The sequence below is a fragment of the Typha latifolia genome, chromosome 6, assembly GCF_019914945.1.
Source record: "Typha latifolia isolate L0001 chromosome 6, TyphaL0001v2, whole genome shotgun sequence".
NCBI lineage: Eukaryota > Viridiplantae > Streptophyta > Magnoliopsida > Poales > Typhaceae > Typha > Typha latifolia.
Window position 1 is genome coordinate 8942877 of NC_133091.1, and position 72089 is coordinate 9014965.

Here is a 72089-nt window from a genome sequence, read left to right on the forward strand (position 1 = left end):
ATGTGTAAGGAAAAAAAATGAGAGTTGTTAAAAGACAATAGAATGTGTATTTAAAAAATGAAAGTTGTTAAAAAAATAACGAAATGTGTATGGGAAAAAAATAAAAGTTGTTAAAAGACAATGAAATATAAATTCTCATCACTATCTCTAATTAATCTCTTACTTTATTAATTAAAGAGTGATTAGGGAGACTTGTATAGAAAAAAGAATAATTAAGGCGTAGAAGAAAAAGAAGAAGAAGAAGAAGAAGCAATAGCTGGAAAAAAAAAGTAGTAGTAGAAGAAAACTGTGCCCTTCCGGCCAGCGCCAAGTCCTCCTCCCTTCATTCTTCCTCTCTTCTTCCTCTTCTTCCTTCTTTCTTCTTTCTATTTCTTCTTTTTCTTTCTTCCTTTTTCCTTTCTTTTTCTCTCTTAGCTCCTCCCTCAGCTTCTGGAACAGTGCTGAGCTCGGCCCAGCACTATAGCAAGCAGTGCTGGGCCGACCCCAGCACTAGTGACATTATTTTATTATCTACTTTATTTTATATTTTTTTATTTATTTAATTAGGTATTACTTCCTTAATTAATGTAGATAAATTATTTAGACATTAATTATTTTAATAATAATGTATATTCTTCAACATGATGATTATTAATTATAATTAGTATAATTAATGATTGACTCGGTTATAAACTATTATGCATAAATATAGGTAATACTTATTTTGATTTAACTATGTATTTATATTTCTATTAGATTAATAGATAGTGTTGTAAATTATAATTATTAGATTTATGTACTGATATTCACAATTTACTATATACTATCGTGTCTAGAATAAGATACTAGTCTTATTAATTAATTAATTATTTTGCATAATTAAGTGAATACTATATAACTTATAATTAATCAAAATAGACTAAGAAATATAAATTTATTATAAATAGATCATATCTCTACTTATATCCCATTTATAATTATTTAGCTTTTACTTTATAATTATATATTTAGAATATTAAATAAAAAGAAACGAACCTTCTCCGTATGTTATAACTAGCATTTTATAATAATAGTATGTTATAATATTTGAATCATACTTATAATGTGAATCTAGTTATGTACAAAATAAAAGAAGTGATTTTAAACCAAATAAACTTTTATATTCTACTTGAACTAATTCTAATTGGATAAACGATTAACTAATATTACTTGAATATTTTCATATCCCGAACCCCCTTATGTGAGACCCCGTGGACCTTGCTAGCGATGCGTGTCACTTGGTTGATTGGTGGATGTAAGGAATACGTGGTTTGCGCCTTCTAATCGGTGTGAGTAGTCTTATCTCCTAGACGTCTTTCTATTATTGTATATTATTGTGGACTGGGATATTCATATGTTAACAAGTTTATTTTGTTAATAGTATGATTTATTTGGTGACGGATTATGTGATTATGGATAGGTTAATAGGTTTTATTTGTGCGTGACGGGCCATGCTTGACCTTTCGCGTGCGCCGTGTGTGCCGTGTGAGCGCGTGTGCATGCACGTGCCCGTGCCGGGCGGAGGCGTTACACGGGTACCGTAGTCCAGCATGGCAGATGATATTCAGAGTTGAGACGGATGATTGTGATAGTGAGAGATATGTTGATTATATTTGGCTTTGACATATACGATTATCTAATGGTTGGCATGCATTATGCATCATCGTTGATATGACTAGTATCATTGGATCATAATTATTATACATGATATGTTGTTATATTCGGTGATGTTATATGGTAATTTCATCATGTGATATATTTTTTTGGTTGAGGATATAATATGCTCATTCATGAGAATTGATTTCATTCATATATATATATTGTGGATACATATATATATATGCTCATACATGGCATCATGTTGCTTTATGATTCATATTATCCAGTACATGATTTACTCTCTATTTAGCATCACTGATTCGGGGTAAGGTCTATTTACTGAGTCTTTTGCTCATGACTCTCCTTATTTCTTTTCTACCCCCCACAGATAATATGGAACGTGATATCGACTCGAGATATTCCGAGGAGATATTTTAGAAAGATGAGGTGAGCTATAGACTCGAGATGGTATAGAAGATAGTTTAACCATATATTGAGTTATACCATTATTTTATATTTGTACTTCATTGTATAGACGATAATTAGTATAATATAGGTCAGATTATAGTGTACTCTTGCATCAGTTGTTTAGTTGTATCTTGATGGTTTGTTGTGGTCTGTGTGGGTCCTGCTATATTAATTAGTGGTCTAGTGTATATTATTGTGGACTTGGATATTCATATGTTAATAGGTTTATTTGGTTGATAGTATATTTTATTTGGTGTTGGATTATATGAGCATGGATATGTTAGTAGGTAGTATTTGATGATGTCATGATTGTATGTGCATAGGAGAGTATCTGTGCGTGACGAGCCCCGTCCGACCTGTCACGTGCGCTGCGCTTGCCATGTGGGCACGTGGGCGTGCACGTGCTCGTGCCAGGCAAGGGGGGGCGTTACATTATGAAATCATCACATCCATATCATGCATGTGCATATATTTTTCTTACCGTTATTATTGCACTTCATGCATGGTAATTATATTATGTGGTTCGGTAAGATTTCATATATTATGATGTTTTCGCATACTTATTGGGAATGATCATGTGTTTTGCATGCAAAAGATAATAATGATGGGAGTTACATTATGCTTGCTATATTGGATAGTATCATGCCACTTGCACATGTGCACAACCATAAAGGGGTGACTTGCTGCATCTTGATAGTACCCGACACCTCCCCAACCAGGGTTAGGAGCGAGGGATATTTTTATACTTATATATATTAGGGCTTACGCCTAAGGTCTTAATTTGTTGATCCTAGACAATCAGGCAGCTATTTTGCCGGGTGATGGACGATTTACTATCGATCGATGAGAGTCATAACATTTAGGGTATTTAATATAGAAAGAGAGAAGGGTAAGATGACGTAGACCTAGCGGTACTCGATGATGCAGGGTAAGGGCGTCCGTAGCGACGGCTCATGATTTTCGCACTGTGGTGCGATGATGTGGAGCCGAGGGCTCAGATGGGCTAGCGATTCTACTGCTAGGGTCTACCCTCCCTTGGCGGTATGTGTGTGGTTGGGTGTGAGGATTGATGTGGCCTTTGGGCATAGCTCTGCATGAGCCTATGTTGCAGACTTGGTAGTCTGAGATGATGCATATTATGTGGTGTGGTGTTGACATGGCCTATGGATAGAGCTCAGTGTGAGCTCGAGTTTGAGAACTTGATAGTCCGGATTGATTGCATGGTAAGTTATTGATTGCTGATGCATTGATTTAATCATGATGCGCATATTCATATCTACTTATTCTTGCATCATTCATTGCATTACTTTTAGACTGTAGAAGTAGAAATTTGCTGGGCTTTATGCTCACCACCTTCTAGTGAAAATATTTTCAGATTAGTAGATGAGCCGATTCATGGCAGATCTGGCGAAGATTGGGTTAAGTCTTCTTTTTCTAATTCTTATTATTTTTCTTAGTTTATTCATGTAAATTAAGCTAAATAGTTTGTAGCTCCTGCATGGGTTTTATCATATTTTTTATTATGGATATGTATTTTGGGCTTATTGTGGCCTTAATGTAATGGGCTTCTTGTCGGTATTATTTGTGGAAATGTGAGATTTTCGCTTGTATATTGTGTTGAGACATCGACCAGCAAGTCACGTGGTAATCACGTGAGTTCTATTCATATGAGGGACACGTGTTTAGTGGCGGGTGTTACAATTAATCTAGTTGGGCCATGGAGGTTGCTACGACAACCCAACAGTTAGGTGCATTAGCTCCTACGAAAGGGCAGCAATGCGACTAACCCGAGGGATGGGGAGCACATCGGCCATAGCAGCGCGAACAGCAATGAGGAATCGGCGACGAGATACTTTAGCGACACAAAAAAAGGAATATGATGTAATGCAGTCTTCAATCATATATCTAATACATGCATACTTATGCTAGAGATTATCTCAACATAAAGACATAATAATTTAATCATCACGATATATCATTAGCATATCCATATCCAAGATCAATATAATCGAGTGATTGATAAAATATGCGTATATATAATATATAATTATAATTATTTCTATATAAGATCATATAATGATATTGAAAGCCAAAATAGAATGCGTATATATAATATATAATATATTCTAATATGGGAAAACTCTCTAGGAGGTAAGACAACTCACAGTCCGCTAAAAAGACACAAACCATGTATTCCTCCCATCTATATAAAAAAAATATAAGCTAGGTATTTCACTTTATACAAATTAGTATACAATAATAAGATGCTAAAAATAATTATATAAATATAAACACGAATGTAAGATTGTTCTCAAAATAACTATATGTATTACTCTAATAACAATACATAAACTATGAATACATTTATATGCAAATATTTATGATTATAATTAATCAATTATTATACTGCTCAGAATTAGCTAATAAATATGTTAATGAGTATACATGTATATATCTAAAAATAATTAATTGCCCAATTAGTTTTATTTACATTAATAAAATAAGCAATTAAAAATTAGAAGGGGAATAAAACCCCACTACTACAATGTTGGGCTAGACGCAGTCACGCAGCACTATTGTAGCAGTGGGAAGGAAAATGAAGAGGAAGAAAAGGAGGAGAAGAAGAAGAAGAGAAGAGTAAAGGGAAGGGAGCTAATCGGGCCAATAGGGAAGGGACCGGTCGCTAGTGGTCAGCCTCTCGCTGATAGGGAGGCTTCGACGAACCTATTGGGTGTGGTGGGGCTCGTAGTCGCTGTCACCACCGCCTTCTCTCTCTCTCTCTCTCTCTCTCTCTCTCTCTTTCTCTCTCTTTCTCTTTCTCTCTCTTTCTCTTTCTCTCTCTCTTTCTCTCTCTCTCTCTTAATCACTCTCTCACCTCCTCCCTCTCTTTCCTTCTTGTCGCCATCGGCATGTCGTCACCAAGGTGAACTTCTCTCTTTCTCCCCCCTCTCTCTCTCAGTCTCACTCCCTATCTCTAGTGGTCATAGGTCCGCTGGACCCGAGCCACCAGCTAGAGGTCGGTCGCTGGCTGGGTAACAGCAGCCGGGCCCCTCCTCGCCGGCCCGGCTTTCCCTCCCTCCCCTCCTCTTTCTCTTCTCTTTTCTTCTTCCTTCCTTTCTTTCTTTCTTTCTTTCTTTATTTCTTTTTCTTCTTCCTTTCTTCTTCTTCTTTCTCGGTTCCTCCTCCTCTTGCTGTAGGCCCACCGTAGCAAAGAGGATTTTTTTTATTGTTTCGTTAATTATATAATTTATTTTCTAATTTACTTAGCTAAGTATTTTTAGTATAATAATTTATTAGTTATAATTATAAATATGTGCATATAATTTTATTTATGGTTTAGTTATTATTTATTAGATATTATATGTAGCCTTATTAAGAATAATCTTATATTTATATTTATATTTTATATAACTAGTTTTAGCATCTTATTATTGTCTACTACTTTATATAAAAAGAAATACTAAGCTTTGCTTATTGTTATTTTTTTAATAGGATAATGGCTATTTTTCATATAATTTATGACTAATTAAATAAGAGTAATTATCACGAAATAATTATTAATAAGATTATATTTAGAATTATATTTTTATAAATCATATATATGGTTGTCATTAATTATATACAAAAAGAGATAAATTACTATATTACTTACTCTATATTTATCAAACTAGGATTCTTAGTAATAAATATAAATTATCGTATTAGTATATTAATATTATCACAATTAAATTTATCCTATGATTCTAATTAATTTTTAAACCTAATAAATTATTATATTTTTACTCGAATAGATTCTGATCGAATGAACAACTAACATTGTACTAGTGAAACATTTGCAGACTCCGGACCCCCTTATTTAAGATCCCGTGGACTCTGCTAGTGATGAGTTGACACTCGGTTAATGGATGTGAGGAATACGAGTTTTGTATCTTCTGATTATGTTATGAGTAGTCTTATCCCCTAGATGCCTTTCTCAAATTAGAATATATTATATAATTATGTTATGTTTTGGCCTCCAGCATGACTATATGATCTTATCTAGAGATGATTTCAATCAAGCATATTTTATCATACATTGGATATGAGTATGTTGGTAATATATAGAGATAATTAAAGATAGTTATACTATTATGATTATACATCGAGATGATCTCTAGCATAAGTATGTATGTGCTAGACTAGCATGAGTATGCATATGATACATGTACCATTAGAGTTTTCATCACGTTATATATTTTTTTTAACTTTCCTACCACCTAAATTCCTGATATGCATGACTTGTTATAGTACTGGATAAAATGCATATTTTCTGTCATTTAGAAAGAAAGTATGAAATCTAATTGATAGGATAGTTAGTAGAAAGCATGACGATACTCGAGTGGACCCAAGGGCTAGGGCGTGCTTGGAGATGATTGATCGCTCGACATAGTCGCTATCCTATGGCCTTACTTCCGAGATTAGTAGTCCATGTGTGCAATAGACATTCGGACACATGTCATTCACTAAGGCATATGTGGCGAGTTATTCTCATGTAGTTTCTATCAACTAGTTGGGTACTCAGGTCCGGATGATGATGATACCCTTAACAGTTGGCAAGGTATGATTATATGATTGAAATACCCATGACGGTTGGCAGGGTATGCTCTGAGCCTTCTAGCTGGATTATGATACCGGGTACCAGATGTTCATTATGCAAAGTGGTCTAGTATGATGATATTATATCGAGATGTCAGTGAGGATCGTGATGTTGAGAAATGCATATGATTTGATATACCTAATTTTCCAATAGTCATTATGCATTATATGTGGTTGTATTTGATATTATAAAATAGTCATGGTCGGCATGCATCGTATGTAGCATATTTGACAGAGTTATGATGATGGTATGACATAGAGAATTATTTATACATATATACTTAATCAGTTATGACATGATATCTACCATACATTTATATATTATTGAGGATACCTTCATATACTCATTCATGACATGATGCTCCTTTATGATTCATATTATCCAGTACATGATTTACTCTCTGTTTGGCATCACTAATTCGGGGTAAGGTCTATTCACTGAGTTTTTAGCTCATGACTCTCTTTATTTCTTTTCTAACCCCCTAAATATGTGGTACGTGATAGCGACTTAAGATATTCCAAGAAAATATTTTAGAGTAAAGATGAGGTGAGCTTTAGACGCGAGACAATATAAAAGATAGTTTATATAGATATTGAGTTGTACCATTATTGGATATTTATACTCATTTGTATCAGACGATGAATTGTATAATATATGTCAGATTATAGTGTACTCATGTATTAGTGATTTTAGTTGTATCTTGATGATTTGTCGTAGCCTGTTGTGGGCCTTGTCGATTATGTAGTTTAGTATAGTTGTTGTGGATATAAATATAAATATGTTAACAGGTTTAACTTGATGATATCATTATTTATTTTATGATAGATTATATGAGCATAGGAGTGTATCTGTGCGTGACAGGCCCCGCCCGACTTGTCGTGTGCGCCATGTGTGCCGTGTGGGCGCGTGGGCATGGATGTGCCCGTGCCGGACGGAGGCATTACATGAAGTGTCTAGATAGGCCGATTACTTCCTTAGAACTCAAGTCTCGCTGTTCTTCCACACATAGGATTATCGTGCCTCATGTCAAACACGAGTTTAGGTCTAATGGTAGGAGGATATAGAACCTGTACCTCGTGTTCTCTAGGCCAACGGTCATCTCCCTGATATAAATCGTGCGTCCGTTCCCGACCAAGCTCGGATGTAGGGAAGCAGTCTGCATAGTCGGCGGAGAATAATCTCAAAATATTCTCCCGTAGTCAAAAAAATTATGAAATTGTGGTGATCATCTCGTATCTTCCTGATCTACGTTTTTGATATTCATGCCCTTTGTAGATTCTAATTGCACCTGGGAAAAAATATGCAATATTATAGTAAAGATGGCGATGACAAGTGATGGTGATGATGGGGATGAAGGTAGTGATAATAGTGATGGATTTGGTGGCACATGGTGTTGAAGGGATTAGGATGAGGGGGGAGAAGTTGGTCGAGATCCCAAAGAGAATGGAGGACTCGACAGTCAAGGGGGATTAGAGGTAACCGACAACGAGATGACACACAAGCTAGGGCTTGAATGAGGAGGGAGACGAGTTAGGGTAGAGAATGAAGGGAAGAAATGTAATAACCCAAGTAGTTAAAAAAATGTAGCTGGGCACGAGGCCGGCACCCAGCATTACTTGCATGTTGTGGAAACGATGGAAGTGCCACGCACCTCCATTGAGCCTTCCTCACCTGGCATCGCGGCGACGCGTGAAGGTGGGACTGAGCCCACCGACCACTCCATTGTTGCCACGCGACCACCCCGGGTCTCTCTCTCTCTCTCTCTCTCTCTCTAATTTTCTCTTTCTCTTCCTCTCATTCTCTCAACTTCTCTCTCTAGCTCTCTTTCTCTCTCTCTTCCCCTCTAGTCCCACAGCCACCACCGACTGCCGGGAAGAGCCGTCGTCAACCCTTCTACCCTTAGTGAGCCTCTCTCTCTCCTTTCTTCTCTCTTTCTCTCTCTCCCTTTAGTTCTCTACCTCTCATTATTTCATCTTGGGATCGCTGGAGGACCAAGTTGTTGGTGAGAGCCGGCCGCTGAGTTGTAACAAACTAATCTTTAAAAAAAAAAATTTATAGGCACAACGCGACTGGCCACACTATGGCCGGCCTCGTGCCCATGAAAGCTGCGCATGATGGGGGCACCACGTGCCCGCTGCCGCTGCCAACGGGCTACGGCCAGCTGGCCGCGGCAAGCCCCAGCGCCGCCACAACCCCCTCCACCGCCTCCTATCTCTCTCTCTCTCTCTCTCTCTCTCTCTCTCTATTTATCTCTCTCGGTCTCTCTCTCACTCCACTCTCTCTCCACTATCTTTCGCACTCCTCGTCGCCGACGTCGGCCCGCCGCCACCGTCCCGAAGCTGCCGCCACCAGTGAGAAGCTCTATCTCCCTCTCTCTTTCTCTCTCTCTCTCTCTCTCTCTCTCTCTCTCTCTCTCTCTCTCTCTCTCTTGCCCGAGCTCGTCGGAGCTGAGCCGCCGGCGAGAGGTCGGCCGCCGGGCGGCTGCCACGGCCGGCCCCCCCCCGCCGCCCGGGTCCGTAAGCTCCTCCCTCACCTTCTCTCTTTCTTCTCTTCCTTTTCTCTTCTTCTTCTTCTTCATCTTCTTCCTCTTTCGTCTTCTTATTTCTTATTTCTATTTCTTCTTCCTTTCTTTTCCCTCAGCTCCCCTCCCCCTCTTCTTTTTCTCCTTCTCCTCCCTTCTTCTTCCTCTTCTTCTTCTTCTCCTCCTCCTCCTCCTCCTCCTTCTTCTTCTTTCCTTCTTTTTCTTCTTCCTCCTCAGCTTCTACTTCTTCTTTTTTCTTCTCTGCACAGCCCAGCATTGTAGCAGGCAGTGCTGGGCCGAGCCCAGCACTTATGGCAGATTTAATTAATTTATTAATTAATTATTTTATTTATGTTATTTATTTAGGTATTTTTCTTCTTAATTAATGCAAATAGATTATTTAGACATTAACTATTTTAATAATATTATATATTCTTCAATATAATTTTATTAATGATAATTTTATAAGTAATGATTAATTAGGTATAAATATAGGTAATACTTATATTTATTTATTTATTTATATATCTATTAGATTAATAGATAGATTTGTAAATTCTAATTATTAGATTTATATTCTAATACCCTCATCATATATATTTTAAGTATTTCTATTAATTTTATGATTATTCTGCAACAAATAAAATACTAAGCTTATTTAGTTATTTATTTATTATTTTATCGAGTAAAGACTGCATTGTCCCTAATTAATCAAGATAGTGTATGAATTATAAAATTAATTATAATTAGACCTTGTCTATACTTATGTAGCCTTTTATTTTATTTTATTTTATTTTATAATTATATATTTAGAAATACTCTCATATAAAAGGAAACAGGCCTCTTCTCCTTATGTTATAACTAACATTTTATAATAATAATAAAATTATAATATTTGAATCGTATCTATATTATAGACCTAGTTATGTAATCAAAAATAAAGAAAAGTGATTCTAAACCTAAAAAACCTTTATATTTTAACTGAATTAATTCTAATTAGATAAACGGCTAACATCATATTACTTAAATATTTCAGATCCGGAACCCCCTTATTTGAGACCCTGTGGACCTTGATAGCGATGAGTATCACTCGGTTACCTGACGGACGTGAGAGATACGTGGGTTGTGTCTTTTGATCAGATGGTGAGTAGTCTTATCCCCTAGATGTCTTTCTCAAATTAGGATATTATATCTTATGTACACGCATGTTTTGGCCTCCAACATAATTATATGATTTTATCTAGAGATGATTACAGTCGAGCATATTTTATCAGGCATTCGATTATGCTGATTTGGGATATGAGTACATTGGTGATATATATAGAGATGATTAGAGATTATTAGAGATGATTCTACTGTTATGATTGTTTACCGAGTTGATCTATAGCATGAGTATGCATGTGTTGATGATACAGTTGGAGACTATATTGCATCATTTTCTCTTGATTCCTATTCCACCTAAATTCCTGTTATGCATTGACTTGTTATCGTACTGGATATATGCATTTGATTTGTCATTTAGAAGGAAAGCATAAAATGTGATTGATAGGATAGTTGATAGAAAGCGCGAGGATACCTGAGTGGGCATGAGGGTTAGGACGCGCTTAGTGGATGATTGATCGCTCGACATAGTCACAATCCTGTTGGTCTTATGTCTGAGGTCGTTAGTCTGTGTGCGCAGCAGACATTCGGACACATGCCATTCGCCAAGGCATATGTGGCGAGTTATCCTCACGAGATTTCTATCAGCTAGAAGGGTGCCCGATCTAGATAGATGTTGATACCCTTAGCGAATGGCAGGGTATGATTATATTTGAGATACTCTTTGCGAATGGCAGAGTATGCTCTAAGCCTTCGGGCATGATGTTGAGACCGGATACCGGGTGTTGACTCTGCACAGTGGTCTAGTATGATGATATTATACCAAGATGTCGGTGATGATTGACGATTGTGATATTGAGAAATGCATATGATTTTATTATTATTTGGTTACTTGATTATCGAGTGATCAATATGCATTATATATGGTTGCATTTGATATCATAGCATGGTCATGGTCGGCATGCATCATGTGTCATATTTGAGAGAGAGTTATGATGATGGTATGACATGGAGATTTATTTATACATTGTCGATGATTATATATTCTACTAGTTATGACATGACATGTTATCTATTTTTCATTTATGTATTATTGAGGAACATTCATATATTCACTCATGATATGATGCTCTTTCTGATTCATATTATCCAGTACATGATTTACTCTCTGTTTGACATCACTGATTCGGGGTAAGGTCTATTCACTGAGCCTTTTGCTCATGACTCTCTTTATTTCTTTTCTAACCCCCTCAGATACGTCGTATGTGATAGCGACTTGAGATATCTTGAGAAGATATTTTAGAGCAATGATAAGGTGAGCTATAAATGCGAGACGGTATAGATGATAATTTATATAGGAATTGAGTTGTACCAGTATTTGATATTTGTACTCTGTTGTATTAGACGATGAATTGTATAATATAGGTCGAATCATAGTGTACTCTTACATTAGTCATTTTAGTTGTATCTTGATGTTTTGTTGTGACCTGTGTGGGTCCTGCCAGATTATATAGTGATTTAATGTATATTATTATGGACTGGGATATTCATATGTTAACAGGTTTATTTGGTTGATAATATGATTTAATTAGTGATGGGTTATGTGATTATGAATATGCTAGCAGGTAGTATTTGATGATGTCATGATTGTATGTGTAAAGGAGAGTATCTATGCGTGACGGGTCCCGCCCGTCTTGTCGCGTGCGCCGCGCGTGCTATGTGGGCGCATGGGCGTGCACGTGCCCGTGCCGAGCGGGGGCGTTACATGGGTGACCACCAACGACCGTCCCCCTCCCTTGCAGCCTAGCCCCCCTCCTCCCCCTTTCTTCTTCTTCTTCCTTCCACTTCTTCTTCTCCTTCTTCTCCTCCTTCTCTTCTTCTCTCTCGAGCACCCCTTGGCTGCATTGGTGCTGGGCTTGGCCCAGTACCCTACAGCGCGTGGGTGCGCTCGAGTGCTGGGCTTGGCCACCCTAAGGCTTTGAGGTGTTGGGCTGAGCCTTCCTCTTCTTTCTTCAACATGGTCTAGGGTAAGTCTTCTCGTGGTAGCTCAGGGACGTCCCCTCACCTATGGTTGTGGTCATAGAAGCAATCTTGCACCTATTGTCCTCGGTGGAGCTGCCAACACATGATGTGAGGTTGCGGTTTGCCGAGGCACTCCTCTAAACTCTGTGGTGCTCCATCCCCTTTTTGCTGCCAACCAAAGCTCTCGAAGCTTCTCTTCCATCAATTAAGCTGTCGCAAAAATCTCGATCAATGTGATTGGTCGAGCAGCCTTCATTTCGGCTTGAATGTCCCGCTTAAGGCCACTAATGAATGTGCTTTTGAATTAAGAATTGCACTCGATTGCTAACACACTCAAACTCTTCTTGATATGCTCTCACCGTAGTCTTTTAGGTTAGCTTGGTGAGAGCAGCTTAGAAATCTTCATAACTAGAGGGTCCAAATCGGACGCAAATAGCATCAGTGAACTCCTCCCACATTTGATAGGGCTAAGCTCGATTCGTGGCCTAGTACCATCGGATGGCAGTGTCCTCTAGATGAAAAGATGCAAACAACATCTTTTATGCTTTAGGTTTTTGCTGGTACTCAAAGAATTGCTCCGCTCGATAAACCCAATCGAGCGGGTCTTCTCCATTGAAAGGGGGGAGTTGAGGTGAACAATGCCTGCGCGGATGCCACGTTCTTCTTCTTCATGTCGATTGGGCCTTCTTTCCCTTTCTTTTCATCCAGCATCCATAGGATGATATCCAGGGGTCATTGGTTCTTCGTAATCTGCCCACTCGTCATCATCGTGGTGAGGTGGATTCGGTGCTCGGTCGCAGTGAAAAGCTAGCGGTGGTATGTTGCGCCTTTCGGGCAGAGTAGACAGCAAGGGCCCTCTGACCACCCATGGGGTCTTCATGATCTTCCTCCCACCTGGTATGGAATGGTGGAGGCCATATCCTTTGGCAAAAAGGTGGTTCCATCGGTGGTGCAGCCCGAGCTCAAGTAGGGAATTTGGTCACCGTCGTACCCCTTGGGGCGCCTAAGAGGACTTGAGTCATTGCTTCCATCAATACTTGATGACTTGTCGTGTCTCCATCATGTCCACAAACATCTTGATTAGATCTGAGTTGATTGTAGAAGTTGTTGGAGAAGTCCCGACTAGTGAGTTTGGGTTTGCCTCCGATCTGATAATATCTATGGCCTCCCCCTCAATGGAGTGCCTTCATTGGGTCTCGATGTCATAGATATGGTTGTTGGCATGGTGTTCGAGGACGGTGGCTCTGATACCACTTGATATAGATCATGCATCCGTTCCCGACCAAGCTCGGATGTAGGGTAGCAGTCCACGCAGTCGAAGGAGAATAATCTCAAAATATTCTCCCATAGTCTAAAAATTATGAAACCAATGGTGATCGTTCCGTATCTTGTTAATCTACTTTTTTTTATATTCATGCTCTTCATAGATGTTGATCTACATTTTTTATAGATCTCATAGTTGTATCTATGCATGAGATGACTCAATGTGGTCCGAATCACATCACTCCCTTACGGCGCAAACTAGGGTCATCCCAATTTGGCCAACCCATGGCTATCTTAGTGCGGTTGGGATTTAGATCTGAAACACTCTTTCTCTCTCTCTACTACCGCCGCCGCCGCCACCTCCATTAACTCCGGTGAGCCTCTTTTCTCCTTCTCCTCCTCCTCTCTCTCTCCCGGTTTCTCTCTCTCTCTCTCTCTCTCTCTCTATCTCTCTCTCTCAGGTTCATTGGAACAAAGCCACCGGTGAGAGGCTGGCCATGATACGATCTCCCCTTTTGGCTAAGGTTCGATCTTTTCCAATTCTCATATCTGGACTAATTCTGGCACAGAACTTTATAAATAGATCCCAAAAGATGCCGGCGTCGGATTGATGTGAAATTTGGATATGTTGTAGCTCTAGAAAAAATATATTTTTATAGATCCCATAGGTTGTATCTATGCATGAGATGACTCAGTGTGGTCCGAATCACATCACTCCCTTGCGGCGTAAACTAGGGTCATCCCGATTTGGCCAACCCATGGCTATCTTAGCGCGGTTGGGATTTAGACCTGAGCGCAACCCGTCTATGCCTCTTTGTAGACCATAGAGGGCTTGGTAAGGCCTTTTGGGACTGATGGGTGGCGGTAGCAAGGGTTCGAGCTAGGCATGGGCTGCCCTAGCAACCAGTTGAGGCAACACTACCATGGTAGGGAATGTAGGCGCTGGGGCTTTTGGCGTGCATCCAGTGGCTGCGAGGTTTCGTAGCTACTCCTTCATGCCTCTCATCTCCTCTTGCTATGTTCACTGTAGCTCTATCATCTATTGGAAGAGGGTGGAGGGCATTGGACTAGTCGGAGACGTGCTTAGGCTTGCATCAGCTCCACTTGCGGCACCATAGGCATGGTAGGCCCGACTTTCATCGGCACCTCCATGTCTATGTGTCGATTGGCCATTGCTCTTGAGGTGGTCATGGGTTCGAGAACCGGTGGCTTTAATACTGCTAGTATGGTCTCGAATCAGAGGGCGGTTTGGATGGAAAGAAGCTCGGTGGAGTGGGGAAATCAACTAAGGTTAATAGGTGGTTTGTAGATCTAGGGTAGAGGTGAAATGAGGCGTGGATGGCTTAATGGAGGTTGGTGATGGTGAGAAGGGACGAGGGGGAGGAAATGGACTAGTCTTAAAGAGGAAGGGGGTCGGTCAGAGGGAATAGGGAGAGCCCTAGCTGTGGGCTAGAAGAAGAGAACGATGCTTGAGAGAGAAGAGGAAGCACAAATGATCCATAATCCCCCAACTAGGTGTGCACAACATACTTGGTGGCTACTTGCAGCTAGAATGGCTCGAGTGGCCTAAGCCCTATCCTAGTTGTAACGCCCTCGCCCAGCACAGGCACGTGCACGCCCACGCGCCCACATGACACGCACAGTACACGCGATAGGACTGGCGGGGCCCGTCATGCATAGATACACCTATACTCAATATAATCCATCTTAGATATCAATCATACTATCAACCAAATGAACCTGTTAATATATGAATATCCAAGCCCACAACAACCATACTAGATAGCTATATAATCTGGTAGGGCCCACACAGGTCACAATAAACCATCAAGATACAACTAAAACTACTAATACATGAGTACATTATAATCTGACCTATATTATACAAATCATCATCTATACAATGGAGTGCAAATATCAAATAATGGTACAACTCAATATCTGGATAAATTATCTTCTATACCATCTCACGTCTATAGCTCATCTCATCTTTACTCTAAAATATCTCCTTAGGATATTTCAAGTCGCTATCACATACCATAATATCTCGAGGGTTAGAAAAGAAATAAAGATAATCATGAGCAAAAGACTCAATGAATAGACCTTACCCAGAATTAGTGATGCCAAATAGAGAGTAAATCATGTGCTGAAATAATATAAATCGAAAGAGCATCATTTTATGAATGAGTATATGAATGTGTCCTCAATAATATATAAATAAAAGGTAGATATCATATCATAACTGATAAAAGTATATAACTCTCAACAATGAATAAATATATGTCTATGTCATACCATCATCATAACTCTCTCAATATAACACATATAATGCATAACTACCATGACCATGATACCAAATGCACTCACATATCATGCATAATGACCACTTGAAAATCAGGTATATCAAATGATAATGAAATCATATGCATTTCTCAACATCACCATCATCACTGACATCTCGATATAATATCATCATACTAGACCACTGTGCACAGTCAACAGTCGGTACTCAATCTCAACATCCTACTCGCAGGCTCAAAGTATACCCTACCGTACACTAAGGGTATATGAGTCATAATCACACATTGCCATATGCTAAGGGTAGAACAAAATCTATCCATATCGGGTACTCTACTAATTAATAGAAATCACATGAGGGTAACTCGCTATACGCATGCCCTGGTGAACAACAGGTGTCCGATTATCGTGCGCACCAGACTCAACTGACCTCGGACATGGGCCACAAGATATCGCATATCAGCAACCATAATCATCACTCCAAGCACCCCTAACCCTGGCGCCTATTTGGGTACCCTCATACTTTTGCTATCAACTTTTTTATCAATGAGACTTATGCATTTCCTTCTATATAATAGATCATATGCATATATCCAGTATTATAATAAGTCATGCATATTAGGATTTTAGATGGTAAGGAAGTCAAGAGGAAAATAATGTAATACAGTTTCCAACCATATATTTAACACATGTATATCCCTACTAGTCTATCACATGCATACTCATGCTAGAGATCATCCAAACACAAATTCATAACAGTATAATTATCTCCAATTATCTCTATATGTCATCAGCATACTCCTATCCCAGATCAGTCTAATCAAATATATGATAAAATATGCTCAACTGAAATCATCTCTAGATAAGGTCATATTATAACAACCCAACCTTAAAAAAAATATCTTAATTTATTGCGTAACACGACGTGACTGGCCATAACGTGGTCGGCCTCGTGCCATGTAGTGGCATAAGGGAAGAGCGCCACGCGCCCCAGCCCGCTGGCTCGGCCAACCTAGTCGGGCCAGCTAGCACGGTGGGCCCCGCCGCCACCGCGACCTCCCTCCCCACCGCCTCTCTCTCTTCTACTTTTCTCTCTCTCTCTCTCTCTTTCTCTTTCTCTCTCTCTCTTTCCCACTCTCATCTCTCTCTCTCAAACACTCTTTCTCTCTCTCTACTACCGCCGCCGCCGCCACCTCCATTAACTTCGGTGAGCCTCTTTTCTCCTCCTCCTCTCTCTCTCCCTGTTTCTCTCTCTCTCTCTCTCTCTCTCAAGTTTATCAGAACAAAGCCACCGGTGAGAGGCTGGCTGTGATACGGTCTCCCCTTTTGTCTAAGGTTCGATCTCTTCCAATTCTCATATCTTGACTAATTCTGGCACAGAACTTTGTAAATAGATCTCGAAAGATGCCGCCGTCGGATCGATGTGAAATTTGGATATGTTGTAGCCCTAGAAAAGATATTTTTAATAAATCTAGTTTTAGGCAAATCAGATATGGGGATCTCGAGATATCGTCCGATTAGTGGGCGAATATTAGAGGGACTGATCAGGATCTGTGGATGGAGGCAAGAGATCCTAGGATGATGGTGGTTGGAGGTGGACTGGTATTAATGGGGTGCAACCGGTGAAAAGTGGTGGTGGAAGGGTTATGGTTGATGGAAGGGTTAGAGCAAGTGTTGGATAGATTGGAAGAAGGGGGAGGAGAGGGCCACCCCTAAGGGACTAGGGTGATTGGCCAGTCAAGGGAGGTTAGAAGCGGCATCGCCGGGGATCAAGCAAATGAGAGCGAAGAAGACGAAGGAGGCAAGGCAAAACTCAATTCATCAATAATGACTCTATGGTTGCCATCCACATCCTTTAGAGACTAACCAAATAATTCAAAATTAACCATAAACAGTACATTATTGCTAACCGCATTCGAATGAGCCCACTCGCGTTCGAACGCACCTAGTTCGCTCTTATCTGGATTTGCGAACGCGATGCAGGTGTTCAAACGTGCGACCGAATGCACCTGTTTCCCACTTCTCTGGATTTGCGAACGTGATACAGACGTTCACAGCGCGTTCGAACACACAATTTACACTCTCTAGACGTGATGCAGGCGTTCACAACCGTGTTCACTACTACGTTCGAATGCACTCCACCCACGTTCGAACGCGACTTATAGAAAACTTATTTTCTTCGGAATTAAATATTAAAATAAGAAATAAAGACACCCCTAAAGTGAATCCATGCTCAAGATGACATCGGTGAAGTTCGAATCGTATAAGGCCGCTGGCTAGCCAGCAGCAACCGAGCCCCTCCCCACCGGCCTAGTCCCCTCCCTCTCTCCCCTCTTCTATTTCTTCTCTTCTCCTCTTCTCTCTTCTTCTTTTTTCTTTCTTCTTCCTTTCTTCTTCTTCTCCCTCAGCTGCTTCTCCTTTTTCTTTCTTTTCTGCAAGAGTGCTCGGCTTGGCCCAACACTAGTGCCAGTACTCCTTATTTTTATTTTATTATTTATTTATTTAGGTATTTCTTTCTTAATTAATAAAAATAGATTTAGATATTAATTATTTTAATAATAATATATATTCATCAATATGATTATTATTAATTAGAATTAATTAATGATTAATTAGGTTATAAACATAAATATAGGTAATACTTATATTTATTTATTTATTTACTTATATGTCTATTAGATTAATAGGTAGATTTGTAAATTATAATTATTAGATTTATATTCTAATATTCTTATGATATACATTTTAAGTAATTCTATTAATTTATTATATATTATTATTCTGCAACAAATAACATACTAGGCTTATTTAGTTATTTATTTATTATTTTATCAAGTAAAGACTGCATAGTTCCTAATTAATCAAGATAGAGTATGAATTATAAAATTAATTATAATTAGACCTTGTCTATACTTATAGTTATTTAGCCTTTTATTTTATTTTATAATTATATATTTAGAAATATTCTTATATAATAGGAAACAGACCTCTTCTCCTTATACTATAATTACCATTTTATGATAATAGCATAATTCTAGTATTTGAATCGTATCTATAATATAGATCTAGTTATGTAATCAAAAATAAAAAGAAGTAATTCTAAATCTAATAAACATTTATATTTTACTTAAATTAATTCTAATTAGATAAACGACTAACTTCATGCTACTTAAATATTTTCAGATCCCGAATCCCCTTATTTGAGATCCTATGGACCCTGTCGATGAGTTGACGTTTGATTAACGGATGTGAGGGACATGTGGTTCAGACCTTCTGATCAGATGAGTAGTCTTATTCCCTACTGAATTAATACTCCGATTCCAAACATACACAATGGATTATCCCTCAATACAATCACTAATACCAAGTAGAACGATAAATACAAGTTATTTCAAAACATCCGAAATACTTAACTCATGCTTCTCTTCCTAAACAAATAATCTCACTAATCTAAACATACTCAACATCATCCGATATCCTCATAAAATTTAGGCTATAGCACAAACTCTCTTATTTAAAGTGCACTGCTGATATGCTTAAACTATTATACAAATTACTAGGTAAATCAATATAAGAGATCATACCTATGCATATAAGACTACAATATCAACGTGTATTCATAATACATTCTTAAAAGTAACATGTAGTGCAACAAATCCAACCTATCAATGTAAATCCTAATGCAACCTCAAATGGAATTTATATCCTCTTTTGATTCATAACATTATATTCCTTCTTAATCTGCAATATCTAAAAGGTTAAATCCAACTATCTCAAGAAACATACATGATAAACTTTATAATGATCATTCTATCAATTACTTCTATATCCAAACTATTCACTCCTCGATTCACATAATTCTAGTTTGATCATTATTTATTTAATTACTATCACTACTAGTATATCCACCAAAATATCACTTAATGATATCGATATTCAGATCCAGGATCCGAGACTATCTACTGAGTTCTACGAAGTAATCCAATCATCTCTTCAATATCTCGACATATATAATATTCAGTTCATAATATTAATCCATTGCCACACAAATATTTATTAATCCATCATACTTGATCTTTAAGAATACATAACACATCATAGACCCATCCACAAAATTATTGTACATGAACTAAAGCTACTAAGATTAATCTCCCGAATTGGTAATGCTATTATGATATGCTAATAAAATAACTAACACTAACTAATTCATATAGATCAGAAGACATCCAAAAATATAAATTATAACATTCTCGCAACCTTAATTTTGCAATTTACTAAAACATCAAACTTTCACAAACTATAATGGAACCAATCATGAAGTCATTATCTTCCAATTATGAAATCATTATCTCCCAATCAAATATCTTTATCTTAAGATTTAAATGTAAATATGTAAGTCTTTACAATCATTAAAATCAATCTCATCATTCTAAAAGGCTCGCTCAATAATCTTTAGTAATAATCGAACATATAAGCCAACGGTTAAACAAATGCTAACATAATCATTTTTCTATACATCATTATCTGTTTATCTTCTAGCAGTATAATAAATATCCATCGATACACTGTATATGAAATATCATAGTCCTCTATATTCCTTTCATTGCTATCCTATGAAGTAATTAGTTCAACTTTCAAACCATCTCTCGGTCATAATAAATAATCAAGCCTATAGGCTCTAAGAATAACTCTATCAAATTATCTCTCCAATTAGTATCATCAAAACAACTAACATGTCAAAACACAAAATATCTCAATTTAACATCTATACCAACATATCTCATTCCTAATTAAATCAATTAAACCTCATATTTCTTCAAAAGTCCAATTTAATATTCTATCACATCCTCTATACAAAGTCCATTATATATACTGCACAATTTAATCGGATAGTATCATCAACATCCTTCTATAACATCATAAATATCACCTAATAATCATAATAAAATAAGTCTGTATACTTGTAATTAAAATTCATCACCCAACATACACGATTTTTAGGCTATAATATTCTTATCCTCTAAATCAATTTTTAAAACTAAACTAATAACCATAATATATTTTCACTGTCATACAAGATATATCCTGAGACTATCAACTTTAGCAACTATCATCACCCTATATAATTCCTTTCATTATCATTTTTTCTATCTAATTAAATTCACACAGTCAGCAACTTTTAAACTAAACCTACTATCATGTCATCTAGAAAGATATACATTACAATTACTGACATCACTCACAAACCAATAACTGTATCCATGTCATATTTCTTATACCTATTACCCCATTTGGTAATCAACTCAAAGGTTTAAACGAGATGTTAACCCTCTAATAATATTGTTAGCTACACAAATCCCTACTAAATCACTCATCTTATCGATATAATCAAAATTTCATACCTAGTAACACAAATATCTTGCAAACATAATTTATCATACTAGACATCCAAAAATTATTTTCTATATACAATCTACAATTATCTATATCACAACACATAATTTATTTTCCACTATACAAAATAATCATATGTCTTAGTCATCCATCCACAATCCATAATTATAACCCTCATAAAGATCAAAATAGTCTCTCTGCACATATATCTCTTTACATCAATCTCCTAATATCAAATATATCTATAAAAGATCAAAAATCCAAAAATATGCTATATCTGCTCAGAATAACTTCAAATCTACTTATAAAAATTCTTCTGTACAAAATACATATCTCCACATATTTACAAATTTCTACACTTTATCACAACATATGAACAACTCTATATATCCAATATTATGCTCCACAGACTATGACACCTCAATATCAATATCAATGCATGATTTTAATAATACATCTTCCTATTCATTAGTTGCTCAGATAAATTCTCAATATATCAATATCACAAATTATTTCTATCAATATCGACAAGTATCAAAACTTAATAATCTTAACATCAGAACCTAGATTCCTATCTCAACCAATTAATATCAAACTCATCGAGATTGACTACTAGGGTAGCCCTAAGATAAACCGACAACTACTATACTTGATGGTTTGCCAGATCATCCTTAAACCTAAGCTCTGATACCACCTGAACTGTAATGCCCCCGCCCGGCACGGCACGTGCACACCCACGCGCCCACACGGCACGCACGGCGCACGCGATAAGTTGGGCGGGGCCCGTCACGCACAGATACTCTCCTGTGAATATATAATCATGACATCATCAAATAAAACCTGCTAACCTATCCATGATCACATAATCCATCGCCAAATAAATCATACTCTTAACCAAATAAACCTGTAAACATATGAATATCAAAGTCCACCATAATATACACTAGATCGCTACATAATCTGGCAGGGCCCACACAGGCCACAACAAACTATCAAGATACCATTAAACAACTGATACAAGAGTACAATATGATTCGACCTATATTATACAAATCATCGTCTAATACAAAAGAGTACAAATATCAAATACTGGTACAACTCAATTTCTATATAAACTATCATCTATACCATCTCGCATCTATAGCTCACCTCATCATCACTCTAAAATATCTTCTCAAGATATCTCAAGTCACTATCACGTACCACAAATCTGAGGGGTTAGAAAAGAAATAAAGAGAGTCATGAGCAAAAAGCTCAGTGAATAGACCTTAGCCCGAATCAGTGATGCCAAATAGAGAGTAAATCATGTACTGAATAATATGAATTAGAAAGCAACATCATGTCATGAATGAGTATATGAATGCATCCTCAATAATACATAATTGAAAAGTAGATAATATGTCATACTGATAAAAGTATACAATCCTCGACAATGAATAAACAAATCTCCATGTCATATGATCATCATAACTCTCTATCAAATATGATATATGATGCATGCCGACTATGACCATGCTATGATATCAAATGCAACCATATATGATATATATTGACCACTCAATAATCAGGTATGTCAGATAAAAATGAAATCATATGCATTTCTCAACATCACGATCATCACCGACATCTCGATATAATATCATCGTACTAGACCACTGTGCATAGTCAATACCCGGTACCCGGTCTCAACATCATGTCCAACGGCTCAGAGCATACTCCGCCACCCGCAAGAGTATCTCTAATATAACCATACCCCGCCACCCGCTAGGTATCAACATCCATCCAGATCGGGCACCCACATAGTTGATAGAAACCTCATGAGGATAACTCGCCATATATGCCCTAGCGAACGACATGTGTCCGAATGTCTACTGCGCACACAGACTAACGACCTCGGACGTAAGGCCAACAGGATTGCGACCATGTCGAGCGATCAATCATCCACCAAGTGCGTCCTAACCCTCGCGCCCACTCGGGTATCCTCACGCTTTCTATCAACTATCCTATCAATCACATTTCATGCTTTCCTTTTTAAATGACAAATCATATGCATATATCTAGTACAATAACAAGTCAATGCATAACAGGAATTTAGGTGGAATAGGAATCAATAGAAAAATGATGTAATGCAAATTCCAACCATATATCTAACACATGCATACTCCTGCTCGTCTATCATATGCACACTCATGCTAGAGATCATCCCGGTATAAAATCAGAATAGTATAATCATCTCCAATCATCTTTATATATCACCAATGTATTCATATCCCATATCAGCCTAATCAAATACATGATAAAGTATGCTCGACTGAAATCATTTCTAAATAAAGTCATATAATCATGTTGGAGGCCAAAACATGCATGTACATAATATATAATATAACCTAATTTGGGAAAGGGATCTAGGGGATAAGACTACTCACAGTCTGATCAGAAGACACGAACCACGCATCTCTCACATCCGTTAGTCAAACATCAACTCATCGTCAGGATCCATGGGGTCTCACATAAGGGGTTCGGGGTTTGAAAATATTTAAATGATATGATGTTAGCCGTTTATCCCATTTAGAATTCATTGGTGTAAAATATAATAAATTATTTGATTTTATTAAATAACTTGATATACATTATATATATATAATTATGATAACCTTATTCAATTATTTGGCAATTATTACTTTTACTTAACTAGTTACTAATCATACATATATTAATCATTATTCATAAATACAAAAGTAATTATATGAGCTCAGCATTTTATTGCATAGAAAATAATATATAATAATAATAAGGTGCTAGAAACACATTGTATACTCAAATGTATTAAATATATGCATGTATAAGCATACATAAACATTAATAGAAACTTATAAAATTTAATTATTTTTAATAAAACTAACTATATAAAATATAAGATTATTATCAATATGATTATATGTATTAATCTAATAAATAGTGGCAAAACTATATATAATCATATGCAAGTACTTATAACTATAATTAATAAATTATTATACTAATAATACTTAGCTAATACTTATGTTAGTGAGTATAAATTATCAAAATAATCTATCATCTAGATAACTGATTTACCTATATTTTAGAAACTAAATCATATGATTAATATAAACAAATTAAAAAGGGAGCAATCCCTTGTCACATCTTTGGGCTCGGATCATGCACGCTCTGATCTTTGGCCGAGCCCGGCACTATTGCGAAAAGGAAAAAAAAAAAAAAAGCTGAGGAAGATGAAGAAGAAGAAAGAAGAAGAAGAAAGAAAGGAAGAAGAAGAAGAAGAGAAGAGAAGAGAAGAAAAGAGAAGAAGGGAAGAAGGAGGAGGGAGGTGCGGACCCGGGCCGGCGGGGAGGGCACCGGCAGCTGGTGGCCAGCCAGCTGCCGGCCTCTCGCCGACGGCTCGGCTCCGACGAGCCCGAGCCCAAGGTAAGAAAACAAAGAGAAAGAGAGAGAGATAGTGAGAGAGAGAGAGAGAAGAAGAGAGAAGAAGAGAGAGGAGGAGAAAGAGCTCACCGGCGCTCGTGGAGGTGGCGGCGGCGGCGATAGTTCGGCCTCGGCGAGAGAGAGGGAGAGAGAGAGAGAGAGAGAGAGATAGTGAGAGAGAGAGAAGAAGAGAGAAGAAGAGAGAGGAGGAGAAAGAGCTCACTGGCGCTCGTGGAGGTGGCGGCGGCGGCGATAGTCCGGCCTCGGCGAGAGAAAGGGGGAGAGAGAGAGAGAGAGAGAGAGAGAGAGAGAGAAATTTAAAGAGAGAGAGGGAAGGCGGTAGCTGCGGCGGCGCTGGGCTCGCCGCTGCCAGACGGTCGCAGCCGGTTGGCTGCGGCGACGCGAGGGGGGGTGCGTGGCACCTCTCCCACGCAGCCTGGCCGGCCACGTCGTGCCCATGCAATTTTTTTTTTTGGGGATTGGGTTGTTACAATTATACTGTTATAATTTTATGTCCAGTTGATCTATAGCATGAGTATGCATATAATAGATTAGCATGATTATGCATGTATTGACTACATGGTTGAGGACTACATTGTATTATTTTTCTCTTGATTCCTATTTTACCTAAATTCCTATTATACATTGACTTGTTATCGTATTGAATATATGCATATGATTTATCATTTAGAAGGAAAGCATGAAATGTGATTGATAGGACAGTTGATAGAAAGCGTGAGGATATCCGAGTGGGCGTGAGGGTTAGGACGCGCTTGGTGGATGATTGATCGCTTGACATAGTCGCGATCCTGTTGGCCTTACGTCCGAGGTCATTAGTTTGTGTGCGCAATAAACATTCGGACACATATCATTTCACTAGAGCATATGTGGTGAGTTATCCTCATAAGGTTTCTATCAGCTAGAATGGTGCCCGGTCTGGATGGATGTTGATATCCTAGCGAGTGGCAGGGTATGTTTATATTTGAGATACTCCTTGTGAGTGGTAGAATATGATCTGAGCCTTCAAACATGATGTTGAGACCAGTTAACGAGTGTTAACTATGCACAGTGGTCTAATATGATGACATGCAAAGATGACGTTAATGACTGAGATGTTGAGAAATACATATGATTTCATTATCATCTTATTACCTGATTATCAGGTAGTCAATATACATTATATATGGTTGCATTTGATATTATAGCATGGTCATGGTCGGCATGTATCATGTGTCATATTTGAGAGAGAGTTATAATAATAGTATGACATTGAGATTTGTTTATTCATTATCGACGATTATATACTTTTATCAGTTATGACATATTATCTACTTTTTATTTATATATTATTGAGAATACATTCATATACTCATTCATGATATGATGCTCTTTCTGATTCATATTATCTAGTACATGATTTACTCTCTGTTTGACATCACTAATTCGGGGTAAGATTTATTCACTGAGCCTTTTGCTCATGACTCTCTCTTTATTTCTTTTCTAACCTCTTTAGATATGTGGTATGTGATAGTGACTTGAGATATACTGAAAAGATACTTTAGATTGATGATGTGAGCTATAGGTGTGAGATGGTATAGATGATAATTTGTATAGAATTTGAGTTGTATCGTTGTTTGTTATATTTGCGCTTTATTGTATCAGACAATGATTTGTATAGTACATGTCAGATTATAGTGTACTCGTGTATCAGTTGTTTAGTTGTATCTTGATGGTTTGTCCTGGCCTGTGTGGGTCCTACCAGATTATACAGTGGTCTAGTGTATATTATTATGTTCTTAAATATTCATATGTTAACAGGTTTATTTGGTTGATAATATGATTTATTTGATGTTGGATTATGTGAGCATGAATATGTTAGCATGTATTATTTGATGTTGTGATGATTATATGTACACAGGACCGGCACTGGTAGGGGGGGCACCGACCGCTGGTGGCCTGCTAGTGGTCGGCTTCTCGCCGACGTCTCGGCTTTGGCGAGCCTGAGCCCACGGGCAAGAAAGAGAGAGTGCGAGAGAGACAGGGAAAGAGAGGAAGAAGAGAGAGGAAGAGGAGAAGTAAGGAGAAGAGCTCACCTCGACAGCGACGATGGTGGTAGGTTGGCATCGGCAAGAGGGGGGGGGGGGAGAGAGAGAGAGGCGATAGGGAAGTTGGCACTACGGCGCCGTTGGCTGGGGGTGCGAGGCACCCCCAACCTGTGCCAACCCAACATGGCACGAGGTTGGCCACATTGTGGTCGGCCCCATCGTGCCATGCAAAATCTTTTTTTCCTCGTCGTGCCGTGCAAAATATTTTTTTTTTAATTTAATTTTAATTTTAATTTTTTTAGGGGTAGGTTGTTACACTAGTTGGACCTAAGCAAAATACATAAGCAATAACATAAGCAAATGAACCAAAGCAAATACAGACTTGATCTAACTCAGCCTAGCAAGTCGGATCACAACAAGATGTTACGTTGGAGAAGAAAAGGGAAATTGTTCTTTTTGGAAGAAATGTTATTTTAGAAGAAATTAGGACTTAAGAGGGTTAAATTATTCAAGGGCACTTAAAGTAATTTTGTATTAATAGTTAAGTAACTAATGTGCATAGTTACTTTCTATTAAGAGAACTAATATGTCAAGGTATTTTTGAGGCATTAAGTCTCAAATATAGGGGTCAAAAGATAAATATCCATAGTGTAGACAATAATAAAAAATAAAATAAAATATAGGGTATTTTTGGTAAACTTTTCTGTGGTTTGTTTTAAAACCTTTCAACATTGGGATGGTCATCTAATTATGTATTATTTTTCTTATGAAGTGTAATCGATACCAAGATATAGTTATGATGTTTCAATATAGTTTAGCATTGGTAATATAATTATAAACTACAATTAACTTCCTCCATGTTTGGTTTGAGTTTAGAGTAGCCATGTTTAGTAACAAAACACCATTTTATCTCTACTAAGTTCACTCCCTAATAAAGAGAGAGAAAGTAAAAAAAAAATTCAATTTGAATTTAAATAGATTCCAATTTTTTCAATAAATGATTTATATCTATTATTTTCATATCCTATCAATATTCTCACCCCTCTCTCCTATTACGAATTAGATTTGGACTGATACGGATGTAAAAAAATTATGAAAATTGGTAATAGCCTCACCAGATAGGATTTTAATAGCTTTGGTTTCACATCTATCGAATGTCTAGATGGAAAGATATAATTAAAATAGTAGAGTAAGGTCAGAATGGGCCAAAATGGTAAATATCCGACATTGCGGCGGCCGTTGGAGGGTAGCGGACGGCCAAGGGTGGTCGTGGACGACCGTAGGATAGGTTGACTGCTAGAGGTGATGATGACTATAGGTTGGAAATATAATTTGGGTTTCTAACTTAGATCTACTCCTAAGAAAATAAAGATAATATAACGATTATAATAAAAACAGTAAATGCGAGAATAAGAAATAACTAAACTTAATTAATTCTTGGATTCACAATTTATGGAAAAATATTAGGAGTATAATTCATAGTGATCAACGTGATCAAGCGGTCATTTGCTTAGCCGGACGCGAACCGGCTGCCCGTTTCACCATTTCACAATTTGACGCCACGTCGAAAAGGGCTTTATACTATCACAGTATTTGTGTTTGTATCGGAAGCCCGGATCTAGATCTCGCATACGAGCGAACGAGAAACCCATCTCTGACCTCGGAACACTTATAAGGGTTGAGTCATTTTGCCCACCTCGAACTCTTTCCTTTCATCTCCTCTCCCACACCCCCCTCCCTCTCTTCTCGCGATCCCCTTTACATTTCCGCAATCGAGGGAAGAGTAACCGAAGCAAGTACCCTAGATCCGATCCTTTCCTCCAGATCTTGGCATCTCGATCTACCTCACATGGCGTGCATAAAGAGCGCGCAGCGATCTGCGTTGGTTGCCTTCGCCCCAGATGCTCCTTACATGGCCGCCGGCACCATGGCCGGCGCTGTCGATCTCTCCTTCAGCTCCTCCGCCAATCTCGAGATCTTTAAGCTCGACTTCCAATCCGACGCCGTGGAGCTCCCCATCGTCGCGTCGTGCCCCAGCACAGAGCGATTCAATCGCCTCTCTTGGTCGAAGCCCGGATCCGGTGCCTCGGGGGACTACACCTTGGGGTTACTCGCTGGTGGCCTTGGCGACGGCAGCATTGGTGTCTGGAATCCCTTAAAGCTGATGAGGTATAACTGAGATCTGACTGTTCTTTATAAGAATTGGATTGTCTTTTGTTGAATTCTGATGTTTTTGGTGAATTATGATGATAATTCTGCTTGCTTCCGTTACAGTTCGCAGGATCAAGAGAGTGCTTTTGTTGCGCGGCTTGAGAAGCATACAGGACCGGTAATTCTGGCGTTCCATTTTAGATGGTTTTGTTAAGTTTCTAAGATTAAATTTTCTTAATATTATATATATATATATATTTTATTTTTTTCTGATATTTCAGGTTCGAGGTTTGGAGTTTAGTGCACTTTCACCAAATCTACTAGCTTCTGGGGCTGATGAAGGAGAGCTCTGCATCTGGGATCTAGCTAATCCTCCGGAGCCAAATCTATTTCCTTCGCTCAAGGTATGTAGTGATTCTCATGATATAGTACTTGGTGCACATGGATGTCATTTTAGCAAGCATATGCGTCATGATTCTTATAAAAGAATTCAATTTAGTTACATCTGAGGTTTTAATCTCACTTCATATCAAATTATATACTGTTTTAAATTTGCTAATATTATATCTTCATTGAATAGTCAATTGGTTATTTAGATTCCAGAATTCTATTATGGTGTGAGTTGTAGTTTGTCTGCACATTGCATTATACTTCTCTTATATCCTTGTGGTAAATTATTCTGTATGAAAATCTCACCTAATCGACATACTGAAAGTCTGGAACATATGCTAGAAAGAATACGAACTGATTTTGTGGTGCTAACAAATCAATTGAACTTGGAAAAAAAAAAGAAATGCTAAAATCAGAAGTAGTTCCTAGGCTTGGTCTGCTGGTCTTATAATTGATTATTCACGTATTTAACACAAAAAATACCTTGTGAAAATTAAATAGGAATTAAAGGGTCAAATCTTAGTTGAAGAAAGAAAGGATATGTTTTCAGTGAAGTTACAACATCTATTAAGTTGCTGATTACCTAGTCATTAATAGTTTCCTCAATATGTTTTTTAGTTCCATCAAGACAGTTGTCCACAACACTTTTGTACGGATGTTTCTAAAACACAAATTAGATCTGGGTCAGATCCTGCTTTTGTCCAACCTAGATTAGTTGCAAGCTTGTTTTGGGTCATTTATCCCAAAGTAGGCAATACAAGTTTGGGCTTGATTTTAGACAGGTTTCTATTAAAACCAACAAGTTTTTGCTAAAACAGTTTGCTTTAGCAGATACTTTGGACTGTGAATAAATACATTATAATTATTCGCAGCAAACTATATTTCCACAGGGTGCATGTAAAGTCTCATAATTGGGGAGGAAGGAATCTTCCATTTGTAGTATAAATTTTAAAGTTTTGTGGTTATTTTATACAGTGATGATCGTGCCACCATCGACACGGGGCGTGCCAAATGGCACGTGTTGCGTGCTAGTGGCACGCCTTTATAATATTTTTAATAAACCTTTTAAGATATTTAGAGATATTTTTAGAATTTGGGTATGCTAGTCTTTAGTTTTTGGTTTAAATACATGTATTAAAACCTATATTATAGTGCTTTATTTTTAGATTATTTTTATAAATAACCTATTTTATTAAAGATAAAACAATAGTTAAATATAAATATTATTCAACACATAATATGATTGAAATACATTTATTAAAACTAATATTAATGATTGAACACTCCATAATATAATTAAATACTCCATAATAAAATTGAACACATAGTATTAATTGATAATAGTTTAAAAATTAAAACTAATATCTAGTTGAATGTAGAATAACGAGAAAGATCAAAGACTTTATTTGTCGGTACAAATATAACACGAGAATGTTGCATTAAATAATATTGATATTCTTTGAAGTTCATCCACATATAGTATTGCTTATTGTAACGTCTTACATAGATTTTATATAAATAGAAATTGATATTAAATATGTACGAGAACGACCATCACTGGCATAGGCACAGACACACTATAAGCATATACAGATTGGATATAGAGTATAATAAGAGTATTGTGGTTCTAGTTGGAATGATTGATATGATTGCAATAATGATGAACTCATATCATTTTGTTAGCGCACCTCTTTAATGTCCTGTTACCCACAAACTCAAGTCATTTACAAAAACAATGCCTTTCTGAAAAGATTGTGTAATAGGGATGCATGTCTCATTTTCATTATCATCGCCACCAGACTTAGTCTCGTCATTATCACCATCACCATTATCATCATCATTATTATTATCATCTCTAGTCTCATCATCATCATTATCATCATCATTATCATCTCTAGTCTCACATCATCATCAATTGATCAATTGATTTGATAATGATTGATGAAAATTAAAAAATTTAGAAAAAAAGTCCGTCACTGCTCGGCACATGGTTTGGTACACCCCATGCCATTACTGGCATAGGTTGTGCCAGTTGGCACGGGGCGTGCCAACTAGCATGGCATCCATGATTTTATGTAAGCTTCTAAATTCTGATGTAGGTTAAGTTTTCTTTGGCATCCTATTTTACTTTCTTTACGGGCAACAAGTTACTAGAGTCAATAAAGTTTAAACTCAAAACTGAGATCATCTTTTTTTAAATATCATTGTTGGATATATATTGGATATATATTGATTTATATAACTTTGTTACAAACCTCTCAAATCTAGCAAGCCTACAATTGGATGCCTTGTTGCTCTATGCGAGTCGAAACTCAAAAGTGAAACCCTCCTTTTCTTTGAGCTTTCTTAGTCATGGTTAATATGGAAGCTTTCTTAAAGTAATCTTCAAAAAACTCAGTACATTTAGGTTGAAGTCTCTGAGTTTCATTTAGGATACACATAATTTTAAAGGATAATGCATGGATCCTCAAGAATTGAATTATAGAATTGGATATGGTTGTATTTGTTCACAACAAGATGGCCCATTCATGCTATACTGGACCTAAATGTCCTTATACATGAGAATAACATTTGTGTGAATAGTGTTGCATGTCCATTTAAAGTTGTGCATTAGATTTTTGTTTGTCTATACTCCAAAGGTTAAGGGATTGTGATCAAGGGATACCAGAACAGATTGAACCTTAGAAAAATAGAATGTGTTACTTGGTGTGAGATAAGGCTTGCCTCTTGCGTCCAACAGGTTTGGGCTCATGTCATGGAAACAAAGAGTAAGGTTGTAAATGTCTTTCCTCTCAAGCCCTCGTGTACGTAGGAGCCTCGTGCATTAAGACACTTTTGTCTTTTCTCTCTTGAGAAAATTGAAGCTAGAAAAAGTAAATGTTGCTTTAGCAAATACTAAAATTTTGGTGTCTAATAGTTGCTGGTTCCTCAAAATTTAATTTGAAGCGCTGAGAAGCCAAAGAAGCCCTTTACAGGATTTGGAGAGTTGGAGCGTATAATTTTATAATACTTCCAATTTCATCCAGTATCTTGAAAACCTACTAAAGGATTTATTGTTGTTTATAAAGGATTCATTTTGGTTCAGTTGTTGATTCCAAGCATGTGTTGGGAAATTTTATGGAAAAGTAATGATTTGGAAAAACATCATCATTATGTACAAACACTTTTACTATTTGGCACAATTTGCCCAGTATTTTTAATATTCTGGGGGGGTGATGCAGCAAGTCTCGTTTCATGGTTAAGATAGTTTGCTCATTTTGTGCAAATGTCTTTATATACTTTATTTTTAAGCATTGATCCTAGCTTTTCATATTTAATAGAGTGCTGGCTCCAGCTCCCAAACTGAAGTCTCGTTTGCATCATGGAATCCAAAGTTTCAACACATATTAGCATCTACTTCCTACAATGGAATGACAGGTAATTTCTCTTCCTTTTCCTTTTCATTCTTATAATCCTTTGGCATGTTCATTCAGGTCACAGAAGCAGCTCACACATTTTTCTTCCGTCCTTTCTTTACTTTTGTAGTTGTTTGGGATTTAAGACAGCAGAAGCCTGTTACAAGGCAAGTTTTCTTCTCATTATTTGGAATTTCATTGGTTGTGTATTTCATATTCTATTTAGGTCCTAAATAGTAAGTCTAATATTGTTTTCCTTCTTTGTTTGTTTAACAGCTTTTCAGACTCAAATAGAAGGAGATGCTCTGTTTTGCAATGGAATCCTGATATTTCAACACAGTTAATTATTGCATCTGATGATGATAATTCACCTTCTCTCAGGGTAACACTTCACACTATTGTTCATACTTTGTAATTTAATTTTGTATTACCTATTGAAATGTGTTACTTCAGTTGTCTGGTGACTGGCTAATTGTAACTTTTTATCTAAAAGGTTAAGAAATTTATTGTCAAAGAGCTGGTTTTGGTATAGCAAGTCATTTAACTATATAATTTCTACTTTATCTGATCAAAACTAGTGACATGTTCTGAAAATAGTTAAACCTGAATGTTCTGGGAGTAATCCTTTTCGGCTTTAGAATTCGAAGACCTCCTTTCATACTTATTGTCCTACAATTTTAATCAATTAGTTATGTCTATCTGTTCTCACAGGTTTGGGATGTGAGGAAAACAATATCACCTTTGAGAGAGTTTGTGGGGCATACAAAAGGTTTGGTTGCTAATCTGTCACTTAGGATAGTTCAATTTCTTTACTGTGCTTTTGATGCATGTGAGTTTTGATATACCATGTAATTGTAACTAATAGTATTTTTTATGACATTTCTTTCAATCTTAAATTGTATATAGTTCGTACTGTCTAGCCTATATAATTGCTCAGAAACAAGTTCACCTTGTTTTCATTTCTACATGCTACATTAGCATTTAATTTGATCACTTAAATTTGCAAATCTGGAAAGCTTGGTTGCTCTTAACTGGCAATGCTCCATAAATAAGAGTATGTCACCAGTCTAGTTGGTTGTCTTGCCATGATTTTTGCAATGGTGATGTATGAGCTATGGTTTGCTTAGGATTTAATTGAGATTGATAACTTTAGATGATAGGAAGGATTGTGACCAGAAATAAACAATGTTATATGAGATGTTGTTAAATGAAGCTTTATAATTCAGCACAATTCTTTAATGATAATATGATATGTGGAAGTGTCAGTGGTTCCTGTAGAAATATCAATATACCACAAAAACCTCTGGTTGAGCTAAAGAATGACTAGAACTCAAGCATCAAATGATGAAATAATATAATGATGATTTTGACTACTGTAACATTGAAGGTTGATATTGAATAATTGCATCAATGCAAATCTATATGGATATAGAACTTCTGGAAAAGTTTTTCATTTTCATTGGTATAAGGCAGCTTGTGAATATGTGCCAAGGGCCGAAGGTAACTTCGAGAGTTCTCATGCTTGGCTTGGCCTAAGTGATGGCTTACATGAGCTTGTGTCAAGCTCCTTTCATGTCCTACGTCCATTATTCGGGCTTATTTCATTATGGCTTGAATGGAAAACCCCAGATTCTGTATTTATTGGCTATCTTACAAATATATATGAGGAATTGTTGGTATATTTCTAGCAGAAATGACTTAGAATGAGCTGATCCTGCAAATAATTGGCCTATTTATGGCAAAACTTTGCTTACTATGGAAAATTTCCTTTCTGTTGAGCTGTGATGTAGTCTTAGTATACCTATGTATTTTTATGTGCAAGAATGTGAAGTAAGCTTAATTATGTAGTTTGTTTATTCTTTCGAAGCTTTTACATTGAGCACTTGGAAAGGAATTTGTATCGAACTCTTAGAGTGATAAGTGTATGAGGTCGAGATAGAATTTGACACTATGTATAATCAAAGTCAATACCATAAAAATTTCATTTCTGCTAGTGCATTATGCTCTTACTTTAGGAGAAGTGATTCTACGCAAGTATGTTTGATAATTATATCCTGGCTGTTGCTGCAAACTAAGTCTTGTATCGATATAGGAACATAAAAGGTGCATTGATGAAAGGAATCAGATGACCATTGTGCAAGTTTAAGGCCACTAGCTGGTGGCTATGAACATCTGTGATGTCCTTCTAGATGCAAAGTAACTTGATATATTTCTAGTTAAAATGTCATAAGGAAAGCATGATTGATAATCACAAGAATAGACTGCCTCTTTGATTCTATAGGTGGCAAAGACTGCCTCTTTTTATGTGCAAGAGGCTTTTAATAACTTCATCCCTTCATCTAGTCGTATCATGATTAAGTGATGAGAATCAGAACCTTGAGCTGAGTTTAATCCAAAATGTTCTTTGGATTGCTAGATTTTCGGCATGGAGGAAAGTTGAAAGACCAACATATGTCCGCAATGCCTTCACTTTTTAATATGGCATGTAGAGAATATTTGGCTCTAAAGTTGCGCAACAGTTTTATCCCTTGGGTATGATGATGGGAAATCTGATTAGAGCAAACCCATGTTATAGTGACCTGAAAATGTTTTCTTAATGCTGAGAATCCTGAGATTTTTATTGGAAAGTTAGTAGGTACAGTGAACCAATTTTAGAGTGTTAGACAGGTGCATAATGGCTAAGGGAAATCTTGTGAAAAGCACCCGCAGCATGTGGTGGTCAAGCCACTGAATAATGCATATGCATTATATAAGTTATACTATGTAGTCTAGCAATAAGATATTAAAAATAACTAGATGTACAGTCTAATTATGTAGTATACTGAGTATCCTATTAGTGTCAAACTAATACATATGTAAAACACTATATAATATATATGGGGAATTATCTTTATCAAATAGTGTCTACAAACATGATCTTATGCAATATGGTTGCTGAAGTAAACTAAAAAGTAAATATTTCTAGCAATCCGGTTAGTTGAAGACCACCAACAAAATATTAATAACCAGAAAAATCTGTCTAGAAAATTTGATTACATATATAAATGTTACATATTGTAGTTATCATATACATATTTTGGCACATGAATAAGTCACAAAAAGTGGCCCATATGTGGTGGTCATATGCATATCTGGTCCACATGATGCGACTTGTACTGAGACAATCTTTAGAAAATGATGTGAATAGTTGTGTGGCTTAAAAAGAAAGGTTATTCGAGAAGGTTTGGAGCAAGTTAGAATGTTAGACACTATTAGGTTCTTAGTCTAAATTTGCAGTATGTTTTTCTGTGGAATTGTACTGTTTCAGGATCCAACTGGTAGGCCTGTGGTTTCTTTTTCTTCTTTACTTCCAATTAAATATCTATCATTCTTATATTCCTTCTGATATCTAGTACTTTTCAGTTTAACTTTCTTTCTTGTTTAAGACCCCAAATATCTATAGCCAATCTTCTAGTTTGATCAATGTGCTACATCTCTTAATGAGATAGTAAATAATTTTCTGTGTTTTCTTTAACTTTCTTTTTTCCTGTGCCAAACTAGACAATTCATACTATCTTCTCATTCATTTGGTTTTCTTAACCAGGTGTGATTGCCATGTCGTGGTGCCCTTATGACAGTTCATTTTTGCTTACTTGTGCGAAGGACAATAGAACGATTTGCTGGGATACAGTTAGTGGAGAGGTATCAAAGAAATAGTTTTTACACCTCTGCAGCTCTGCTTATATTTCTGAGTTACTGATATCAACGTTAAGTTGTCTTTTGATGGTAGATACTGTTTTGTCTTAATTCCCTTGCCTTATGCAGATAGTATGTGAACTGCCAGCAAGCACTAATTGGAATTTTGATGTTCACTGGTATCCAAAAATTCCAGGAATTATATCAGCCTCTTCTTTTGATGTTAAAGTTGGGATTTACAATATTGAGGTATGCCACCTTTTCTCCCTATTAAGTCTTTATCTATTTAAGATTGCTAATTGTGGAAGCACTAATAGCCTATGTTAATAGGAATCATTTTGGAACTTCAAGTTCTACTTCTCTTAGTGGACGCAATGGTGCAGAGTCAAAATAATATTCTGATTTAAGGCAATTGATGAAGCAATTGAATGATTTCACTCATAACAAATTTGTTATAGTATTTCTAGCCGAATTTAGAATTGGATAATTTGCAAGGTTTTGTTTGGAGCATAGCTAATATAGAGTGACATCTATGTTATAGATCTTCTCTTCCTTCTATATATTATTGTTGTTACCTTTCTTAAATTTGTTGTCAGGCACTTTAAAATTTTGTTTTCCTTAAAATTGATGTAAAACTTCTGATCCTTTCGGTGCAAGAATTTAGTCGGATTACTCTTTGGGACTGTCAATATCATTTTATTATTTTTCCTATAGCCTCATACAAAGTAATCTATGATGCTCTTATCTTTGATAATAAAGTCGACTTTATAGATAGGGTTGCTTTTCTAGATATTGAGTCTTGCTGAAACTCTCCTACTTGTTGACACACAAGTCCTTAGATCTGCCTGGGATCAGACTAGGATTCATCACCCTTCTGTTCCGTGGTTGAATTTAGGGTCCAAACTGAGATGCAGTAGCTCAAGAATTAATCTATTTAGAAGAATTCTTCTATTAATTCTCCATGTGACTGTCATTTATTTTGAATGGATGAAATAGGCACACTTGCAGTAACAATGCTACCTAGCACCATGAAGCACCTGTTCAGCTAATCAGCAGTGTCAACAAAGTCATTGCTCTAGTCATCCTAATAGAGTCTACGAGTAAAAGAGGAACCTACAATTTGGAGAAAGAATCTTTAGCTGGTCGTTTCTAATCGTGGAGTGTAAAACACATTATTAGATTCTGTGGTATCATGATCTTGGTGTCAATAAAAGTATCAATTTGTTCTTCATCAAGATACACTTGCCAACAACAATTATGCAAATTATGTTACATATAAGGCTAGCAATTAAGACCTTATCTTTTTATGCAGTGAACTTCCTTTCTGTTTCTCCTTGGCGCAATTTAACATTTTACTTTCTTTTGCAGTCTTGTAGTCGATATACAGTTGGAGATGCTGGCTTTGGTTCTCCTGGTATGTCACTTTGCTAATTATATAGGGATAATTTTACGAATGATAAGCAGTTTGCATACCTTAAGACGCCTGTTGGTTGCTCTGGGTAGATTAACATATGGACCGTACTCTATTGACTTTGTTGCTAATAAATTCTTGAACCATGTATTTCTGTCCTCTCACTATGTTGGCAAGGCATTGGAATATAGATAAAGTGTTACCCATGATACCCACATATTGATGGATACACTGGACTTTTAAGCTTAGATAGTCCTATGAGCTTAGGACTCACTTTCTAAGCTCATACACCACTCAAATCAAATGCAAGTAGAAAAGGATTGAGTTCACATAAATGGAGAAATGAATGATTTGACAAAATGACCTGTCTAAAGTTTGTGATTGAAAGGTTATTTGTAGGCTTGTCATTTTCTTTTGTTGGATATCTCTAAAGAGAAGCCATTTTTAATAACTTATCAGTGTGTATTTACAAAGATGCAGTGACGCAGTGAAACTTTTTGCCAACTTTTTGCTATTTTAAAATCAAAAGAAGGCATTAGACTTAAAAAAATTGAAGTACTGGGACTGGAGTAAAACACTTAAAAAAAATGAATGTTCCAACTTTCGTACATACATTCCTCTAAATTTTAGGTGAAACACTGGAAGTGGAGTAAAATAAATATCATCAGATTGTCTACTCAAGATTAGAAAATTTAGGATAAAAGGGAAAAATATATAAAGTTGATAACCTTAGGAGGATATATCTTGTAGATCTATATTTTAGTGGTTCAACCCATACACATTTTGTTAAATTAATTTGAGAGGCCCCACTTGCCATTTTGCTGAAAGAACCAAGGTTCCAAAGCTCGGTATCGAACGATACGTATCAGCCGTATTGGCCGTATCAGTCGTATCAGCCACCCGTATTAGATCATACTATTTTTAATTAGGTAAAATTCTAAATATTATTTAAAACGCAGAAAAATTTCTAAAAGTTTATAAAAAATAATAGAAAAATAAGAAAATAAAAATTAGTCACATATGACCCCTAAAAACTAAAGAAAAAAATTCACTCAAAATTTTAATGATTTCTACTCATATTAGACAAATTTTTATATTTATAAATTACTACTACAGAATAACATGAAGAGAGGTCGCTATAAATTGTTGTTCTATAGCAGTAAGAAAAGAGGGAAAAAATAAATGAGAGAAAAAAAGACAACATGAAGAGAGGTCTCTCTAAATTGTTGTTCTATAGCAGTAAGAAAAGAGGGAAAAAAGAAATGAGAAAAAAACTCATTCGAGTTTACCAAAGTGTGGATTAGCGAGAGGAGCTCCGGATCAGTTGTCGAATAAGCTTGGTTAGATACATTTGAATGACATCAATTACTAACACTTCCTTGGTTAGATACATTTTAGATTTGACCAGAATTTTAAAAAGAATTAATTTTAGCCGATAATGTTGTTTTCAGCTGATATGGTTGAGACGGATCGGCTGATACGGCTAAAATTGGTTGATACGGCCGATCCAAAATCGAAAGCAGTCACTAGACTAGTTTTGGGTCTGGATTGACCGATTTGACTCGGGATTGACCGATTATGCTATCTATGGAAAGAAGTATAGATATGAAAAGTACAAGAATTATATTAAAATGCATTTTTCTTCTCTTTAGTTCAATTTGTGGGATAAAGCAAGCATCAAACAACTTACCTTAGGGCATAGCTAGTTGGGGCAAGCAGTGGTAGACTAACTAATCGAGTTGTCATTGTGACAATCGATGTTCATGGTTTCTTTTGGTTCATGAATGAAATAAATGTTTTTGATATATGGTCGGCCTCGTTTTTGGTTTTGATTGTTGCAATTTTGCTCTTTCCTGTCATGTCAAGAAATTCAGAAAAATCCAATGATGGCCGTGCCGATCGGCATGGGGAGTGCCAGTTGGCACTTACTGTGCTGACGGTGTACCGGAGGTGCCGTATGGCATCTCTCCTAGTAGCTTTGCGCTCGCCACACGTCGTTGACCAGCCGACGCTGCTCCTTGCCGATCTCATCATCGCCATTTGCCGCCGTCTCGCTGTTCTTTCGTCACCCTCGAGCTCAAGCCGCCAATATCACACGATGAGATGCCCTATTAGACTGAGGAAGAAGGAGTGGCGGGTTGAGTCAGATTGGGTGACATAAAAACTTAAGTTGCGAATCCGGGCATCTTGTCACGTGTGATTGGCAGCTCGAGCTCGGGGGTGATGACGAGGTCGGCGGGGAGCGGCGACGGTTGGTCGACGGCGAGCGGTGAAGGGTGAAGGTGAGTAGTCTCCCTCATCTTTTTTTTCTCTCTCTCTTGGGGCACGGCTATCCATGGGAAAATCTGAAAAAAAGAAGAAAATATTTGCAAGGTATGTTGTTGCCCACTTGGCATGATGAGCCCATGTGGTCATAAATTGGGATTTGGGGGGGGGGGGGGTGGCGATATCTCTTAGAGCAGAAATATTTAACTTACGGATGGATTGTTACAGATTTAGTAGGCACAACATAAAATTTTTATTTGCTTTCATCCCTGTCTGGTTGTAGATCTTGTGTTGGTGAGAAGTCAGAGAAGCACTATTGGGATGGATTTAGGTTTGATCTGACCTAAGTGTGACCTAGATAGATGGAGTGCTTATTTTGATTGATTATTGTTATTTCCTCCTTAGGTTCATCGCCGGAAAGAAACTTTACTCCAATGCCTAGTTGGCCTTTCTTTTTGGGCGGGGTCGACGGGGAGTTGGGCTGTGATGGCTAGAGGACAGATTCTATATTGATGTTATGGTCCCTTTGCTCAAAAGAAGGGTTTTTGGATGTGTATGGGAAAGTTCATCTTGAATCTCACCCAATAAGGCTTGTTCTTTTTCATCTTCATTTATGTCTATTATGTATTAATTTCCTTTTGGCCTTTGTTTTGTAATCTTGCTTTCTTTTCCCCTAAAATGTTCTGCAACTGTAATGTTCTTTTCTTGGCATTTAGGTGGGCTATTCAGTTTATTCATTGTGTATTTCAATTCTTTTGCAGATATTTGCTTTTTTTTTCTGGTATGGTATTATTGTTGGTTTTAATTTTTCTCTGTTTCTTTAGCACGTCTCAGAGCTCCAAAATGGTTGAAATGCCCAACTGGTGCATCATTTGGTTTTGGAGGAAAATTTGTTTCATTTCTTCCAAACCAATCAGCAGCAAGTACTCCAAACTGTAATTCGGAGGTAGCCTAATGGCTCCATCATTTCCATATGCTACCATTATGTTGTGTTGTCTGACCTCTTATTTTTGCAGGTTTATGTGCATAATTTGGTCACTGAACATAATTTGGTAAGCCGTTCAACTGAATTCGAAGCTGCCATACATAGTGGGGAGAGAAGTTCACTTCGATCTTTGTGTGAGAAGAAGTCAGAGAACTCTGTGTATGTTATGCACTTGTCTATATAAAGAGTTCTCATGGATGGGTTATGTTTTGATTCATTCACTAGTATGCTTTTTAATGTTTCAAACAGATCTGAGGACGAAAGAGAAATGTGGGGCTTTTTGAAGGTTATGTTTGAGGAAGAGGGGACAGCAAGGACAAAGTTACTTGCACATCTTGGTTTCAGTGTACCTGTTGAAGAGACTGAGAATGTAACAGATGATCTTGGAAAAAGTTTTACAGAGGCTCTTGGTTTTAATGATGTTGGGCTCACTGAAGGTGGGGGCAATCAATTCCCTGTTGACAATGGAGAAGAGTTCTTCAACAATCCTCAGCTATCTGGTGATAGCATCTTGTTTGAAGAAAACAGTTCTAAAAATGGGAATCAAATACAGAGAGAACCTGAGGAACCTCAGCAAACTTCTGATCCTTCTATTGATGATAGTATACAACGTGCACTAGTTGTTGGAGACTATAAAGGAGCAGTTTTGCAGTGCATTTCTGCAAATCGAATGGCTGATGCTTTAGTTATTGCGAATGTAGGAGGTCCATCGTTGTGGGAAACTACTCGTGATCGGTATCTTAAGAATAGTACCTCACCCTATCTAAAGGTCTGCTCTATTTCCTGTTTTTTTTTGGATCACATATATGGTTGACCTGTTAAATATTTATTTGAAACTCTTCTTTGATTCAATTTCAAAATTTCTTTCAAAATATGAAATATTTGATTAGTTAGTCGTTATGCTGAATTTTTGTAAATTCAGGTTATTTCTGCAATGGTGAGCAATGATCTCATGACCCTTGTCGATACCAGGCCACTGAATTCATGGAAGGAAACACTTGCTCTTCTTTGCACTGTAAGATTCTCATTTTTACTTTTATAGATAGAAGTGATGTGCTGATTTTTTTTAAGTATCTTCCTTCTTGGAGTTTCAGATAGGATAAATGGTGAGTGTAGCACATGTGCATGGAGTTAATATGCATATCCAATTATTTGGTTTTCTGTCTCCTATTTACTCTGCCTTTTGAAGTGTAAATCTGTTGTTATGACTTTTTAAGATCTATATGTTGCATCCATATTATGTTTTGCTTCAAATCCATGTTGCTGAATGTTTGTAAATTTATAGAAATGATAATTATCCGTGATCCTTGTTCTGAGAATTAGTTGTTCTTAGGGTTATGAGGTGGATTGACTGTGAATTCGATGTTTTGTTTCCAAGAATGGCGTTGTTGGAATTGGAAGAATATGACCAGAGATCTTTTTTTTTTTTTTTTTTTTTTTTTTTTTTGATACATGTTGATACTTGTGACAATTATTTTGTGCAGTCATACCAGTGTTGTTCTCATGCATTGTTTTCTTTTAAAACTGCCCATAAGTTGATCACGAGTGAGTCTTGTGGCTCTTAACATAGTGTCTCATAGAGCAAGTTTTATATGATAAATTATATGGCATGTTCCAGAATGCATTGAAATTGAATAAATTTTTATGCATATAATATCTTCTGAATTTGGTATCTCTTTATGTGTTGAATTTGATAGCTTTACATATATCAGTTATTTTCTGTATCTGTAGTTTATTTTTGTACATAAGTCACTCTCACTAATTCATAATAGCTTATAGAGTAACTTGTGTTATTGCAACTATCATTGTGTCACAGTTTGCACAAAAAGAGGAATGGACTGTTCTGTGCGACACTCTTGGTTCAAAACTTATGACTGTAGGAAATACAACTGCTGCAACTCTTTGCTATATCTGCGCTGGAAATATTGATAAAACTGTGGAAATTTGGTCTCGCAACTTGAAGTCTGAATGTGGAAGAACTTATGTTGACCTTCTTCAGGTGATCTCTAATATCAAAAACTCTACTGTCATTTGTAACACTGGGATAACTGGATAAGTTAGCAATTTTTTCCACTGCAATGCAGGATTTAATGGAGAAAACAATAATCCTTGCTCTCGCAACTGGAAATAAGCAGCTTAGTACATCCTTGTCTAAACTTGTAGAGAACTACGCTGAAATGCTAGCTAGTCAAGGTCTCCTGACAACAGCAATGGAATATTTGAAGCTTTTGGGATCAGAAGAATCTGTGCATGACCTAGGAATCTTGAGAAATCGAATTGCTCTCTCAGTAGAAACTGGTAAGATCTATAGACGAAAGCAAATGAATAATGTGATTTAGCTTTCTTGGAAAAATAACTTATCGACAGATTGCTGCACTAATAGCAGAGCTCTATTCCCATGAAGTGACCCATTTGTAGGAAATAGTTATCTATACAGCAACCTTGACTGCTACTTTGTCATGATAGAATATTTGTATATGGACCTTATGACCTTCTGACTTCTTTTGCTATTATTACGATCAAGGATTTACGTGCCATTAGCATAGGCACTGGGGAGTTCTGGTTAGCAGTTGGCATGGCGTGTGCCTTGTGGACACACCATGCCAACATTAAGGAAGAAGTTAGAATAGGGCAGTGAGAAATACAGGGAGAGAGAGAGAGAGGGAGGGAGGGAGGAGGACAGAGATGACCTACCACCATTTGATTATCGTCAGCCCTAGCCACTCTCCCGCTGAGCACACGAGTCCTTCCGTGCGCTAGCTGATCTGTGAAAGGTTAAACCCTCGTTCACTTTAGGAATAACTTTTTTCTTATTTTGGAATACAACTTCTTATTTCAGAATAATAGTTAAATATCATAATAACTCCATTCTAGAATATAAATACTATTCGTTAAATTACATCTTATACTACACACTAATTCAATTACTAATTTACCCTCGATATATATCCTATTAACGTACTTTATATCAAATTAAAGGGTATTCATGATAATTTCATAAAAAATAAAATAACTTTTTCTTATCTTTTTCTTCACTATAATTATATTAAAGGTAATTATTATACTCTTATTCTAGAATACAAGTGAATATAAGGATAACTATTCCTAGGATAAAGACATCATTTTAGAAATAATAAAAAGGAATATCTATTCTAGAATTGAGTTTATCCTTAAAGTAAACATGGCCTAAAGATTTGCTTAATGAATCTAACTTAAACTAAACAAATATCCACTTACTTTAAGTTAGATCCATTAAGCGGGAAATTAAAGAGACAATCCGCTTGTCTTCCTCACACAATCCTATCGGCTTCTTTATACCTCCCGCCCTTTTCTGTTGCCACGATTTTCCCCAACCCTCCTCTGCCCTCTGGCCTATATGACCATAAATTACCGGCATCCTCTTTCATTCCTCTACTAGAAATTACTGCTAGCAATTGCTTTTCTTTTTGACTGATTTTGTTGTAAAATGTTGGTGAAGATATACATATTATATATCAGCATGATTCACAAGTGATACATTTGTTTAATTGATCCAGATTTTAAAATGGAAAGTCATTGTTAGCTTCAGATTTTGGGCCTTGTATTGTCCTATATTGGAACAAAATACTTAATTACCTTTGTCCTCTTCATGCTATTGTCCCTTATATGATATTTCCCCAATATGTTGTATACGTTTTGACATGGATTGTCATGCTAGACAACACTTATTGTGTTGATGTGAAGTCATCACATGGCACAGGGGGGTTGTCGTAGAAGACAATTTGCTCAAAGCAGATCATCATATAATACGATCTGCTTGAAGTAGTTCAAGAAGGATGCATGTTTAGGTAAAAGTTCATCTTGCTTGGGTGGCTTCTAAGAGAGTCCAATCAAGGATGGTTGTGCCACAGCCATGGCCCATGCCGACCACCGATTGACACGGCACGACACGTGCCATGATACTTGCGGCTATATAACAAGGAGAGAAAAAGAGGAGGGAGACTACTAACCTTCACTCTTCGACCTCGTCGTCGCCGCTCACTGTCAACCTTGTTGATGTCGTCGCTCGTCATTCGCATGCCGGAGCTCGTCGATGAAGATGTTGCTCGCATTCGACGTGGATGCCCTAACTTGAGGAGGAAGAAGACCTCAAGCGGGTCAGGACGGGTGAATAAAAATTTAAGTTGCGGATCACGCGAACGACAAGGTCGGTGGCTACGAAAAGCTCGATGGCGAGCGGATCGCTACTAGGAAGGGTGCCGTGCAATCGCTTATGCCACGTGCCAGTATGCCGTTGGCACGCCTCCTGCCAGTTGGCACAGTCATTGTTGGGTCCAATCTTTGCTCCCTGATCATTTGGAATAGCTGACTACCACCATATGACAATGATATTATTTTTGGGAGGACAATAGTGTTTGGTTTATTCATCTTCAATGTAGTTTCGAAAATCATGGCTTCTGTCCTTCCCTATTGGTTCGTATGTCCAACATAAGACATGATATCTAGCTGTAAGGTGGACATAAATGTGCCTCTTGTATTGTCATCTGACTCTTTATGCCATTTTAAAAGATCCACCGTGAAGTGTGAGGAGAAATAGTCCTTTACATAATGCTTGGTGTTAACTGTGAGTGCAATTACTTGACTCGCATAATATTTGTAAGTTTACTAATTTCTACCATTTTGAACATGTTCATGCAGAGAGAGATGCTGCTACAAGTTTGCCTTATGAAAGCAGTGCAACGCAAGTTGGATCTCTTTATGGTGCAGATCCATCCACCACTGGTGTAGTTGACCATTCTCAGCAATATTATCAGGTTTTGCTTATAAAGATCCTTTAATAGTTTAAATTTTTTATTATATCAAGTTATTAATTATGCCCTAAAATCATGCAATTATCCAACCTTCCTGCTGTGTTTCCTTTTGTTCTGTTTTTTCTCTCTCTAATAAAATAAGCCACATGCTCAACCACAGCAGAATGTTCCTGGTAATCAGTATAGTGAAGGCTACCAACAGTCCTATGGAGGATATCAACCTATGCAGCAGAAACAACAGTTGCAGGAGTATAACAATCCTGTGGCATTTCAACCCTCACAGGCAACCCAGATGTTTCTCCCTTCGCAGTCACAACAGGCCCCTCAGGTATTTCTATTCTTAATCTGTCCAATTACAATTAATTTCTTTTACTTTACTGTACTGTTTTACTGAATAGGTTTGTACATTGGAATTAGTTTTTTTGAACCAGGTCCCTGCAGCAGACTTTAGTTGATGTAAAGTGACAAGTAAATTTTTTAATGGAAACTGCCAAAACCCTAAACAGTTATATTAGTTTTTATCAAATTATTATTGATCGAAAGTGGTCCATTCAGACTTCTGCTACATTGTTTATCTTGAATATTTTTTCAATATATAAGATCTGCAAAAATATCCTACTTCCAGTCAATTATTTAGATATTCTGTATTTATTCTTTTCTTTTGTTTATGGTGCAATTTATGGTTTACTTACATGTGCTGTGTATATAATTCTCCTTTCCCTCTTCTGGAGCATAATATCTTTATTTGACAACTTCAACAGCCAAATTTTGTTCCATCTTCTGTGTCACAACCTTCTACGAAGACCTTTATTCCTTCAAGTTTACCTGGTCTGAAAAATGCAGAACAATATCAGCAACCCAGCCTGGGTTCTCAGCTTTATCCGGTCTGTATATTTTTGGATATCCTTTGGAAACTGTTGAATTTTATGACTAAATGATATCCTTATATGTTATAGGGGGTCGTGAATCCTACGTACTCTCCTCCTCAGGGTGTTGGTGCATCTTTAACAGGAAATGCTCCTAGCCACAAGTTTCCACAAGCTGTTCCAACTAATCAAGCATCTAGATTTATGCCAGTAACCAATCAAGGTCTTAGTCAAAGGCCTGGGTTGAATCCTGCACAGCCTTCAAGTCCAACTCAACCGTCACTGACACAACCTACTTTTGCCCCTCCTTGTCCTCCTCCTACAGTGCAAACAGTAGATACTTCAAATGTTTCTGGTAAGTTACCAGATCAGTGAACAAGATTCATATTTCATTCTTGCTCAGCTAAGTACAGCTCTATAGCTGACTTGTAACGTATTTTATGTGTTGATGTTACTGACCTTAAACTAACTGATATAATTTTCTGTCTTCTAATTGACTTTTGGACTGAACTTATGAAGGTACTACTAGATAGGAGAATATTGGGTTTCAATGCTTGTTTGTCTTCTGTCAATTTGTTTCTGTTGAAGGCTTGAAGCACCCAATATTGGTCAAATTGGTTGAAAGTTAGATTTCAACTGGTTAAATTTTGCATATTATCCAGTGGTCAAAGAAACAGTTGTATAATTTAAATTCACGACATGGTAGTAGGTTATATATCATGTTTGCATGGCTCGATGCACCTTGATACAACATATTTTCACTCCTAAATCATCTAAGGTTCTTAAAGCTACAAATTTGCTTACATTTCCATTTGTTAAATAACATAGTGAAATGGCAACTATCGAGCTGTATATTGACTTTAGAATAGGTTATTTCATTGCAAGCATTATAAGAGAAGTATTCACTTAAGAGTTAAGATATGTTATACATGCATAAAATATAGGAACTTTGAAATCCCTTGCCGCATGGCCCTCATCCAATGCATTCCTCTTATCTCTCCATCTAGGGAATATTTGTTTTTTTTTTGTGTGTGATCCATAATATCAAGTTGATTTTAGGATAATATTTGTCATCCAATTTATGTGATATTGATAAATGGAAGAATATAGGCTGTGTTATAACTCAAAATGAAGAGGAAAAATGTGCTAATTGTTATCTAATTGATTTCAGATTTTTTGTCCATAAGATGACCTAATTATTACTTTATTAGAGCTAGAATGAAGGAGACTGGTATATTAAACTCCTGCAGTTTTTTCATGCCTATAAGAATACCCCTAGACCAACTATGTGCGGATGAGATGCTGAAATATTATATTTTTTTATCTTTGTTCTTTAAGGTAGCTTTTTCATGTTCTTTAAGGTAGCTTGTTATTGTTAGTGATAGAGTTTGTGAAGATAAATGTTACAATTTCTCTATTGTATAAAGGCACGTTATTTTGAGAGATTAACCTTTTACTCATTCTTTTGTCTGTTTGAATACGGATGCCTTTGTAATAGAAGAAACATATGCTTGCCAACAATAAAAAGTCATATAGATCTAGAGGTGAGTGGAATCAGAGAATTTGAATTTACTGGAGTCATTGTATTTGTTTGTTATTCAGATATATATGTACATATGAAACATATCTTGGAAAATTACTTAAGGAAACTACTCGAGAGGATTACGGCTTGAATGGTGAAAGAATTAGTTTCTTTTGTGAAACTATATTGGTAAGAGAAAACCAGACCCACTAGCCCAACAGGACCAGCTACCAGTCCGCTATGGCGATTGGATCGCCAAGAGGGGGCTGCATACTTTTTGTGGGGTGACCGTCTAGGTGGCTTCATAATCTGCTTTTCAATACACTGAATTTCTTTTAAAAATTTAGTTCTCTCTCTCTCTCTATATATAGTTATTTATTTAGTTTGTTGGGGTTTTATTTCTACATATCTTGGGTCATTTTCTTGATTGAAATGTGTGGATGTATTTGTTAAGCCCTCATCTTCGTAGTGATGATCAATTACTGATTGTATGAGCCGTGTGGTAGATTGTTTTTCCAAAGTGCTTCTATAGTGTATTCTGGAAAGTACTGAGATGTGGTTGGTTTTGTGCTTACAGCTGAGCTTAGACCTGCGATCACTACACTGACAAAACTCTACAATGAGACCTCAAAAGCTCTTGGAGGACCGCAGGGATCTAAAAAGCGTGAAATTGAGGACAATTCAAAGAAAATCGGCTCCTTGTTTGCAAAACTCAATGGTGGAGATATATCTCGAAATGCTGCATCAAAGCTCATTCAGCTATGCAGTGCACTGGACAATGGGGATTTTCCTGCTGCAATGCATCTCCAGGTAGTTGAGTATGTTTGGGAATGTTTGTTGAAGTTGATTTCTCCTCCAGTATTGACAAAGGTTTTAATGTGCCACATATTTACACCATGCTGCTATATAGATCATTGGCCCAAATGATATCCTGTGCAAGTATACTGCAAAGTGGAATTCCATTGGCACTAGTGTCATTATTTGTGCCATTTTTCCATTACATTTGAGGGTTTCTATAAATAAAATATTTTTATGCCAATATCTACTAGTAACTGCTTCAACCAAGGTTCCCAGTATCGGGATCGGGATCGGGATCGGTATCGGCCGTCCAGAAAAACGATACGTATCGGTCGTTCGTATCGGATCGGACTATTTTTTAATTATATAAAATTCTAAATATTATTTAAAAATGCAGAAAAATTTAGAAAAAATGACAAAAAATAAGAAAACAAAAATTACTCACATATGAAGTCTAAAAACTTAAAAAAATGTATTAACTTACTCAAAATTTAAAACTTTGTTGAATACCGAAATTGGTTCTCGTAAATTTCTATAGTCTTCATCATCATAATCACCATAAGTTTGTAAATATTGATGTCTAGGACCTGATGCTCCAAAAAGTGATTCCATCATACTAGTCATATTGTATGGATTTTGTTGTGTGACTTGCGTTTGAGGAGGATAATAACCAACATTTGGATCTTGTGCCTGAGAATACTGAGGATAATAACTAGCATATGGATCTTGTGATGGCTCCAAACAATAAATACTCGATGTACCATAATCATAGGAACCAAAATGCATCTCATGACGACGTCACTGATATGTATATATATCCTCAGTTTCTCTGTCTTCACTCCTTATGCCTCCTTGACTTTCCTCAACAAATGTAGATGGAACGATCTCACTACCATATGTATTATCAGGACTATGACTAGTACTAGTAGGTATACTATCTCTTGCTGCTGAATGACTCGTACCAGCCTCTACCCTCGTCGTGGTCTCTCCCAATATTTCATCTAACCATGGGTTATCTCTGTCATCTAATAACCTGTCCTCTATTTCTCTGATCCATGGAGTCAAGGGGTCTTCTTTATCAAAAACATGATTTAAATCAATCAGTTGTTCATTTTCTGTCTTTCTTCTTAAATTTCTCTCCCTCAATCTCATATTATAATGACAAAAAATTAACTTCTCCAATCTTTCCATTGTCAATCGGTTGCGTGTTTTTGTGTGGATTAAGGAAAAAGTAGTCCAATTTCTTTCACACTGTGATGAAGATACAATTTAACTTAAAATCTTCTTTGCTATTGGCGTCAAATTTGATGCCTCCTATCCATAAATAGACCACCATTTAGCTAGAGTGTTATGAGATATAGCTGCAGTAACTTTAGCAGTACTGAATTGCCCAGCTCTCAATCTATATCTCTCCATCTGAAATTAGAAATATATTATTAGCTTATTGATTATATTGAAAGTTAAAACTTGAAACAAATAATAATAAAATTATTTAATTGAATCATAACTCACTTCTTTATCGCACAGGATTTGTTTATGAATATCGGGCTCAAGCTTGCTAATTATCTTTCTAACCCCCAACAAGACTTCACTATCATTATTGATATTTTTAGAGAATTGAAATCTTGGATTAAGAAAATACCCTGTAGAAATTTAAAATTTGTAAACATTCAAATTTTTAAATATTCATAAATAAAAGTAAATTAAAACTTAAAACTTAAAAGCATGCTTATCAGCAGCGTGTATATCTCTATGTAGTTGTTTGTTCCATCTAGAATCAATGATCTTCCACCACTTCCTATAACTTTGGCCCACATTTTTTTTTATTGATTCTTTAGCTTTGTCCATTGCCTCATATAAGAAACCCATCTCAGACTTGTCATCACTGTCTATAAGTCTTAATACTTTGACAAGAGGCTCAAATACTGCGGTGGCAATTGTAATATTATCCCAAAATGTATTTCCAAGAGCCATATTTTTCAAAGTTTCACCTAAAGATTTATCTTTAGGTTTCATATTCTTAGTTTTCATAGACCACTCCTGTGATGTAAACATCCGCATAGTATCATCCTTGTAGCGCATGATGCTCTCAAAGGCTAAAAAGTGAGTGGCAAATCTAGTGACGCCGGGTCTGATGATCTCCCTACCACCAGTCATCTGCTTGAGTAAATTAAGAACCCAACCATAGTTATATATAAAATTTGTTAAACCTCTGACATTCACATATGACCATGTCAATTTCAGGCTCTTTTGCAATATCCTCTAACATCAGATCAATACAATATGCAGCACATGGCGTCCAATATAAATGAGGTCTTTTAATCATTAGTAAATTTTCAGCAGCTTTATAATTTGCCCCATTATCAGTAACCACTTGGACTACTCTTTTTTCATCGATTTCTTGTACCACCTCATCCATCAACTGACAAATATAATCTGCATTTTTAAAATGAGCATTAGCATCCACAGACTTCAAAAATATTGTCCCTATGCCAGAGTACACTAAGAAATTAATTATATTTCTTCTGTTTTGTGTACTCCACCCATCACACATCACTGTACAACCAAATTCATCCCAATACCGTTTAAATGTCTCAATATAAGTATGAAGTTCATCTACCTCTAAGTCAAGATATTTAGTACCAATATTATTTGAACTAGTAGGGGGAACACTAGGCCCTACTGATTGTATAGCATCCACCATAGTGTGATAGTAAGGGCTATCAGCTACATTGAAAAAAATATGGTTGTAGAAGAAAAATTTAGAGATAGCTTTACCAATGTGTTTCTTTGCATTTTTAATTCCTTTGAGAGCTGTCTTGATTGAAGTCTGTGTACGACCCCTTTTTTTTGAAGATATGTATCCATTGGTCCAATATTTTCAGACTCTGCTGTAACACCAGGAGTCCTATGGGTAGAACTGCTGCCCCCATATTCTCTCTCTCGTATATTAACTGATCTAGATCTCTGAAAGTTACCACCAGTGCTTCTTCTCATCTCTTCCTTTTCTCTATGCATATTTCTGCTCTCTTTCATTGCCCTCCTCATCTGTCTGTCCTCCTCATCCTCCTCACTTTGCTCACTGCTATCATCATCAATGTGTACAGGATTATGCATCAATTCTTTACGAATCATTGATTCTCTTTGTTGTGCAGATTGTTTATCCTTCTTTTTGCCAATTAAATGAGCCAACATCTGCTTTCTAACTTCCAAAGACACTTGAGTGCAAGCTGCTACATTTCCTTGTCTTCCAGCTAAATGTTCTTTCAAATGGCTGACACCACCACTCATTTCCTTTCCACACCAGTTGCATTGAACGCGCCTTTTATCTTGCCCAATAGTGCTGCAATGTTGCCACCCAATGTCGGTATCATATGACTTCTCTTTTAGAGCCATTGATATTTTAGCTCTGCAATTAAAAAACATAAATAAAAATTAAAATATAATATAATCTCTGCTGCAGCAGCAGCAGAGAAGTCTCTGCTGCAGCTCACAGCAAGCAGCATGCTTGCTGCAGGTGCAGCAGCACCTGCTGCAGGTGCAGCTGCTGCACAATGGAAAAAAAAAATTGAAAAAAAACTTACCGAAGGTCGCCGAAGATCGAGGTCGTCGGAGAATGTCGCCGGAGATCGAGATCACCGGAGAGATGGAGATCTACTCACTATTCAGTCACCGGCGAGAGAGTAAGAGATCCGTGAGAAAGAGAGAAAGAAAGAAAAGAGAGAAAGAAAGGAAAGAGAGAGAGAGAGAGATAAGGGAGAGAGGCAGGTGGGGGGTGGGGACATCAATTATTGATGTCCCTCGGGTCGGATTCGACCCGTTCCCACCCGTTTCGGTCGGGATCGGCCGAGACGGAGTGGGTTTCGAAACCGCAGCCGAAACCAGTCTCGGCTGGGATCGGGGCCGATCCCGATCCGTTTCGGCCGATCCCACTCGGGATCGGCCGAAACTGGGAACCTTGGCTTCAACGCAATCAATTTATTCTAGTCAGGTATAAGTCATGTGTAGTGGAGTTGCATCACATAGAAGATAATGTGCAATATGAGCATGTGACATACATGTAGGTAGATATGCTATATATTACATATAAGTGCGTGTATTAGTATACACCTTTGCATTATGCATTTATTCTATTGGCATGCATGATTCATGATAGAGCTAAAGGAAAAGAAATTTGGGAGGGCCCTGTTGTTTGTGGTGTGAATGATACTCTGTTGCCCATGTCCTGTGGACTTGCACTCACATTCTAGTAAGTGAATCCTGTGTCATGTTTTGTCGCTCGCTTTCATGATGTGATCTCATAACCTTCTCCTTGAAATGTCTCGCCTGTTAGCAAGATAGGCATGGATCCCCCAATGATGGTCGTGCCATAGGCACGGATCGTGCCGGCCGGCGGAAAAAAAAGCGAGATACTCACTTTTGTCGTTGCCGACGGCCGTTGCCGCTCACCTGCCGCCGCCGCTTGTCGTCGCCGTCGCCCGAGCGTGTCAGGTGCCCTAACCCGAGAGAGAAGATGAGATCGAGAGCTCTCTCTCTCTCTCTCGATCTCATCTTCTCCCTTGGGCTAGGGCACCCGACGTGCTCGGGCGACTACGACGGTGATCGGCAATGGGTAGCTCGACGGCGAGCGGCGGAACTATTAGGAGGGGGCACCCCTCGTGCCATGTGCTGGTACGTCGCCGGCACGGCAAGTGCCGACCGACACGCCCCGTGCCGGTCGGTACGGCCATCCTTGGGATCCCCATTGAAGACACTTGTGGGGATTCATCCTTCATTTAGAACTTACATATTTGGTTAAGTGTAAACTCTGGTTTCTGCGTATTTTAGAGATGCCCTACTTGAGAATCAAGTGTGCACAAAATGGTTTGTACTCATTTGGACATGATCAATGTCGATTTGCAGCTTGCCAAGAAGCTCATTTTTTAAAATTTTTTTTGGTTGCATGCCAGTACTCCTTTCATCACAGTGCCTTATGTGTACTACATGCACTGGTTTGATCTAGTTAATCTTCTAGATCCCTTTGTTTAATGAGATTCAAATTTCACTACATTCAAAGATAAAATTAGACCTCAGCATGTTCATATTTTTAGGGTTGCTAAAAGAGCCATTTATTTACGTGGAGTTAGCCACTCTCTTAGTTATGTGCATCCTTAGGAAAGCAATTCTATATAGACATTCAAAGCTCACTCAGGCACTTCTTGGGTTTTAGCATTATTTGTTAAGATTAAAGTATATTATTGTATGTACATGTGAATTATATGCATTAGCAGTTGTCTAGCTTGTACCATGTTCATCAGTTTATTATTTATCTAGATACAAGAAATTATGTAATACACTAATTTTCTACATATATATGGATCAACATGTCCTCATATAGTCATATAGTCATATGATGAAATTAGGCTGACTGTCATCTCAGTGAATAGAAGCTGTGTCAAATCCATTTTGGTGGACACAAGTCATGCTTAGTATTCAGGCACTTCATAACCATCATCACTCGAATCAAGGCTGATATAGATATGCGGTGCTGTGAACCTCTCCATTTTGTAGAGCTTGTAACTTGTGAGCTCCAAGAAGAGTCCACCTCATAATCCATGTATTAAGCTATCTCATGCAAATTGTATATTAGATGGTTGTTGAGGATGCTGCAGATGTACAGGACATTACTTTGCAGTTTATCTTCTTCAATTTTGACGGTCAAGCATCTGATTAATTATATCTAGAACTTCTCCATAGACCATGATAAGTTGAACTATAGAATGTCTTAAATTCCAGTATCAATTGGACAAGCACATTTGTGCAACCTCTGCTGCCTGGATTCTTGTAGTCAGCAGATTGGTGCAAATATGCTATTTCCAGCTAACTCCATTACATATAAACAAGGCAACGGATTGTTGCTTTCATCCTTTCTGTGTGAGATTTTCTTCACCTATTTTAGTTTTCTATTATTATTTCTTTATTCATCTTGAAATTTTTTCATTTGCTTTTGTATATCCATATTATTCTGAAATGTATATGCACCAGGAAATGCGGCCGTAAGTGCTTGTAGTATGGCAATGCAAAAAGCCTATATGGATCCAACAGATTATAGAAGTTCAGTGATATGATTTTCCAACTAAATTTTTATAGTACTTACGTGATAGGTCCAGCTATGGGAAAAATAGTGGTCTAGTGCATTTCTTATAGTAATTTTATTCTTCTTACTTTTGATGGTTCAATAAATTTATTTACTTTAAGAATGTAGTAATGTTTGTCTGCTTCTGCAATGCTATGCAGCCCCTCGACAGCCTGCACAATTTCAAAATTAGCTGGCCTTTAGGACATTACTTCCATCTCATACTAACATGGATGCCTTTCTGAACTGATCTGATTTTCTTGCCCCTCGATGGCCTGTTCTGTGTGAGGGAACTGATCTGATTTTCTTGCCTTTCTGAACTTCATTATTTAACATTTGGCAGGTGCTCTTAACAACGAGCGACTGGGATGAGTGCAACTTCTGGCTTCCAGTATTGAAGCGCATGATCAAGACGAGGCAGACCATAAGATGATGATTAACCTGGTGGTTCCTCAAGCCTCTATTGTCTGTATACATTATCTTCGTCATGAAATTTGTTCCTCCTAGGGTCGTCAGAAGATCTCCATTAATCTATTTACAGTATGCTAGTTCACTGGGCTGCTGAAGGCCCCTTTCCATAGAAGACTAGCTACATTGAGTGCATCAAGTTCTTTTGTTGCTGATCTTTTTTGTAGCTTTGTTGTAACTGACAATATGGTCTCCATTTCACACCTTTTCTGCCCCTTTTACCTCTTATTAGTTTGCTAATTTTGCGAGTGAGTTGTTGGATTCAAAAGTCATTTTGAAGAGATTGGCCTATTTGTTCCTAATCTTCCCTGTTAAATGGTCTTTGATGATTCAGGTATGTATTGGGAAGGTTTATTTTTTTAAAGAGGTATTATTTATTCCATCATCTTTATAATAATTTGTTCTGAATCCTGTGATTTTGTTTTTGGTGTTGGAACTCTTGATAATTATTCCGTTTGAATACCCCTTAAATGACATGCTAGGATAGGCCACAACATGGTCATTTTACAAATCTTGAATAGCATGGCCACCTCACGAGGTATTATTACAAAATGGAAGAGTTTTGATGGGGCTGCAAATAGATTACGCATGGTTGTTTTTCTAGAAATTCATTGATGAGAAAAGTGTTTTCACAAAATGTTTTGACTTCAGAGCAATCCTTCCAGGTATTCAATGTGCTCTAGTGGATAGCGGTTTTACAAATAGAAACGCATCGATACTATGTGGAACTGAAGTGGAATCAGCAAATACACATTTATACAAAGTGTGTTACTTCAGATCAATCATTTCAGATATTTTCAGCATAAAAGTAAAAAATCACTGGATGACTTGTTCAGATCCATCTTTACTATTTGCTCTGAACTTCTGATTCAATGATTTGTCCAAGGATAGAAGTATACAATTTGCTCTCTGAGCTATTTAAAATGTTACAATATTCACCCTTATAAAAAGTGTTATGTTGGGCTTGAGATATTATAAGGAATAATTTATATACACATATTTGGAGGGAGCAAAGTGACATTGAGATAAAGTTCATAAGAGCAAACTGTAATTAAGCATAATGATTTGGCGATAGCTTCATAGGTCATTGATGGTCAGGTTTTTATCATCTATCATATTTTTTGGAGAGTTGATCAGACTTAATTATATTTTGGAGCAAATTATTGTTCAGATTTAACGGTTTGATCTAATTTTAATTTATTTCATGTACATCAAATTAAACACTTAAAAACAGTTTTTGTTAGATTTTTTGTCCAAATTTATGGTGCAAATGCAAAAACTGTACTTTTATCTTATGTGAAAATAAATGAAACAATTGGGCTTGCGTTTGGGAAGGATTTACAAAGATAAAAGAGCCGAGGGCTATCGGCTAGCTCATGCTATCGAGAAGCTGGGTGGTCAAAAAGTTTCACCCAAGTCCAGTTGCATTATTGCAAACAATGACAGGTGGTTGGTGGTTTCTCGTAGGAAGATGACATTTCTTAAGAGACCTAACCATCGCAAGGAGCACAAATGGAAACTATACAAAAATCCTCCCACCCCGATAACCCTAGTTCTAAATTGACATCTCATCTGCTTCACTAGTCCTCTTCTTACAAGATTGTGCTTAAACATAAGCGCCCTCATTTAATTCCTTTTATGGCGTCAGTCAAGCCCTCCTTTTCCTTTGAGAAGTGGGTTAAGCATGGGATATCTAACCATCTTTTTCCTTCGTCACTCTACCACCCTCCTCATAAGGTAACAAGTGCTACCATTATGTTGAGTTGGATCACCACATGTTCTCTAGTAGAAACACACATCATTGTTTCTAATGTGGCCATCTGGGTCATAGAAACTTCTCTTGCAGGTTGTGTCTTTCTTTGGTGTTGGATGTACCTAAGAGGGCAGAGGAATGTACAGTCCATCTCTCATCTCCTCCTACTGTCTAGAGAACCTTCTCTAGACTCCCTCGCTTGGCAGTGGTTCTAGCTACAAGCTCATAGTGAGTAGCATTGAAATTGCTCTTGCTCTCTATGTGAAGGTCCACTACGCTGGAAATTATGGGCTAAAAAAATCGAGGGGATGTATATTGTTCCCTTCCATCGCCCAAGCTTCTTTTGGAAACCACCATTAGGAGTTAGTTTTCAGCGCTAGGAGGAGACTTTATCCTCAACCATGTTAGGTGGACTAGGGCGCCACCATGGTATCTCGTGCTTATTGTGCTTGGATTACTTTATTTAACCTTCCTCTTGATTGTTGGAGAGAGAAGTTAGTAAAGTGAATCATCAGCTCTTTGGAGTTCTGAGTTGGTGGTGGAACAAGATGTTCCAATTTAGGGCCATCATTTCTTCTGAAGAAATTTCTCACATCCCTAAAAGAGTTTTGGGATGTAGTCGGAGGTTTCAAACATCGAATGCACAACTAGGTCCCTATCCCTCTAGCCTTCAACCCTCCGCCAAACTCAGAGAAAGACTAAACAGAATGGTACGTGGTGCTTGGAGATTATGCTAAGAAAAAAAACGGAGGGGGGGTGTTAGTTGTTAACATTTTGATCATAGTTTATTGTGAATCAATCTTGCACCAATTGTGGTTCATCTTTTAATTTTGAGGAGTTTTAAAATCTAAGGTGTATTTTTGTAGTCATCAAGAGCTGAGAGAGTTAAGTTCGTGGTGCATGTAATTTTTACTTTAAATAATTTGTTTTTTCGTTAATATTTGTGAGCTGATTAGAGTTTTAGTGCAGGATGTTAACATGTATCTAGCGATTCTTGGAATTGACTTTACTCCAAGAGTTGTCTTCTATTGAGGTTGAAAATTTCTTTTTGGTGGGAGTGTTGTAACATCAAAAAAAAAAAAAAAAAAAAAAAAAAAAAAAAAAAAAAAAGAAAGAAATTCGAGCGTGCATGGCTTTTTCCCCTCCCTTTCCTTTTTTTTTTTCTCTTCTCCTTCTTTCCTTCCCTCCCTCCCCGTAGCCGTTTCCCTCCCTCTATATGATCTATTATAGTACTAGCTAAATGCATATAATTTATCATATAAAAGAAAATGCATAAATTTTATTGAAAGAAAAGTTGATAGTAAAAACATAAGGGTACCCGAGTAGGAGCTAAGATTGGGGGTGCCTGATATAATAATTATGATAATTGATATGTGATATCTTGTAGCCCATGTCTGAGGTTAGTTGAGTTGTTATGAACATAGCGTCCGCTTTTCGATCAAGATCGAATGCAGGAAAGCAGCCCACGCAGTCGGATAAAAATAATCACCAAATATTTCACTGTAGACAAAAAATTACAAAACTAGGGGTGGTCGATCCGTAGCTTCCTGATCTACGTTTTTGGTATTTATGCCCTTCACAGATTCTGACTGTAAGATGGTGAGAGTGATGGGTGATGGTGATGATGAGGTGAGGGATGATAATGGTGATGGGATAGATGGATCATGGTGTTACGGGGATAAGGATAAGGGGGGGGGGGGGGGAAGTGGTTGAGATCCCAAGGAGGAGGGATGACTCGACAGACGAGGGGGATTAGAAGATCGTCGGCGTCGATATGGCACATGGCTAGGGCTTGAACGAAGGGGAAGGAAGATTAGGGTAGAGAGGAAGAAAAGGGATAGAAATCAATATTCATTCATAATCCTCATTTTGGTTGCCATCCACATCTTAAGAGGCTAACCCAATGCCAAAATGACAAATAATAACCCTAGAAATAATGAATTCTCGTCGATCGCGTTCAAACAGAGTCGAGCCTCATTCGAATGTGGAATTCGTGTTCTCTGCCGATGCGAACATATGTAGGCGTTTGCATGCGGGCGTTCAAATGGGGTCAAATGCGTTCAAACGCACAAATTGCATTCTCTATCGATGCAAATACCTACAGGATGTTCGCAAGGGAGTTCGAATGCGACCCTCCTACGTTCGAACGCGACATACAAAATCCTTATTTTTTGAAGGAAACAACTAAAACAATAATAAAAGTAGACTCCTATAGGGTGTATCCATGTTCGAAACGACTCGGTGGGGTCCGAATCACATCATTCCACCAAGTTTCTACTCATTTTGTCCTCAAAGTGCAAATTTAGGATATCACTCCATCAAGGTTGCCTCAGGTTCCCATGTGGCTTGCTCCTGTTAATGTCCAATCCATCTTACCAACACCTTTGTGACTATTTGTCTTTCACATCTGACCCTCCTTCGTGCTAGGAACTTCTCTAGAACGAGCTCATCTACCTCTGATTCTGGCTCGGGTAGTTGTGCTGCAACTTGCTCAATTAAACCAACTCGGGCTCTCAAGTTGGATACATGGAAAATTGGGTGAACTCGGGATGACTCGGGTAGGTCCATCTTATATGCAACCGCTCCCACCTTCTCTAGGATTTGGAATGGACCAAAGGTGTGATGTGCTAGCTTTTGGTTCTGAATAGTTCGTACTGAGATTTGTCGGTACGGTTGGAGTCGAACATAGATCCAATCGCCAACTTCATAGCTTCTTTCCTAGTGTTTGTGGTCATACACTTTCTTCATTTGGTTCTGTGCCACTTCTAGGTGAAGTTTGAGCTACTTGAGTACTTCATCTCGTCCCAATAGCACCTCATCTATGTCGGCCGGTCATAGGATTGCAATGTTTGGGGCATGCGCCCATAGACAGCCTCGAAGGGGGTCATCCCAATAGCGGTGTGATGAGCCGTGTTGTATGAGTACTCCGCCTAGGGTAGGTAAGTTAGCCATCTCTTTGGTTGCTCCCCGGCGAAGCATCACAAATATTGCTCAAGACAAGGATTAACGACTTTGGATTGCTCATCGGTTTGCGGATGATACGCCGAGCTCATTTTCAGTTCAATACCTTGTGTTTGAAGTACTCTTGCCAAAAGTGACTCATGAAGATCGGATCATGGTCTAAAACTATTGACCTTGGCATTTCATGCAAATGAGCTATTTTCTTCACAAAAATTTCCACTACCTTCTTTGTAGTGTATGGGTGTGCTAGAGCTGAAAGGTGCACACTCTTCGTCAACTGATCGACCACCACCATTACCACCGTATGTCCTCTGACCTGGGGCAGTCCTTCAATGAAGTTCATCGTCACATCTTCCCAAATTTGCTCAAGAATGGGTAGGGGTTGCAGTGGCCCCATCGATTTTGTCGAGTCCGCCTTGGCGCGTTGACAGATTTCACATGCTCGAACATAGGACAGCACTTCTTTTCTCACCCCTGCTCATACACAATTTTGTGTCAACCTCTTATAGGTTCTAAAGGTTCCCTCATGCCCCGCCATAGGAGAATCATGGAAGTGACGAATCAAAGTCACCTGTAGTTCGGTTTGGCTGGTACTCGTACTCGCCCTCGATCTAGTCGTAGACCGTCCGTCCTTTACTTCTAACTCGGGATAGCTAGATGGTTCTTCCTCTGCCTTCTTCATGAGTTCCCTCATCTCTAGATCTTCCACGCATGCAGCTCTAATCTCTGAGAGGAAAGGAAAGACCGGGATAGAAATCATGGCTAGGTCGACAGGTTTGGGTTGCTGCGATAGTGCATCGGCGACCCGATTTTTAGTTCCCTTCTTGTACACTAGTTTGTAGTCGTATTCCAATAACTTTTTTACCCACCGTTGCTGTGCCGGAGTGTGAATCCATTGCCCAAGGAAGTAAAGAAGACTTCGTTGGTCGGTACGCACCACAAATTGCCAATCGATGAGGTATGATCTCCATTTGGTGACGATGTGGATAATGGCTAGCATCTCTCGCTAATAGGTAGACATCATCTGGTTCTTCATTGACAATGCCTTGCTCATGTATGCCACCGGCCTCCCTTCTTGCATGAGGACAGCTTTGATACACTTAGTTAGGATCTTTTTTTATTGCAATAGTTGTTTATTTTTATTAAAATAAAATTTTTGTAAGTCACGTTCGAACGCCCTTGCGAACGCTGGCATCAGATTCGCAAATACAGAGAACGCGTGATGCGTGTTCGAACGCGGTCGAGTGCATTCGTACGCTGGCATTCGAATGCCTACATCGTGTTCGCACATACAGAGAACGGCTTTTGTACGTTCGAATGCGATCGGGCGCGTTTGAACACAATCGGCGAGAATCCTCTAGAATTAGGGTTACTTATTATTTTAGGACTTGTTGGCTAGCCTCTATATATTTGTGGATGGCAGCCAAATTTATTATGCTATTGGATTATTAATTTCTTGCCTCCTATCATCTCTCTAATCTCTCTCCCTCCTCCCTCCTCCCTCTTCACCATCCTTCCACCTCTATCGTTGGAAAGGTTTCTCCTAACTTCTAATCTTCCTCGATTGTCGAGCCACCCCTTTTCTTTAGGATCTCAACCACTTCTTTTCCTTCATCTATATCTCTTAATCATATCCACCATCCACCTTCATCTCCATACCCTTCCATAACCCTAACATCCACTCCACCCGTCACCACCACCATCACCCAATTAAAGTTCGAATCTGTAAAGGGCATAAATACAAAAGTTGTAGACCAGGAAGTTAAGAATCTAATCCAATTTGTTTCATAATTTCCTGTCAACCAGAGAATATTTGACGAATATTTTGTTATGGTTGCTTGGACTGATTCCTATAATACATCAAGATCTTGAAGGAATCATTACGTAGCTTATCTTTGGTACGAGAACCCATCAATTTGGTATCAGAGCCAGGTTAACCTCGGACCTCCATTAATGGTTGAAATAAGAAAGATGACATCAACAAGGAGACCTATGGAGAGCACACCGATAAGGGAAGACTCAATCTACGATGACACTAACCATGAGGCCGATTCCTTTAGAGCGACCACGGTAGATCTGAGTCAACCAACGTCCATGGGTGTGAATATGGGCTTGGCGAAAAAACTTAGGGGCATGTTCCAAACATTGCTGCATAGAGTTGACACAATTCAAAAGGATCACAATGATTTAAAGGAATATGTCATGAACCGATTGGGTTCGTCATCTCCTCAACGAAGATCGGAGCCTCAGGAAGGACTAGCGGTGGGACCTCATCGAACCGGTACCCCACAGGTCCAGGTGCGTCATGTGAGTGTCAATGATCCCCTCTTACCTATGCCTACACATCATCCCCCACATCCATTACAAAACCCAAGACCGACGATGGTGGAACTCGAGAGGCATACGGCACTAGTGCGCTTCATCGATGAGGAGGATTGGTACTTTGAGGATAAGGTTGATCCCTTTGGAGATGGTGATGGACGTGCTCGAGGACTTAGAGAAGTTGATCAACATGCACAAAGGTTCGGACCTGAACTAAGGATCTTTCGCGAACCCGATAATGCTATTCGGGGGAGAACCGCATGCTTGGACTTTCCAAAATTTTAAGGCGGTGATCCAATGGATTGAGTGTTTTAAGTTGAACAATACTTTGATTGTCAAGGGACAGCGGAGGACACAAAAGTCCAGATGGCAAACTTTCACCTCCAAGGAATGGCATTGCATTGGTATATATCGGTTATTCGTGGTGGAGGATTTATTGGTTGGGCTAATTTTTGTAAGAGGATTATACGCAGATTTGGAACAGCGACCCTGATTGGGGGGCGTCGGCCCGGGAAGGGGAGAGTGGCTGAGTGGTCAAAAGCTTCCAACTAGTAAGAATCCTAGTGAACCTAAAAAAAGGAACATTGAAGATTTTGCTTCCACATTAAGCAAGAAGATTCAGAGGACGATCGTATTGGAGTACGAAGTAGAATTTGAAAGAGTTAGTAGTCGTTGTGAGCCTCACTGGCCCGAATCGACATTAATGAGCACATTCATTTCAAGGCTTACGAGAGGAGATACATGCGGATGTTCATGCTCCATGTCCTACTACTCTTGAGGAGGCCTTTGAGAAGGTCATGAGGATAGAGCAAAAACATAAGGCTCTTAAGATGGCAGCAAAAATAAGTTGGGGCAACCAAGATGGGCGGTTTATACCTAGAATGCTGACTAGAAATTTTGCAAATTTAAAGGAAATGGCTGCTAGTACTAGACCATGACCACCTTTGAGACCTTCTTCCAATGTTAGAGGAGGCACAAAACCTCCCGTTCGAACTCTCACACCTACCCAAGTAGAGGAGCGAAGAGCAAAGGGCCTTTGCTTTCGATACGATGAACGGTTTACCCCCGGTCATCGGTGCTCTAAACCGATCGGGAGTGTGATGCTCATTGACGGTCTCAAGGAGGATGACGAGGTTGTTGGTGATGGAGAGTGTCTAGAGGAGGTCCATGAGGAGGCCGTTGAGGAGGGCGTGGAGGAAGATATCCAAGCTGAAATATCGATGCATGCATATTCAGGTACTTTCGGACCGATGACGTTACGGGTAGACGGACTCGTTAGAAAGCATTGTGTGCACATTCTCATCGATTCCGGGAGTACACACAACTTTCTAGACGAGAGGTTAGTGAGGAGATTGGGCATGGATACAAGGACACGACATCATTGTGGACTTGTATCCATTGGCGCTGCGAGGAGCGGATATTGTCCTAGGCACTCAGTGGTTACAGAGTTTGGGACCCGTCACATTTGATTTCGGAGCATGTGGATTAAATTTAAACAAAGAAATAAAGATGTGCGGCTTGATAGTGTTCAATCTTCACCGATTCCTGTGATGCAGCATATGGTAGGGCTGCCTTGTGCGAATGATTTGGCATATCTTCTTCAGTTAGGTCCAGTAGAAGATGAGCCTCCAACGAGTTCAGGTACTACCAATGATTTGTCTAATTTATTAGGTAACTTTTATGGACTGTTTGAGGAGCCACATGAATTGCCATTGAGGAGAGTAGTAGACCATCGCATAGAGATTATACCCGAGGCTGCAATGGTGAACGTGAGGCCATATTAGTATCCACATGTGCAAAAAGAAGTTATCTCTAAGATGGTAGCTGAGATGTTGGCGCAAGGCCTCATTCAACCAAGTCATATCTCATACTCATCCCCTGTGCTATTGGTGTGAAAGAAGGATAGGACATGGCGCTTTTGTGTCGACTATTGGGCACTAAACGCTATTACCGTGAAGGACCGGTATCCTGTTCCGGTTATAGAGGAGCTCCTAGACGAGCTGAGATATGCATGTATAGTTGACCCAGACATTTTGAGATTGTTGTAGGAGGTGATGGATGATCCGGAGTGCCATCCAGAGTTGGAGAACCATGGCGGTTTGCTGCTGGACCGTGGATGCATTTAGGTGCTCGCAAATGATGGATTGCGGCAGAAATTGTTGGAGCACTTCAACCAAACTCCAGAGACTAGTCATGAGGGTGTTGAGGACTTATAGGAGGATATCTTAGAGTTACACGTGGTCAGGATTGAGGCGGGATGTGAGGAGTTTTGTCCGTGCTTGCGAAGTCTGCCAAAGGGCTAAGGCAACCAAAGTGGAATCAGTCGGATTACTTCAGCCTTTACCTATACTAGACTGTGTTTGTTAAGATATTTCTATGGATTTCATAGAGGGTCTTCCGCTGTTGCGTGGTTATTTTGTTCTCTTTGTGGTGGTTGACAGATTGAGCAAGTATGCGCACTTTTGGCATTGTCACATCCATTTTTAGCCAAGTTAGTTGCTGAAATTTTTGTTAGAGATGTTGCTCGGTTACATGGCATGCCACACATGATTGTCTCTCATCATGATCGTGTATTTATGAGCAACTTTTGGATGGAATTTTTTAGATTGCAGGGGATTCAATTGAACTTCAATTCGGCCTACCATCCACAAAAGGACGACCAAACTGAGGTGGTCAATCGAGGCATTGAGTAGTACTTGAGGTGCTTTGTTGGAGAGATGCCTAGACGATGGTTGGAGGTCTTACCATGGGCGGAGTGGTCCTACAACACCGTCTACCAAAGCTTGTGTTGTCGGGTTGGTATACGGGTGCAAGGACATGACATCATTGTGGACTTGTATCCATTGGCGTTGCAAGGAGTGAACATTGTCCTTGGCACTCAGTGGTTATAAAGCTTGGGACCCGTCACATTTGATTTCCGGAGCATCTAGATGAAATTTAAGCAAGGAAACAAAGATGTGCGGCATGATGGCGTTCGATCTCCGCCGATTCCAGTGAGGCAGCCAATGGTGGGGCTGCTTTGTGCGAGTTGTTAGGTTTTTATTTGTTGGCAATTGTGTACAAAATATTCTAAGTGTATTTTTTCATGTATATGAGCTTTACACAAGTCTAGAATATCTCTGGTTTGAAGAATTGCAAGATTATTGGAGAAAAGCCATCGAGTTCACACCGTGTTCACAAACGCGTTTGAACGCGGAATCTGCGTTCACACAGATAGAGAGCCGCGTTCACAAACGCATTCGAACGTGGGTACTGCGTTCACACAGACAGAGAGCGCATTCACAAACACGTTCAAACACGGGTACTGCGTTCACACAGACCGAGAGCTGCGTTCACAAACGCGTTCGAACGCAACCTGAAGAATTCAAGTTATCGCGTTCGAACGCACTAGGGCCCGTTCGAATGCACCTGAGTTCAAGTCATGCTGTTCGAACGCACCCGGGCCGAGTTCGAATGCACCAACGAAGTTTGATAAAATTGGACTTTCGTGAGTACGGATAAGACTTGGATTTGGCTCTATCTTGGAGATCATATATAAGGATTGTGATGCCCTATCTTGAGGGTGGTTGAAGAAGTATTATTGAAAGAGAATTCTTGAGGCTACTTTGGTTCTTCAACTAACAAGGTTCCATTCATCAAGAAAAGTTAATCTTTCGTCTTAGGGGCTATCTAGACGAAAGATCAATCTCGAGGGTTACTGAGGTTGGACTTCAATCACGAGAAGCAGTGAATCGTGGGTTCTAGCGAGCAAGACTGAGAAGAACAAAGTCGTTTGGATCGACGGGTTGTTTTGTGAGTCAGCCTTGTAACTGCTACTATTCTAGTGATTGGGTTTGATCTGAGTTTGGATCCGTGGTTTTTTCCTGTTTGGGTTTTTCCATGTTAAAATCTTGGCGTTCATCTCTGCTTTCGTTCCTAATATTTCTACGAACTTTTACTTAAGCGAACGAGTGATATCATTGCCTAGTATTTAGATACATACTTGTGTTTAGGGTTTTTCAATTGGTATCAGAGCAGGTTCTCTCATCTTTGAGAGAGATCAGATAGGCATGGATTTTCATAGAGATGGACCATCATCTATTAGACCTCCTATCCTAGATGGATCAAATTATGGATATTGGAAAGCTAGGATGAGAGCTTACTTGAAGTCTATAGATGAACGAGTATGGTTTGCCGTTGTGAACGGTTAGAGTCCACCAATGTACATGGTGGATGATAAACTTGCTGATAAACCGATAGAGTCATGGGATAAGTCAGATTATGAAAAATAGCAAAAGAAGCTTGGACGATCTTAGAAACTACTCACGAAGGAACTATGCCTGTAAAACTTTCTAAACTTCAGAGGTTGACTACTAGTTTTGAAACTCTACGTATGGAGGAGAATGAGACATTTGATGAGTTTTATGCAAAGCTGAGTGATATAGTCAACTCCAGTTTCAACCTAGGAGAGAAAATTCCTGAAAACAGAATTATCCGTAAGATCCTTAGGTCTCTTCCAGAGAGGTTTCAGGTAAAAGTTACAGCTATTGAGGAAAGTAAAGACATCGATTCTATGAAAGTTGAACAATTGGTAGGAAATCTACAAAATTTGAGTCCAGCCTTTCAAAACCGAGGAAGTCCAAAGGGATTGCCCTATCCACAGTTGAACAAAGTATAGAGGAGTCTGATGATGAAGGTGATTTAGATGTTGAGATGTTGGCCATGTTCGTCAAAAAGTTCAATAAATTCTTTCGGAAGCCAAACAAGTTGAATGCTGAAAAACTAGAGAAAAGCAAAGCATTTGTGAAAAAGAAGAATACTACAAGTTCGAACACAGGTGTGAGCAACAACGGTGTCAAACAGAAAAATAAGAATTCTGAGAATAAAGTTCGATGTTTTGAATGTTCTGATTTTGGACATATAGCACAAGAATGCCCTAATCGCCTTAAGAAGAAGGGTAAAGCTATGAAAGTTACTTGGGATTACTCAGATGAATCTGATGATGATTCTGGAAAAGACAAATAAAACTTTGTTGCTTTTGCTTCTTCTCTACTTAATATCAATTCTGTTGTTTATACTGATAGTACAGATGATCAGGATATGTTACCAGCTAAGGAAGATGAATCTGAAATTCAAAAGGCATATAATAACCTGTACCTGGAGTCGTTTAAACTCAAGAAAAGCAATCTTAGACTACTTCAATGACTCAAGGTAATCGAACTAGAAAGAATTCAATTTGAGAAGAAGTACAAATTGGAACTTGAACGTGTCAAAGACCTTTCTGAACAACTTGACAATGAAAAAAATAAAATGAAGGCTGATGAAATTGAACTAGAGCGACTGAATAAGGAAGTGACATTTCTAAAAGGGAAGAACAAACTTGACGAGATCCTAAAGGCTCAGATCTCTGGAAAAGACAGGTATGGTGTTGGATACACTAGTAATTCAAATAATAATAAAACTGTCTTCGTTTCTGCAGGTATACAAAAGGAAGAATATCTAAAGTCATCAACCGCATTTACAAAGCAATCCTGGATGAATGCTTCTAAATTGAAGGTGAATCTACAAACTAGTGAATCGTCAACGGCACCAAAGGTAAACTTTAGTCACACTCCTCGACAAAAGGTGAGTAGAAAATGGTTTGTTCCGACATGCTATCATTGCGGCATTCTAGGGCATATTCGACCTCATTGCAAAATTTTGCAAAAACCTAGAACTACTTTCATTTATGGGATAAAAACAAAGGCCACATGGGTCAAGAAAAGTGATTTGAAATGTTGTGCATACAGCTTTGAAAGCTTTAAATTCTGATTTGTGGTATTTAGACAGTGGCTGTTCAAGACATATGTCGAGTGACAAGTCGTTATTTTCTAATCTTGAAAAACATGAAGGGGGAGTTGTGACATTCGAAGATGGTAATTCATCCAAGGTAATAGGTAAAGGAAATGTAAGTTCTCCGGGGGTTCCTATTCTTGAAAATGTTCTTTATGTTAAGGGCTTGAAAGCAAATCTTCTGAGTATCAGTCAATTTTGTGATGAAGATTATGAGGTAAAATTCTCCAAAAATGATTGTACTATTCTAGATCATGGTGGTAATGTTATATGTTATGGATCTAGAACGTCTGATAATTGTTATGTTGTTGGAACGTCACATAAACTGAAATGTAATAGTGCCTCTTTTGACATTGCAGATCTTTGGCATCAATGTCTTGGACATGTGAATCACAAAGAATTATTTACTCTGTCCAAACAAAAAGTGGTAAGAGAAATACCTAAGATGAAAGAAATGTCAAAAAGAGTGTGCAGTTCGTGTTAAATTGGAAAACAAACTAGGATTTTACACAAGAAGGTAAATGCAACTACCACCGACCGTGTGCTCCAATTAGTTCACATGGACTTGATGGGTCCAACAAAAACGGAAAGTCTTGGAGGTAAACGCTATATATTCTTAATGGTCGATGATTACTCCAGATATACCTGGGTTGCCTTTCTACGTGAGAAGTCTGAAACCTTTGAAGTTTTTTAATCACTATGCTTAAAATTGCAGAATGAAAAATCTATTACCCTAGTTAGGATTCGTTCTGATCATGGTAGAGAATTTGAAAATGAAATTTTTTCCATATTTTGCGATTCTCTTAGTATTCAACATGAATTTTCAGCTCCTATAACTCCACAACAGAACGGGATTGTGGAAAAAAAGAACCGAGTTGTGCAGGAAATGGCTAGGGTTATGCTTCACGCTAAAAAGGTTCCTCAAAGGTTTTGGGCAGAGGCGGTCAATACAGTGGTACATGTGATAAATCGTGTTTATCTAAGACCATGTATAAAAATGACTGCATATGAAATCTGGAAAGATAAGAAACCTAGTGTTAAATATTTTCGAGTTTATGGTAGTAAATACTATATCTTGCGTGATCGAGAATATTTGACTAAATTTGACACTAGAAGTAACGAAGGCATCTTCTTAGGGTATTCGAATAATAGCAGAGCCTATAGAGTATTTAATTTTGACACTTCTACTGTTATGGAATCTGCTAATGTTATGATAGATGAATCCACTACTGATTTAACTGAAGCTACTCCTATTTCTGTTTCTGCAGATACATATGACGAAGAAATAGGAAAGGAGCTTGACATGGAAATTGAGAATCAGGACGAGGACAAAGTTGAAATGAACAAAGATGACTGCAACGTACCGAAACCATCTGCCAGAGTGAAATCAGATCATCCACTGTCACAAGTGATCGGAGACGTAAATGAACCAATTAAGACAAGACGACAAATCCAAAGTGAGGTATCATTTACTTGTTATACATCTTCTTTTCAACCTAAAAATGTGAAGGAAGCATTGTTAGACGATTCTTAGGTTAATGCTATGCATGAGGAATTATAGCAATTTTCTAGGAATGATGTTTGGTATTTAGTTCCTAGACCTAAGAATGTGAACGTCATTGGAACAAAATGGATTTACAAGAATAAAAGTGATGAACATGGCAATATAGTTCGAAATAAAGCTAGACTCGTAGCACAGGGATATACTTAGGTTGAGGGTATAGATTTTGATGAGACATTTGCTCCTGTTGCTAGATTAGAATCTATTCGTATACTGCTTGCTATTGCTTGTCACTTAAAATTTAAATTGTTTCAAATGGATGTGAAAAGTGCTTTCTTGAATGGTATTCTGAATGAAGATCTTTATGTAGAACAACTGAAAGGGTTCGAAGATCAAAAATTTCCTTCTCATGTGTTTAAACTGAAAAAGGCCCTCTACGGGCTAAAACAAGCTACAAGAGCTTGGTATGAGAAGTTGACCACTTTTTTAGTGGATGCGGGGTTCACTCGAGGGAGAGTGGACAAGACATTGTTCATTAGACGGTCAAACAAGAGTTTAGTTGTGGCACAAATTTATGTGGATGACATTATCTTCGGGGCAACGAGTAGATCATTAGCTAAGGAGTTTGCAAATCATACGCATAGTCATTTTGAGATGAGCATGATGGGTGAGTTGAAGTTCTTTTTGGGACTTTAAATTACTCAGTTGGAAAGAGGGATATTTATCGCTCAAACCAAGTATGCTAAGGATCTTGTGACTAAATTCGGTTTAGAAAATGCAAAACATGCTAGAACTCCTATGAGTACAACTACCAAACTAGGTAAGGATATTTCAGGAAAAAGTATTGTGATACGATTCGGACTTCACCGACGTCGTCTCGAGCATGGATTCACTTTAGGAGTGTTTTTATTTCATGTTTTAGTGTTTAATTTCCATTAAAATAAGTTTTCTGTAAGTCGCGTTCGAACGCGGGTGGAGTGAGTTCGAACGCGGTTTGTGAACGGGGTTGTGAACGTGGTGAAGAGAATGTACTGTGCGTTCGAACGCGGTGCATTCGAACGCACTGTGAACGCCTACATCGCGTTCACAAATACCGACAGGCGCGTTCAATCACGCGTTCGAATGCCTGCATCGCGTTCGCAAATCCAGAAGAGCTAATTCGGTGCGTTCGAACGCGGTCGGGCCAGTTCGAACGCGGTCGGCGAAAATTGTGTTTTAGGGTTAATGTGAGTTGTTGGTTAGCCTATAAAAGGATGTGTAGGGCAACCAAGATGATTATTGATTATTGAGATTGAGTTTTGCCTTGCCTCCTTTGTCTTCTTCGCTCCCGTTCTCTCAATCCCCAGCGACGCCGCTTCTAACCTCTCTCGTCCGCCTAATCACCCTAGTCCCTTAAGGGTGGCCCTCTTCTCCCCCTTCGTCCAATCTATCCAACACTTGCCCTAATCCTTCCATCAACCACAACCATTCCACCATCACCTTTCACCGGTGCCACCACATTAACGCCGGTCCACCTTCATCCACCATTACCTAGTTTCTCGTGCCTCCATCCACGAATCCAAAACAGAGCATCCTGACGTTCGGCCACTAAACGAACGATATCTCGAGATCCCCAACTCCGATTCGCCTGTAACTAGATTTGTTGGAAAGCTCTTTTGTGAGGCTACAACATATCAAAATCTCACGTCGATCTGACGATAGCATATTTTGGGATCTAATTTCAAACTTCCGTGCCAGATCGTATCAAGCTAGTATCAGAGCTCCATAGCCAGAGGCATAATCGTAACAAGCTGGTATCAGAGCCACGTTTCCTCGGACAAGCGCTTCCAATGACGACAACCAGATCCATGGCTGCACGGCGAGATGATGAAGAAGAGATTCTCCCAATAGAGGAGGGAGAAACGATTGCAAGGACTTCCACCCGTGGAACCGCCCGATCTAATCAGAATACGGAAGAACCTAGCGTTCAAGCCGTGTTGGGGTCTATTTCAGAGCAATTGGCCATCAATAATCAGATGATGATGGAGATGATGCAGGAACTACGGGCGAACGGGAAAGCACCATCGACCCCACGACGCGAGTCCACCCCCTTGAACCCACCGCC

The 72089-nt window shown here is 38.2% G+C and overlaps 1 protein-coding gene across 3 annotated transcripts; it reads left to right on the forward strand.

Annotated features, from left to right (window-relative positions):
- The first annotated feature begins 28492 nt into the window (after positions 1-28492).
- Positions 28493-56045, forward strand: LOC140790650 (protein transport protein SEC31 homolog B-like). Of its 3 annotated transcripts, none has more exons than XM_073140815.1 (22): positions 28493-28975; positions 29081-29135; positions 29239-29361; positions 32668-32764; positions 32873-32909; positions 33019-33124; positions 33454-33511; positions 36326-36423; positions 36547-36666; positions 37786-37831; positions 40918-41039; positions 41110-41237; positions 41328-41847; positions 42001-42093; positions 42895-43077; positions 43163-43376; positions 45756-45871; positions 46029-46196; positions 46630-46752; positions 46825-47089; positions 48834-49066; positions 55513-56045. In XM_073140815.1, the coding sequence occupies exons 1-22, from the start codon at positions 28656-28658 to the stop codon at positions 55600-55602; spliced, it is 3315 nt and encodes a 1104-aa protein (XP_072996916.1). In that variant the 5' UTR covers positions 28493-28655; the 3' UTR covers positions 55603-56045. The 3 variants fall into 3 exon arrangements, with proteins under 3 accessions (XP_072996916.1, XP_072996917.1, XP_072996918.1); XM_073140816.1 differs by having other exon boundaries at positions 46032-46196; XM_073140817.1 differs by lacking the exon at positions 46630-46752.
- Positions 56046-72089: the final 16044 nt, after the last annotated feature.

What these genes read in the sequence shown, in the direction of transcription:
- LOC140790650 (XM_073140815.1), top strand. Translation starts at nt 28,656, where the DNA reads ATGGCGTGCATAAAGAGCGCGCAGCGATCTGCGTTGGTTGCCTTCGCC. An exon ending in ATAATTCACCTTCTCTCAGG is followed by an intron (nt 33,125 to 33,453) that starts GTAACACTTCAC and finishes CTGTTCTCACAG; the next exon opens with GTTTGGGATGTGAGGAAAAC. An exon ending in TGGGTTCTCAGCTTTATCCG is followed by an intron (nt 46,753 to 46,824) that starts GTCTGTATATTT and finishes TATATGTTATAG; the next exon opens with GGGGTCGTGAATCCTACGTA.